The following is a 72,089-nucleotide window of genomic DNA, read 5'->3' as shown; positions in this document are numbered from 1 at the left end:
AGAATAAATAGCTGTTGGTTACAGAAGTAGGATGTCTGAGTTCAAGACACTTGCCATTATGTGAAGCTGACTCTATTTTATTAACTGAACTGTACTGCACTCAAATCATGACTATTTACATTCTTTTTTAAAAATTTCATGGTTCCTAAGAAGTTCATAGAACTTAAAATTTGAAGTGTATGGTCTAATTAAAGTTTTAATATTAGCTCTGATATTATCTGAAATATCCTAAGATATTTACTATATTTTGAAAATATATTTACATTCATATTAAGGCAGTAATATTATTTATCCCCATTTACTGTGCACAGAAAGCAACAGCGAACTTCTGAACATGAACACGGAAGAACCCAAACATTGGAAAGTAGCCTTTTTGGTAAGAATTTTGATACTGAATTACTCTTGGTGCTTCTACCATAGATGAAGTAAGATATGCAAGTTTTAATAATGAAAGAGTAGTGCAAAAATGCCCAACAATGTGTAAGTTGTATGTGTAGTTTTCCTTAATCTCTGTCTTAATAGAATAGTAGTCAGTATGATTAAAAGGTTAATTTTAAGTAACTTAAAATTTGGTTCAAAGTTATTTGAAAAGAAGTTCTTTTATTTAGTCCTAACCCCTAAAATCCCATATGATATCGTTATGTAAACAAGAAAAAAGATATTAAGTTAGGATGTTATATATTTCTATTATATTCACATTTTAACAAATTGGACTTTTTCTAAAAATGGATCTTTTGCTTAGTTTTTACAGCAAACGGATTACATTTATTAAATGAATACTTGTAACACATAGTGTTTTGTCTTACTAAAAAGTAATTAAAATTGGCAACTCTACAATACTTTCCTGGTACCACAATCAAATAAATAGTAAGAGCTATATCACTTAGCCAGTGTGCAACAGTCGCAATGAGATTGTGTTTTAAGGATAGCTACTCATAGTACAGATGTCAGAAAGGCAATGCCTGTTGAGAAGCATAGGGAATTGTACGTATTATATAAACTAGTCTCACTGCTATTAACCTCCTTCCTCAGAAGTCAAAAGAGAATAGGATACGTTGACTTTAGTAGAACAAGATGTTCCCTTCTGTTTGTTGGATAATTGTAAGAACACTAATTCCTTTAGAACAAGACGCTCTGTTGCCATTGGTCAAAAGATAATCATAATAAATATTCAAATGGCCCAACTCAGAAGTCAACAAATTATAATAAAGTATAAAATATTTCATAATAACAACAATCTCTTTGTGCTACCCAGATGTGGCACCTAGTTCATTGCGCAGTCTGACTTGTATGAGGATACCTTAAACTTATTAGACATTTTTCAAAGGACTTGTGTAAGTTGGTTTTATAAGTTATAGAAAATACAAAGATTAAATATCATTTGACCTGGTAGGTGCTCATAATGTGTGAGAGTTGTCCCTGGTTTATTTGTGTCCTTTTAACAGAATTTTCAAAGAAATGTCAAAATTCAGTTATTCATTTGTCCGCTTAATGGTCTGTTATTTAATTCTCAGGTGTCTTTTAGTTACTGAATGCTATTCTGCTGTTGCAGAATTTTAAAAACACAGTATCTTCCCTCCAAGAGCCTGTTAGTATCATTGTCATTTCTATTATTTACTAACTTTATTCCATACTAGGTTCCAGAGCATACTAGGAGCTTATAATTATCCTTGTTTATTCTTTTGTGTTGGTGTGTAGGATGTGCCAGCCTCTTTAAGTCCATGATGAGAATTAGAGTTTAAAAAATGTGGGTGAGGCCTTAGCCAGGTAGTTCAGTTGCTCAACTTGTACCTGATATTCCAAGGATGTGGTTTTGATCCTGGTCAGGGCACATAACAAAATCACCCAATGAATGCATAAATAAGTGGAACCAAAAACTAGTGTTTCTCTCCCTGTGTCTCTGTCTCTATCTCTGTCTAATCAAATTTTAAAAACCTTTTTTAAAAAAAAATAAGTAAATATTAATATGTGGGTAAGTGTAACCATTCAGACCACAAAGAAGTTTCCCAAGTAACAGAGCATAAGTGTGATGTTTGGCAGGAGGAACACGTATTATTGAGATGACACATTTGGCAGCAGGAACAGCAGTGGAAGGGCGGAGATGTACACATGAACATTGCGGGGTTTATGGGCAGTACCATTTTGATGGCGCAAAATGTGTGCAATAGGAATGGTTGGGAATGAGGTGAGTGACTCACTAAGCAGGCTTATGAAAGTCTTTTGTACCACAGTCTCTCGGTAGGGCTAGATCATATCCTCTAGGCCTTGGGAAATTTGTCAGGTAGAATGCTTTAGCTTCAGATAATAGGTGGCCTAATTAACAGAGGCCGAAACAATAGGAATCAGGTTTGTTTTTGTGGTTCAGTGATGTCATGAGGATCCCAGTTGTGGACCTTCATTCAGCTGTGAGGTTGTCAGTGTTTGTGTCTGCTTTCCTGGTCTGTACGTAGCAATGGCTCCAGAGCATCCCATTCTCACATGTCCGTGTGTGAAGGCCAGAAGGACTGCTTTTCCTTAGGCGTTTCTTCTTCTCTCTTAAACTTTTTGTTAAAGTTGGCACATCTTGCTGGTTTGGCTCAGTGGATAGGGCATGGCCCTGTGGACCAAAGGGTCCTGCGTTCGATTGTGGTCAAGGGCATTTACCTCAGTTGCAGACTCCTCTGGGGCTCTGCCCCTGGTCAGGGTTTGTGCTGGAGGCAACAAATTGATATGTTTCTTTCACATCAATATTCCTCTCTGTCTTTCCCTCTCTCTTCCACTCTCTCTAAAAATCAATAGAAAAATATTCTCAGGTGAGGATTAAAAGAAAAAGTAGAGTTGGCACACATTATATTACTTTCAGGTGTACAGCCATAGTGGTGTGACATTTATATACCTTAGATGTGTTCACATGTGCTAACAATAATATGTCTAGTAAAGTTATTACAATACTAGAGGCCCGGGTCACAAAATTTGTGCGCTTGAGTGGGAGGGTGGTGTTCCTCAGCCCAGCCTGAGCCCTCTTGCAGTCTGGGAGCCCTCGGGGGATGTCCGACAGATGGATATCCTTAGTGCTGCCACAGAGGCAGGAGAGGTTCCTGCCAACCTGCTAGGCTTGCCAGCCATGAGGCAGGGTCAGGGCATCTGGCTGAGCGGCACTCCCCCTGTGGGAGCGCAGTGACCACCAGAGGGCAGCTCCTGCATTGAGCATATGCCCCCTGGTGGTCACTGTGTGTCATAGCAACCAGTCATTCTGTTGTTCAGTCAATTTACATATTAGCCTTTTATTATATAGGATTTGACACATTCCCTATGCTGTACACTAGATCCCTGTGGCTTATGTATTTTATAACTGGAAGTTTGCGCTTCTCATTCATATTCTTCTATTTATTCCATCGCCTCAACTTACTACCCTCTTCTAACCATCAGTTTGTTCTCAGTATCTGTGTCTGTTTTGTTGTTTTAGATTGCACATGTGAGATCGTATGATATTTGTCTTTCTCTGTCTTATTTCATTTACCATAACACCTTCTCAGCCCATCATTGTTGTCTTAAACAGCAAGAATTCATTGTTCTTTATGTCTGAGTAATATTTTTTTATACATATATACACATTCTACATCTTCTTTATTCATTTATCTATTGAAAGACACCTACATTGCTTCCATATCCTGGCTACTGTAAATAACACTGCAGTGAACATAAGGGTGCAGATATCTTTTCGAATTCATTTTTATGTTTGTGTTGGATAAATACACAGAAGTGGAATGGCAATCTTATTTCAAATTTTTTGAGGCATCTCCATGCTGCTTTCCACAATGACTGCACAAATTTACAATGACATGAACCATCCACGAGGCCTTCTCTTTTCTCTATATCCTTGACAACACTTGTTAAATTTGTACATTTAATCTTTATTGTTGAGAGTATTATAGATGTACCTCTCCCCCCCCGCCATTACTCCCCTCTACCCAATTCCTACCCTTCCCCGGGCCTTCACCTCCCTATTGTCTGTGTCCAGGAGTAATGCATATCCTACCTAATAAAGAGGGGATATGCTAATAGACCCTCACACTGTCCACAGGAATCGGGCCTAAAACCGGCAGTTGGACTTCCTGTCTCAGATTAGAGAGGCTGGGCAGAGGGACACCACGCCAGTGCACAAATTTCATGCACCAGGCCTCTAATCTATGTATATGAAACCTTAATATGCAAATACCATACAATGGAACAACCAAACACCCGAACAACCAGTCACTATGACATTTGCTGACAACCAGGGTGGGTGCGTGGAACATTGCAGGTGTCAGCAGTAGGAACCAGAGTGCGGAACATGGTGCGGGACACAGTCCTGGTGGCTTGCCTCAGCCCTCACAGCCCCAGCTTTGTCCAGAAGGTCTTCCTGGAAGGATATCAGGTGTAATTAGCATATTATGCTTTTATTATTATAGAGTTAGCTCCTACTAACAATACCATTTTCTGTCAGTCTGATGGGGTTTGGGTAGAATTATATTCCTTATAAATAACAAGTTCACAGATAAGTATCAAATTTTAATAGATGCTATTCTTTTTTTCTCTTGCATTTGGTATATTTAAAAAGAGAAAGTAATTGTTCTTAATGTATTAATGGCCTACCAGTAATATGACTAATATTCACTCTAGTATAATATTAGATGTGGTCCCAAAGGATACTTTCTAAGAAAGCACTAGTCCAGTACATTTAAAGTTCTATATATTATCATTGTTTTAAAATGTATTTCACTTTTTTCTTTAATAGTGGAAGATATCTCTGAAGAAGTTTCATTATGCAGGTTGGATTTTATGGATTTTAAAAAATTTGTGTGTTAACTATGAGAATGTAGAGAAAACAAACTACCATTTCTAGAGTGTCCTATTGTGTATAGGCCCTATATTATGTAATTAACCTGTGTTAATTATTGTTATTTATTGTTATTCATAACAATAACTCTGGAAAGTAGGTGTGTTATCATAGACTACTTTTTATTAATGAGTCAACTGTGGTTCAGGGAGGTGAATGAATTGACCCATGATTCCATAGTTAGCATGGGCTGACATATGGTTTAACTGTCAAACAGGTTTGATCTCAAATTATTCTGTGGTTTCTCAACATACATTGATTAAGTTCCCTGTAGCTCTGCCATGGAGATACAGATGCAAATCAGAGCAACCCAGAAAGCCAAGTCTGATTGTGTGTTTACTCTGATGTAGAGTTTTTCTAAGAGGACCAGTTAGTCCAAGCATTTATCTTACTCTCCTTGACCATTGTAGTGGTAAATAGGACCTTGTTTTTCCCACCAAAGCTTTTAGGGCCCATTTCGGTTAGCTATGGCCACAGAACCAAAGGTTTACCCAAGTAAGGCCTAATCAGGCAAATTTCTTTAGGTAAAATGATATTCATTCTTCTTGAGACCAAGTATTTATCGGTAAGTTAATTATATATATATGTATATATAACATATACATATATTATAATAATATATATATTATAATAATATATATATAATAATTATATATATATTATATAAATATTATATATATATTATATATATATATATATATATCATGTTTTGATTATTAAATTCATCAAATATCTAGTGGATATTTCTAATTGACTTCTCTGTTTACTGAATTCACAGTCTGGTTTTCCATTCAGGCTGATACCTTTGCCTAGTTGTATGACCTTAAATATTTGAAATGTATTGTATAATTGAAGTTTTAATATTAACTCCAATATTATCTAAAATATTCTAAGAATTTACTACATTTGGAAAATATATTTATACTAGTGACCCGGTGCACAGATTTGTGCACATTGAAAGGAAATTGATTAGAAGGTGGATGGTGGGATGGGAATGGGCAAAATGGGTCAAACACATGCTAGAGTCAACCTCCATGGACCCTCCATGGGGGGCCACACTGGGGGTAGGGTCCTTCTAGCAGGTGGGTTCCCTCCCTGGCCTGCGGGGATCGGGTTGAAACCAGCTTTCCAATATTTCCCGAGAGGGTAGTTCTCGAGTGATGTCCCCAAGAATTGGGTTCCCTCCTCCCTTGTTCCGGGTGCATCACCCTAGAACCACATCTGCCAAGTCACCAGAGCTCAGCAGCTTCTGCATTGAGCATCTGCTCCCTGGTGGTCAGTGCACATCATAGCTACCGGTCAGAAAGTTGAAAGGTCGAATGGTTGCTTAGGCTTTTATATATAGAGGAGAAGCCTGGTGCACAAAATTTGTGCACTGGGAGAGGGGTGTCCCTCAGCCCAGCCTGCACCTTCTCAAATCTGGGACTCCTCAGGGGATGTCTGACTGCTGGTTTCGGCCCAATCTAAACTGGCAGTCAGAAACCCATCTCACAATTTCGGACTGCTAACTCCCAACCACTTGCCTGCTTGCCTGCCTGATTGCACCTAACTGCTTTTGCCTGCCAGTGTAATCATCCCCTAACCACTCCCCTGCCAGCTTGATCAATGCCTAACTGCTCCCTTCCTGGTCTGATTTCCCCCAACTGCCCTCTTCTGCAGGCCTGGTCTCTCCTAACTAACAGGCCTCCAATGCCTTCCTGGCCCCCACCCCCCCAACTGCACTCCGCTGCTGGCCTGGTCACCGCCAAAAGCCCTCCCCTGCTGGCCTCATCACCCCCAAAGCCTCTCTTCTGTTGGCCATCTTGTGGTGCCCATCGTGTGACCACATGGGGGTGGCCATCTTGAGTGAGGGTGTGATGGTTAATTTGCATATTACCTCTTTATTATATAGGATTTGTATTAAGGCACTAATATTATTTTTTTGTGCACAGCAAGCGACAACTAACTTCTGGATATCAAGAAAGAAGGAGACCACACACATCTGAAAGTACCCACCGTGGTAAGACTTCTGATAGTGAATTACTACTCTTGGTGCTCCTAACATACATGTAGTAAGAATAAGTAAGTTTGGATAATGAAAGAGCAGTGACAAAATACCAAACAATGTGTAACTTGCATGCATAGTTTTTCTTAATCTCTTTCTTGATAGAATAGTATTCAGTAGGATTAAAAATGTTAATTGTGGGCAATTTAAAATCTCAGGCTATTTTGTTTGAAAAGAACTTTATTTATTTATTCTGACCCCTAAAAGCCCATATTCTATCTTTATTTAAAAAAGAAAAAAAAGATGTTAAGTTAGAATGTTGTATGTTTCTACTATATTCACATTATAACAAATTGGACTTGTTCTTTTGTTTAGTTTTCATATTTGAATGGATTGCATTTAGTAAATGAATACTTATTATACATAGTGATTTGTCTTATTAATATAGTAACTAAAAGTAGGAACTCATCAATACTTCTTAGTAGCACAAACAAATGGCAAACGATAAGAGTTACTCACTTAGCCAGTGTCCAACAATTCCAATGAAGTTGTTTTTTAAAAATATATAGTCATAGTGCAGAAGTCAGAAAGGCAATACCTGTTGAGAATCATAGGATATTTTACACATTATACCAACTAGGTCTCACTGTTATTAACCTCATTCCTCAGAAGTCAAAACAGAATGAGATATGTTGATTTATTAAAACAACATGTTATCTTTGTTTTTTAAATACATGTCAGGACACTGATTTCTTTAGAACAAGATGATCTGTTGAAATTGATCAAAAACTAATCATATATATTCAGATAGTCCCACTTGGGACTCAGCAAATTGTAATAAAAATACAAAAGTGTTTCACAATAACAAAAATGTCAGTTGGCCACCCAGATGTGGCACATAGTTCATTGTGTAATCTGAACTGTATGAGGACACCTTGGACTTAGTACTCCTTTATCAAAGGACTTCTGTTGGTTTGTTTTACGAATTATAGGAAATGCAAAGATGAAGTAGTGTTTTGACCTTCGAGGTGCTCATAATATGAGATAAATGTTCCTAGTTTATTTCTGTAGTTTTTAAACAGAATTTTCAAAGAAAATATCAAAATTCAGTTAATTCATTTTACTGCTTGATGGTCACGCTTATTTACATGTCAGGTGTCTTTTTGGTACTATGTATTATTTTGATGATGCAGAATTGAAATATTTTAAAAACATAGTTCTTAACCTCTAAGAGTTTATTATTATCATTTGTCATTTCTCTTATTTACTATGGTTTATTCAATTCTTACTAGGTACCAGAGTGCACTAGGAGCTTATAATTATCATTGTTTATTCTTGTGTATTGTATGTAGTGTGTGCCAGCCACTTTAAGTCCATGATAAGAACTAGAGTTTGAAAAAATGTGGATGAGGACTTGGCCAGGTATCTCAGTTACTTAAAGCCTTGTCCCTGATATGCCAAGGTTGTGGTCTTGATGCCTGGTCAGGGCACAATCCAGAATCACCCAATGAATGCATAAATAAGTGGAACTATAAACTAGTGTTTCTCTATCTTTGTTTCTGCCTTTGTCTATCTCTAGTCAATGTTTTATTTATTTATTTTTTGTTGTTGTTGTTTTATTGCTTAAAGTATTACAAAGAGTATTACCTATGTCTCCTTTTTTCCTGCCCTTAACAATCCCCCGGCCTCCCCTATCCACCAGTGTCTTAAGTCCACTGGTTATGCTTATATGCATGCATACAAGTCCTTCGGTTGATCCCTTACCCCCCAGCTCCCCTCCCGCCCCTCAACCCTCCCCGGTTTTCCCGCTGTAGTTTGACAGTCTGTTCGAGGCAGCTCTGCCTCTGTATCTATTTTTGTTCATAAGTTTATAATGGTCTTTATTATCCATGAGTGAGTGAGATCATGTGGTGTTAGTCTCTCTTTCTGTAAGTTCACTATTGGTGTATAGAAATGCCATAGATTTCTTGGCGTTAATTTTGTATCCTGCTACATTGACAAATTCATTTGTTAAGTCTAATAGTTTTTCAATGGAGTCTTTAGGGTTTTTTATGTATAATATCATGTCATCCACAAAAAAGGACAGTTTTACTTCATCTTTTCCAATTTGGATGCCTTTTATTTCTTCTTCTTGTCTAATTGCAATGGCTAATACTTCCAGTGCTATATCGAACAGGAGTGGTGAGAGTGGGCATCCCTGTCTTGTTCCTGTTCATAGGGGAAATGGTGTTAGTTTTTGTATGATTTTAGCTGTGGGTTTGTCATATATGGCTTTTATTATGTTGAGGTATGATCCTTCTATTCCCACCTCGCTGAGAGTTTTTATCAAAAATGGGTGTTGGATTTTGTCAAATGCTTTTTCTGCATCAATTGATATGACCGTGTGGTTTTTTTCTTTCAATTTGTTTATGTGATGTATCACGTTTATTGATTTGCGGATATTGTACCATCCTTGCATCCCTGGGATAAATCCTACTTGGTCATGGTGTTTGATCGTTTTGGTATACTACTGGATCTTATTTGCTAAGATTTTGTTGAGGATTTGGGCATCTATGTTCATGAGGGATATGGGTCTGTAATTCTCTTTCATTGTGTTGTCTTTACCTGGTTTTGGTATTAGGGTGATGCTGGCTTCATAGAATGAGCTTGGAAGTGTTCCTTCCTCTTGAATTTTTTGTGGTAGTCTGAGGAGGATAGGTTTTAGTTCTTCCTTGAATGTTTGGTAAAACTCCCCTGTGAAGCCATCTGGTCCTGGGCTTTTGTTTGCTGGAAGCTTTTTGATGACTGCTTCAATTTCTTCCATAGTTATTGGCCTGTCTCAACAATTTTAGATTCTTCCTGATTGAGTTTTGGAATGTTGTATTTTTCTAGGAATTTGTCCATTTCCTCCAGGTTGTCTAGTTTGTTGGAGTAGAGCTGTCCATAGTATTTTTTAACAATCATTTGTATTTCTGTGGGGTCTGTTGTTATTTCGCCTCTATCGTTTCTGATTTTGTTTATTTGGGTCCTCTCTCATTGCTTCTTGGTGAGCCTGGCTAGAGGTTCATCAATCTTTTTTATCCTTCCAAAGAACCAGCTCTTGGTTTCATTGATTTTCTGTATTGTTTTTTTGGTCTCTATGTTATTTATTTCTGCTCTAATCTTTATTATCTCCTTCCTTCTGCTCACTCTGGGGTTTTCTTGTTGCTCTCTTTCTAATTCTTTGAGATGTAGATTTAGATGATTTACTACCACTTTTTCTTGTTTGTTGAGATAGGCCTGTAGAGCTATAAACTTCCCTCTCAGGACTGCTTTCATTGTGTCCCATAGGTTTTGGATTGTTGTGTTTTCATTGTCATTAGTTTCCAGGATGTTTTTAATTTCTTCTTTGATCTCATTGGTAACCCAATCAATATTTAATAACATTCTATTCAGCTTCCAGGTGTTTGAGTATTTTGGGTTGTTTTTATTGTAGTTTATTTCTAATATTATGCCATCGCGGTCTGAGAAGATGCTTGGTTCCAGTCAATGTTTTAAAAATATTTTTAAAAATAAATAGAAGTAAAAATGTGGGTGAGAGTTTAAGTAAGCATGCAGACCACAAAGAAGTTTTCCAGGTAAAGTGGCAGAAGGATGATGTTTAACAGGTGGAACTGCTATTGAGATAACAGGTTTGGCAGCAAGAACAGCAGTGCAAGGGCTGAGATGCACAAGTGAACTTTGCAAGGTTTATGAGCAGAACCATTTCAATGTGCAAAATGTGTGTAATGGGAACGTTGGGAATGAGGCGAGTGCCTAGCTAAGGCAGGCTGGTGAAAGTCTTTAGTGCTACAGAAAGGACCTGGTCTTATCCTCTAGGACAGTGATGGCAAACCTTTTGAGCTCGGTGTGTCAGTATTTTGAAAAACCCTAACTTTACTCTGGTGCCGTGTCACATATAGAAATTTTTTGATCTTGGCAACCATGGTAAAACAAAGATTTATATTTTTGATATTTATTTTATATATTTAAATGCCATTTAACAAAGAAAAATCAACCAAAAAATGAGTTCGTGAGTCACCTCTAACACGTGTGTCATAGGTTCACCATCACTGCTCTAGGACTTGGGAAATTTATCAGATAGAATGCTTTTAGTTTCAGATAATAGGTGGTCTAATTAACAGAGGCTGAAACATTAGGAACCAGGATTGTTTTTGTGGTTCAGTAATGTCATCAGGATCCTAGTTGTCCTTTTTCTCAGCTGTGAGGTTGTCAGTGTTTATGTCTGCTTACCTGGTCCGTATTTAGCAATGGTGCCAAAGCATCCTATTCTCATATGGCAATATGTGAAGCTGAAAGGCCTGCTTTTCCTGAGGCATTCTTTTTCCTTAAACTTCTTGTTACAGTAGAGTTGGCACACATTATATTGCTTTCAGGTGTGTATCCATAGTGATTTGACATTATGTACTTCATGATGTTTTCACAATGATATGTCTAGTATTCATCTGTTATTGTGCAGGCCCGGTGCACGAATTCATCCCTCAGCCTTGCCGGTGATCAGGGCTGATCAGGGCCTCTCTCACCCAGTCCTGATTGGGCCAATTGGGGCTGGGAGTTTGGCTGCCTGGGGGAGGTTGACTGTGGAAGCACACTGACCACCAGGGGGCAGCTCCTCCGTAGAGCATTTGCCCCCCAGTGGTCAATGCGCATTATAGCTACGAAATGGTTGTCCAGTCATTCAGTCATAATGGTCTTTTAGGCTTATATATATACTAGAGGCCTGGTGCACAAAAATTTGTGCACTCGGGGTCCCTCAGCCCAGCCTGTGCCCTCTTGCAGTCTGGGGCCCCTCGGGAGATAACGACCTGCTGGCTTAGGCCTGCTCCCGGATGGCAGAGGGCAGGCCCAATCCCTAGGTGCAGACCCTGGTCCGGCTCAAGGCAGGGTTGATTGGGGAGTTGGGGCGCTGCCCCTGTCATGCACAGAGCAGGGCGGATCAGGAGGTTGCGATGCCACCCTCAGTCACGCTCAGGGTAGGGCTGATTGGGGGGTTGGGGCACTGCCCCCTGTCACACTCAAGGCAGGGTTGATGGGGAGGTTGCGGCGCCACCCCCTGTCACACACAGAGCAGGGCCAATCGGGGTTGGGGCATTTCCGCCTGTCACTCACAGAGCAGGGCCCATCAGGGAGTTTGGGGCTCCGTACCCTGTCACGCACAGAGCAGGGTCAATTAGGGGGTTGGGGAGCTCCCCGCTGTCATGCAAAGAGCAGGGCCGATAGGGGAGTTGGGACACCGCACCCTATCACACACAGAGCAGGGAAGATCAGGGGGTTGGGGTGCTGCACCTTGTCACACTCAGGGCAGGGCTGATGGGGAGGTTATGGCTCTACCCCGTCACACACAGAGCAGGGCCCATGGGGGGTCGGGGGTTGGGGCACCACACCCTGTCATACACAGAGCAGGGCCGATCAGGGGGTTGGGGCACAGCTGCCTGTCACACACAAAGCCGCAGGGCAATCAGGGGGTTGGGGAGCTCCCCCCTATCAGGCATAGAGCAGGGCCAGCTTTAGCTCTGAGGCTCCAGCTCTTAGGCCTCCGCTGCTGAAAGCAGGTTTCTGGCCTTTGTTTACCTTCTGTATTTGAAAAAATGTTGTGATCCTGCTGGCTGAAGCCTGGCGACTAAAGCAGGTTTCTGGGGTTTTGTTTAGCTTCTATATTTGTAACATAGTTGCTTAGAGTTTCAGCTCAGAGGCCGTCAGCGGCAGGCGGGGAACGTTGGAGTCCTCCGTCACTGAAGCAAGCAAGCCTAATGTTCACTTCCAGCTGCCTGGCTGCCGGCCTCCATCACGGCTGACAGTTAATTTGCATATCACCCTGATTAGCCAATGGGAAGGGTAGCAGTCATACGCTAATTACCATGTTTCTCTTTTATTAGATAGGATAGATTTGACACATTCCCTGTGCTGTACACTAGATTTCCGTGGCTTATACATTGTATAATTGGAAGTTTGCAGTTGTTGTACACATTCTTTATTTCATCCCTCTCCTCAACTTACTATCCTCTGGCAAGTAAGGGATCAGTTTGTTTTCTGAAGCTATGGGTCTGTTTCTATTATATTCTTTTAGATTGCACATGTAAGTGAGAACCTATGGTCTTTGTCTTTCTCTGTCTTATATCACTTAGCATAACACCCTCTCAGTCCACCCATGTTGCCATAAGTAGCAGGAATTCATTATTTATTATGTCTGAGTAATATTTTATTATATATATATATATATATATATATATATATATATATATATATACATATATGTGTATATGTATATACTACCCACATATTCATCATTCATTTATCTAAGGAAGGACACCTACATTGCTTCTATATCTTGGCTATCGTAAATAATGCTGTAGCAAACATACAGCTGCAGATATCTTTTCAAATTAGTGTTCATGTTTCTGGTGGATAAATACCCAGAAGTGGAATAGGAGTTCTATTTCCATTTTTTTGAAGCATGTCTATGCTGCTTTCCACAGTGACTATACCAATTTTAAACACCTGTACAGTGCATGAGGCTTTTGCTTTTTTCCATATTCTCACCAACACTTGTTATTTATTTATATTTTGATGACAGCCATTCTTAGATAATGAGCTGGTACTTCTTATGGTTTTCATTTGCATTTCCCTGATTATTGATGTTGATCTGTGTGTTCCCTTTAACCTTTTTTAAAATAAGTTTTTATTGTCTTTAGAGAGAGGGCCATAGAAACATGGAGACAGAGCGCCATCACATCCACCGGCTGCCTCCTACACGCCCCCTAATGGGGGATCAAGCCTAACTGTGCCCTGACCTAGAATATAACCAGTGACCTCATGGTGCATGGGAAAACGCTCAATCCTCAGAACCACACAGGCTGGGCCTATGTGTTTCTTTTCAAATAGGAAGAAAACGGAGTGGCCTGCAGCTCACTTCCTCTAACATTTTATAGGCTTGGGTTACATCCCCTGCTCATTCCTAAACCAGACAGTGGTCAACTTGTTACTGTGATGAGCTTAGTATAATCATTTCTCTCTTTGGAGCTGGAGAGATACCACCTTCTTTGTGTATCAGGACAGTGAATGGCCAAATTCAGTTGTGGTTCTCCAGCAAAAATGAAGACCTAGGTAGGGAGCCACCAATATTTGCTGCAGGGATTCATTGTAGTTCTTGGCAGAAGAGTAAGAAGATTATATTTGATTAGGGCCCGGTGGTTGTGGTATGAAGCAGGGATCAGCAAGCTTTTTCTGGAAAGGGCCTGATTTTAGTCCATGTGGTCTGCATATCTACTCAAGTCTGCCACTGCAGTGTGAGGGCAGTCCTAGAGAATCTGCAAGTGAATAGGAATGGCTGTGTTCCAGTGAGACTTTATTTACAAAACCAGATGGCAGCTTGTATTTGGCCTGTGAGCCCTCCTTTGCTGACTGACCCCTCATGTAGAGCATAGATGGAAGGAAAGCACATAAAGAGACTGGGAGACAAATGAAGATTTCTCCTCCTTGGACTACCATCAGTCCATTATGAAGTTTTTACCCATTTACTAGTATGTGAAATGAGTCAGGAAGCTCAATTATTTCCATTTAAAATGTTAACTTTTTTCTAATTCTATGCCTTTTTCATTTGTTTTGCTTAAAATATCTTATTAATTTTATTAATTTAAGAAAGAACAGTAACAATTAGTGGTATTATCCCCCTGTGAGGGCCATCTGTAAAGAGCTCATGTTTGACTAGGGAAGTTGACAGTAGCAAAATAAGTGGAGACCGTAGGAGGCCGAGTTCATATGATTTCCTGGTGATTGCATGTAAAAAGTGGCGAGGAGAAAGAAATCTAAGGTGACTGACAGGTTTCCAGGTAGTGCACTGGCATTTAGATCAGACATGAAGAATAGGACTTTATCAGATGAACAGGAAAGAGCCACTGTTCCAGAGGTAAGACCAGTATTTGTCCACACATGTTGAGTTTAGTAGAATATCCATGGATATCTCTAAAGTTTGTATACAATATCTTTGACTTTTTGACTTGTCCTGTGAAGAACTGCTTTTGATAGGTGAGCCATGATTTTAGTTTAATAAGAAATTTGTGAAACATTAGGAACAAATAAAAAGAACTTTGAAATAACTAGAACCCTATTTTGGTATATATGATCATTTTTGTTTGTCTACAGTTCTCCCAATATCGATTGATTCATGACTATTGTAGAAAGGAATTAAACCCTGTTTAGTTGTATAAAATTGTCAGTGTGATGTCTTCCTTTCCTTTATAGGAACTTTGATACTATAGAACATGTTGTCAATCATTAGGATTCTCTATTTCTTATTCTGAGTAAATAGTAATGTTGCTAGTTTCACATTATTTTCTGACATCATTGCTTTCTTTATCCCTTTCATGTCTTTATTCCAATAGTTATAAATCTGCAGCACACTCAAAAACAAGCATGGACCGAAACAACATCAAACACAGGTACTCTGAAATCAATTTCTGCCTATCATCATGTATAACACACCAAATAATACCAATTTCACATAATGCAATTTTGTTAGAGGTTCCTAAACCTACACCTAGGTTTGCTAATTCCCAAGAAAAATTTATAGGAGTCAGCATATAGTTTTACTCTTAAAAAAAAAATAAAAAAATAAAAAGGTTTATTTTTGGGAAAGGCCAAAACAAAATCAGAAAGAGAAAAGGTGTGTGTGAGAAAGTGTGGAGGACACCAGGCACAAGCTTCCAAGAGTCCTCTCCCTGTGGAGTTACCAGCATGTGCTGAGTTACTCCAGTGTCTAATTCTGACAACACACATGAAGTATGTCATCTACCAGTTTTGTTAGACTCAGTGCCAAGGTTTTTATGGCACTATAGTCACCTGGACATCTTCTGATAGCATGTACCAAACTACTAGATTCACAGAAGGAAAGGAAGTGTTCAGCATGATCCCCATTGGTTGTACAAAGTGTTTAGATGCAGGGAGCCACTCTTCTCAGTTAGGGAAAGGTGGAAACCCTCCGAGATTCAGGTTCAGACACCAACTGAAGGGCATCTAGTTAAGCAGGACTTCCTAAGGATAGCAGTCTTGAGCCTGCTGTAGGAAATGTTTCTGCACAGCAGGTATAGCCCTGACTGAATTTTTGGTGTTGACTTAAATATTTATTTTTAAAACAAGCAATATGATAATATAATATGGTACTGGTTTGTCACAGCATCCATAATTGCTTGCAATGCTGGTTACTTCTGTGATGCTTGGTGGCTATTTAACAAGTTTTTGGCCATAAATTACTAGTGAAATTTTAGGTAATTTTAAGGTTTCCTGTTTGTACAATCAACTTTTCAAGACAATTTTTCTGTAAAATCATAATAATGATTTTTTACTTAAAATTAGAAAATATCTTTTAATTATATGGATGATTTAATTTTAATTTATGTCATGCTAAATCCCCATCTACATATATAAACAGGGAATATGATAGCCGACCATCACCACCACTGAGGAGGAGGCTGCATCATGACAGCTCATGTGGAGCTGAGCAAGCAGATGGCGGGAGGGGACTGCTTACCGCCCCACCCCGGTGGCCAGGGGGAGGCTGGGGCTGGGGGCAGGCCAGAGTGGAGACACAACACATGGAGAAGCTGAGGTGGGGGCTGGCCACAGCTGAGACACAACACACAGGAGCACCTGCCCCACCCCAGCGGGCACAATGCTGGCAGCCAGCGGGGTGGGGTGGGGGAGGGGCATTTTCCTAGTGGCTGCTGCTTGGCTCAGAGCATAGAGCAGGCCCCCACCCCAGCCACACAATGCGGTGGCTGCTGCTATGCTGGTCAGGTGCAGGTCCTGGCCAGCAGGGCGCCTCCTCCCGTGATTACAATCGCGCGCTGGGCCTCTAGTTTATAATAATAAAGCAAGATATTCAATCATATCAGTTATATCCCTGCTCTGTACACAGTTAAAATTAGTGGCTTTATTTATGTTTTTCCGTATGTTTCACTCAATTGTGGGAATAATGCCAATTTTCTGGTACTTGGGTTTTTCTTAATTTCCAAGGTGACTGTGTCTTGAAAATAGTACTAATGTGGTCATGTATGCTAATAACACATTTTTCACAGAAATTCATAAGCCTTACTTTTTAAAGCAGTATTAGGTGCACAGCAAAATTGAGCAGCAAGTACAGAAAGTTCCCTTAAACCCTACATCCCCTACACACAGCCTTGCTCATTTTTGACATCCTGCACCTGAGAGGTACATTTATTACAATGGGTAGATGTGCATTGATGCATCATTATAAACCAAAGTCCATAGTTTATATCAAGGTTCACACTTGGTGTACATTCTATGGGTTTTGACAAATGTATGATGACACGTATCCCCCGTTAACAGTACCATAGAGAATCACTTAACTGCCCTAAAAATCCTCTGTGCTCTCTTATTCATCCCTCCCTTCTCCCTAGTCCCTGGAAATCACTGATCCTTTTCACTGTCTCCACAGTTCTGCCTTTTCCTGAATGTTGTATAGTTGGAATCATACAGTGGGTATCTTTTTAAATGCTTAAAAATTACATCCAAGGTATTTGGATGTAGTTATCCAAGATGTTCTTAGTCTTTTGTGCTTTGTTGTTGTTGTTCATCAGCACAGGCTCTGCTGACATATACTGTGTACAAGCTGAAAAAATGACCTCACGCACTCTTGCAGAGCACTAACTGTTTGGACCATCCTGAGCTATGATGTGGGCCCAGGTAGACCCTAGCACTGGAAGGGGACAATCTCATATCGTTATATTTACACAACCGGAATCACAAAATCTTTCCTACTTATCTTGCAGACGGTAATGCGGCCATAAACACTGTTTCCTATGTGTTGCTGTGCTGCAGAGTGTAGTGCCAGCAGCCAGGCTTCCGTGTGATAGGGTGTTCCATCCTAAACTGGCTGGTCCTCACTGAAGAGCTGGAGAAGTTCTATTGTGTTAGAGCAGTGGTTCTCAACCTGTGGGTCACGACCCCTGTGGGGGTCAAACCAGGGGTCGCCTAAGACCATCACAAAACACATATATAATTACATATTGTTTCTGTGATTAATTACTATGCTTTAATTATGTTCAATTTGTAACAATGAAATTGGGGGTCACCACAACATGAGGAACTGTATTAACGGGTCGTGGTATTAGGAAGGTTGAGAACCACAATTTTAGAGCAAAATAAGTATACTCTCTTCTAACTGCTCTCAGTGGAAGAGGTCCAGAAAACTCATGCTATTTACAATTTTCATTGTTAGTCTATGGTTCTCCTTCAACTAGTGAAACAATTTTCTATCAGTCTGGTTGGGTTTGGTTAGGAATATGTTCATTGTAAATAATAGTTCAAAGGTAAGTATCAAATTTTGATAGATGCCATTCTTTTTTTTTTCTTGCATTTGGTATATTTTAAAAGAGAAAGTAACTGTTCTTAATGTGTTCATGGCCTACCAATAATGTGATTCATATTCACTCAGTATAGACTTCAGGTGTGGTCCCAAAGGAATACTTCCTAACAAAGCATTAGTCCAGTACTTTTAAAGTCCAGTTTTTTTTATTGTTTTAAAATGTATTTTATGTTTTTCTTTAATAGTGGATGAGAGCTCTGAAAAAGACTCCTTAAGCAGGTAGGATTTTATGGATTTTTAAAATTATATGTTAACTAAGGGAGTGCAGAGAAAAAAACCTAACATTTCTAAAGTGTTCTGCCATGAGCCAGTCACTACTTCATGTTATTAACCCGTGTTATAGTGTTCACAATAGCTCTGCAAAGTAGCTGTGCTATTTAGCCTACTTTTTCTAGTGAGGCCACTGTGGTTCAGGGAGGTGGATGAATTGACCCATGATTCCATAGTTAGCAAGGGGCTGACCCATGGTTTGATTGTTAACCAGGCTGGCTCCCAAATTATTCTCTTGTCTCTCAACATACACTGGTAAGTTCCTGCGTAGCACTGGCATTGAGATATGGATGCAAATCAGATAACTCAGAAAGTCAAATCCGATTGTGTAGTAACTCTGACTTAGAGTTTTATTAAGCGGCTCAGTTAGTCCAAGTATTTATCTTACTGTACTTGAACATTGTAGTGGTAAATAGGACCTTGTTCTTCCCACCAAAGCTTTTAGGGCACATCTCAGTTAGCTATGGCCACAGAACCAAAGGTTTTACCTAAGCAAGGCCTAATCAGGCAACAGTTTTTACATAAAATGATATCTACTCTTCTTGACATGAATTATTTATCTGTAAGTGAATAGTCTCTATGTATAGACCATGTTATGTTAATTAAATTCAGCATGTATTTAGAGGATATTCCTAATTGATTTCTCTATTTACCTACTCCCACTGTGGATTTTCCTTCAGGTTGTAACTTTGTCTAGTTGTATGAAGTTTTTTTCTTTTTCCCTAGTGCCCTCTTTCCTCTTCCATGACATTTATTTATTTACTTATTTATTTATTTTACTTTCTTCTCTGCTTTTTTTGGGTGTGTCTTTTATTGTGTTATTTTTTTTCTACTCTGCCAGCTCCAGTGTTCTTCATTTTTTCATAGACAGAAAGACAGGCACGTAGAATTTCAGGAGTTTGAGGAAGGCTATCAATTAATTCATCAAAACTCCCTGTAGTACTTTAACTTGTTTAATATCCTGGCCCAGTGGTTGTTCACATGGAAAATTGGAAACTGGTTTAAATTGACTCATGGGGATATAAAAATTGGTGGAATTCATATGTAAATTCAGGTTGCTAAGTGTAGTACTCTTCTTGATCATTCTGTTGGCGAGTTTTAATAATAGACATACAGAGATTGGGTAGTGAACACAGTCAATAGAGGATAAGAATGGAATTAGCAGGACTAAGTTTCAAGAGGAACAACACTGGGTGAAGGTTGGAATAAGAGTTTTGGAAAGGAGATGAGAATATTGGGGTTTGTGACAAGTTACAGAAAAGCATTAAGAAGGAGGGCCATAGGGTGTCGGGAGTTCTCTAGAAAGGCAGATTAAAATATGGGGCTCAAAGAAGTCCTGACAAGTTTGCTGCTCTTCTGTTAGTTTGTTTAATTGGAGGAACTAGCAACATTCAAGTTTTCTTTAGAAAGATATTTAAAAACTGGGAGCTACTGGAAAGATCTTTTGATCGCATAAAGGATTGTGATGTCAGCTACCTGAACGCTGATTCACAGAGTGGGGCTTAGGTCTCCTTGAGGCCTAGGGGACGGGGATTGCTGAACTACATAGATCTATGCCCCAAGGCAGGTGTCTTCTCACTGCTACCTGTTTTCCCAATTAGCTGATGTGCTTCTCATCTACACGGAGGGTTGGGCAGAGGTAGGTCTAGATGTCAGATCAGTAATGGAGTTGGTAGCACGCCTATGTTATGCGTGAATTGCTGAGACTCCATTTAGATTGTTTTCAAGGAGCAAGGAAAATTGAGAGCTCCTGTTCTTTGTCATTTGAGCCTGTCCTTGTTTCAGGAGTCTGTGCCTCACAGGCTGAAGATGTAAATGTTGGAGACTGGCATGGAGCCTGCAAAGGGTGATCTGGGATACATTTGTTCTTTGACATTTGGACTTTTAACTTTCAACCACTTCAGGGAACTTCCTGTACAGTTTTAGGATAAAAGGAAGGAATAGGTTCTCCTTAACAAGTGGTTTCCATGTTAAAGAAGCAAAACTGCCATTTTTTCTGACATTGATTAGTCTTTGAATCAGGGACAGATGTTGAAGAAGGATCAGTGTATCTTCCTACCTGGATGTAGGTCATCAGATGTGTTCCAGTTCAGGGAGCAAAACTTATGTCGCCCTTAATTAGTGAAAACAAATTAAGCTCAAGCAGAGTGTACCTTCATTAAATAGATCATAGGTTGGGAGAGGTGGTGGCAGAAATAGGTAACTAAAATATTTTTTAAAACAGAGGTCTGGTGTTACTTGTATCAAGAAACTATTTCATTTATAGGTAGCTGATCTTTCACTTGGATTTTTTGTTGCTTCTTAATTGTTTTTCCCTTTTTTATTGTTTAAAATTTTACATATGACTCCTTTTTCCCAGCTTGATCTCCCCCGCCCCCTTTTTGTTGCTATTTTACAGTAATAAACTCACTCATTTTTGTTGTATATTTTACTGTAAAGACTTTCCAAAAAATCTGGCATTGATGATGCATGGCCTGTATCACACAATGAAGACTTCAAGGTAACGTGCTCCCTTGTGAAAGTAATTTTCCTGATCTCAATATAATTTTATGTAGCCTAACTTAAAATTTTGTAGTGGCCTACCTGTCATTGTTTTATGTTTGTAATATAAAATGAGTCTTTTGTTGTTAAATCCTCAAGTGAGGGTATATTTTCTTTAATTGATATTAGAGAGAGAGGAAGGGGGAGGAAGAGGGGACGAGAGAGAGAGAGAGAGAGAGAGAGAGAGAGAGAGAGAGATGAGAAAGAAATATTGATTGGCTGCCTTCTGCATGGGTCCCAACCAAGATTGAACTGGCAACCTGAGTATGTACCCTGAGTGGGAATTCAACCTGTGACCCTTTGGTGCATGCGATGATGCTCCAACCAACTGAGCCATGCAGGCCAGGGTGGAAAATATGTTCATTTTATTATCTGATTACTTTTATATGTAATTTTGACAATAAGTTAATTCATAGATGACTTTGATAGGAGGAATAGGGAGTTCCTATTTCATGGGAATGAGGTTTCCTTCTGGAGTGATGAAAAGTTTTGAAACTAAATAGAGGTGGTCATTGCACAGCATGGTACATGTACCAAATGCTACAGGATTTCTCGCTTTAAAGTGGTTTATTTTCTGTTTGGTGAACTTTACTATCTAAAAAAACAAGAATACTATCAGAATAATAGTCAATCAAGTGATAGAATTAAGATCATATTGTTCTTTTACAACAATGCAATAGGCTCATTTAAAACATGTCTTCTGATGAAGTTGCATTGTTAATTTGAGATTTTTCTTGTTTCTTGAGGTAGGCCTGCATTGCTTTGAATTCCTCTCTTAGGACTGCTTTCACTATGTCCTATTGGTTTTTCATGTTTTCATCTCATTTGTCTCAAGGAATCATTTGATTTATCCTTGATCTCAATGTTAATTTATTCACTGTTTAGTAACAGGTTATGTAGCCCCCATGTGTGTTTTCAGGTGTTCTTTTGTGTGTGTGCGTAATTAATTTTTAGTTTGATACCATTGTGCTTGATTTTTTTGGGAAGATCTATCTATTGATGTCAATGGGGTGTTAAACCCCCAACTATGATTATATCAATATTTTTTAGACTCTGAGTCTAATTTTTAGACTCAGTTCCTATGGTAGGTGAATAATTGCTATTTCCTGTTACCTTGTCTTCTAAATTAAAGATTCTATTCTAACCCAGTTGTCATAGCTCAGTGGTTGAGTGTCTTGTTGGATTGACCCCATTATCATTATGTAATGGCCTCCTTTGTCACTTGTTAAAGTCTTAATTTTAAATTCAAATTTTTTGAATAAATATTGCTATCTAGCTTATTTTTGTTTGCATTTGAATAATTTTTTAAAATTAATCTTCATTGTTGTGATTACTACAGATATTCCCCCTTTTCGCCCCATAGCTACCATCCACCTGGTTTTTGCCCCACCTTAGGCCGTCAACACCATATTGTCTGTGTCCTTAGGTAATGCATACATGCATATAAAATCTTTGTCTAATCTCTTCCTACACCCCCCACACATCCTTTCCTATGAGAATCATCAATCTGTTCCATTTCCATGCCCCTGATTCTATTCCATTCACCAGTTTATTCTGTTCATCAGATTTTTTATTCATTTGATTTTAGATTCAATTGTTGATAGATAGGTATTTGTTATCACTTCCTTGTTTATATTTTTTATCTTTATCTTCTTCTTTTTAAAAAATCCTCTTTAGCATTTCATATAATCCTGGTTTGGTGGTGATGAACCCTTTTAGCTTTTTCTTGTCTGTGAAGATCTTTATCTGACCTTCAATTCTAAATGATAGCTTTGCTGAGTAGAGTAATCTTGGTTGTAGGTTTTTCCTATTCATCATTTTGAATATTTCTTGGCACTCTCTTCTAGCCTGCATAGTTTCTGTTGAGAAATCAGCTGACAGTCATATGGGCACTTCCTTCTATGTAACTAACTTTTTTTCTCTTGCTGCTTTTAAGATTCTCTCTTTGTCTTTTACTTTTGGCATTTTAATTATGATGTGTCTCGGTGTGGTCCTCTTTGGATTCCTCTTGTTTAGGGTTCTCTGCACTTCCTGGACTTGTAAGTGTAATTGTTTCACCAGAGAGGGAAGTTTTCTGTCATTATTACTTCAAATAGGTTTTTAATATCTTGCTCTCTTTCTTCTGGCACCCCCATAATTCGGATGTTGGTACACTTGAAGTTGTCCCAGAGGCTCCTTACACTATTCTCAGATTTTTGGATTCTTTATTCTTTTTGCTCTTCTGGTTGGGTGTTTTTTGCTTCCTTATATATCAAATCATTGATGTGGTTCTCGGGATCCTCTAGTCTACTATTGAATCCCTGTATTTTATTCTTTATTTCAGTCACTATATGCTTAATTTCTGACCGAACCTTTTCTTTTTTTTTGGCATTCTCAGTAAGATCCTTGAAAGTCTCCCTAAGTTCCTCAGAAGTTTCTAGAAGATTCTGGAGTAACCTTATAACCATGGTTTTGAACTGTATATTCAGTAGTTTACATTCTTCTATTTTTTTTTATTTGTGACATGTTTCTTTGTCTCTGCATTTTGGCTGCTTCCCTGTGCTTGTTTCTATGTATTGGGTAGCTGCTAAGTTTCCTTGATTTGATAAAATGGCCTTGTGTAGTAGATGTCCTATAGGGCTCAGTGGCTCAGCCTCCTCAATCATTAAGGTGGACACTCTTGGTGCACCCTTTTGTGGGCTGTGTGCACAGTTTTGTTGTAGTTGAGCCTTGATTTCTACTGGTGTTTCTGGGAGGAATTGACCTCCAGGGCAATTGGCTGGGGGGATTAGTTGCAACTATAGTGGGAGAGCTGCTGTTCTGGAGATACCCTTATGAAGCAGGACTGGCTTTAGTGGGGCTTTGGTGGTCACTGAGTCTGTCCCTTGAGTGTGACATTTATGGATGTGAAGAGTTGTTATCTGGTATGGTCTCACACTGACCACTGGTACACTGGCTCTTGGGTCTCCAGAGAGGTGCAAAGTCAGCCATTGCCTGGGGCCATCCAGCAGGAGCTACAGAGAAATCTGAAGATTCCTCTTCTTTGTATCAGATTTGGAAGTGCCCAGATGAGACCCAACTGTGAAGCAAGGCAGGCTGGCACTGGTGCTGGTTCTTGAGACTTTTATTGATAGGTTTGGGGCTTCCTGGCCCAGCTGCAGCTTGTTTGACAGATTTTTAGTCTGAGAAAGGACAAATCATTCATATGCAAAAGCCATTGAGCACAGCTTGGAGGTTGTAAATTGTGTTGGAATGGGTCTCAGGGAATCACCAGGCAGAGCAAACAGAAATGGCTACCAGTCAGCCCTGCACTGGGGAAGTCTCAGCATGAGAACAATGACCTCTTTAAGCACCTCCATCTGGAAGAAAGCTGCCCCTGAGTTTCTATCCCAATACCAGACAGACCAGTTCTATCCTTATGTGTCTCGGTTTCCCAGAGCCTCACCTGGCACTGGAGCTCAGAGGAAGTGGGAGCTTGTAAATGCAGTTCCTGCTGCCAGCCTTTTAAGATTAGCAGCTGGGCTTCCAGCAGCCTGTGTGTCACTCAGCCCCAATCCACACTGGTTTTTACAGCCCATAGTTCTTACTGCCCATAGTGACATCTTTCCTGAGCTCTGGAACCCTGGGCTGGGGGTCTGGTGTTGGGCTGGGATCCCTTGCTCCTCTGGGTGGCCTCTGCAGAGGCAGTCTCCCTCCCGATTAAAAAAGAGAGACATCCGGGTGCCGGACCAGCCTGTTCTGAGCCTCTGCGTCTCCTACCAGTCTCAGTGTGCTTTCTTCTTTACTTCTCTAGTTGTAGTACTTCCACTCAGACAGATTTCCAGTGGCTTTGGATGATAGCTGTTCTGTATTTTAGTTGTAATTTTGATGTGGTTGTGGGAGGCAGCAAGTATAGGCATTTACCTATGCCACCACCTTGATTCTCCTGAATAATGTTTTGGTTTTTTTTACTTATTGAGACAAAAGAAAGAAGAGAGAGTGAGAGGCAGGCAGATAGACAGAAAGAGACACACACAGAGAGAAAAACATTGATTTGTTGTTTCACTTATTTATGCATTCATTGGTTGCTTCTTGTATGTGCCCTGATGAGAGACTGAACCTACAAACTTGGGACAATGTTCTAACTAACTGAACTACCAGGACAGGGCCTTTTTACTTTGCATTTTCAAGAAATTTCTTTTTCCATCACTTTACTTTCGGTCTGTGTGTATCTTTTGCTGATGTGGTTCTATTGCAGGCAGCACATATAGGGGTCTTGTTTTCTTGTCCATTCATCTACTCTGTGTTTTTTTTATTGGAGCGTTAAAGCCATTTATATTTAAAGTGATTATTAATAGGTACACACTTATAGTCACTGGACATGATGTGTGAAATGATTTCAATCTTTTTAAATTTACTAGGGCCTGTTTTATGGTCTAACATGTGGTCTATCTTGGAAAATGTTCCATGTGCACTTGAGTAAAATGTATACCTTGCAGTTTTAGGGTGTAATGCTCTGAAAAAATCAATGAAATTCTTCTGGTAAAATGGGTCCTTTAAGGGTGCTGTTACCTTCCTGATTTTTTTTTTCTTTAGAAGGTCTATCCTTTGATGTCAATGGGGTATTTAACACCCTAACTATGATTGTATCAATATTTGCATTATATATTCAAATGCTCCTCTTGTGGGTACATATATGTTTATAAGGGTTATTTCTTCTTGTTGGATTGATCCCATATCATTATGTAATGGCCTTCTTTGTCTCTTTTTATAACCTTAGATTTAACTTCTATTTTGTTTGACATAAGTATTGCTACCCAGGCTTTTCTTTGTGCTTGAAAAAAATTTTTTTTAAATATGTTTTATTTTATTTTTGAAAAAATACATTTTTCATGTGCCTTGAAGAGAATGGAACACGGGACTCTTCAGTCTGCAAGCTGACACTGCCCACTGAACCAAACCTGCTAAGGATGTGTTATTGATTTGAGAGAGACATTAGGGAAGAGGATAGAGAGATATAAACATCAATGAGAGAGAAACATCAATCCTCTGTCTCCTGCATGCTCCCTATTGGGGATTGGGCCCATAACCCGGGCATGTGCCCTGACCAGGAATCAAAACAGTGAACTCTTGTTTCCTGGATGGACACTTGATCGTTGAGCACACTGACAAGGCAAAAATTTTTTTATTTTTTTATTTTTCATTTTGAGAGAGAGGAAGAGGGAGACAGACAGAGAGATAGAAAGAAACATCAATTTGTTCCATTTATTTATGCACTCATTGGTTGCTTCTTGTATATGCCATGATGAGAGATTGAACACACCAACTTGGCATATTGGGACAATACTCTAACCAACTGAGCCAGCAGACCAGGGCCTTTTTTGCGTGCATTTTCAGGAAATATCTTTTTCCATTTCTTTATACTTTCAGTGTGTGTATATCTTTTGCTGAGGTGGATCTTTTGTAGACAGCACATGTAGGGATCTTGTTTCCCTATCCATCCATCTACTCTCTGTCTTCTGATTGAAGCATTTAAGGGATTATTGAAAGTACTCACATATTGCCATTTTATTCTTCATAATTATTGTTACCCTTAATAATTATGTCTCTGCCTTTTTTCTTTTTCTTTATATAGAAGTCCCTTTAATATTTCCTCTAATGCTGCCTTTTTTTGAGATGAACTCCTTTAAGTTATGTGAAAAGCTCAATTTTACATGATAGCTTTGCTGGGTAGAATAGTTTTGGTTGTAGGTACTTTTTTTCATCACTTTGAATATTTTGTACCAATCACTACCAGCCTGAAAAGTTTCTGTTGAGAAAGTATCTGATAGATTTATGGTGCCTCCCTTGTAGGTAACTATCTGTTTTTCTCTTTTAGCTTTTAAGATCCTCTCTTTGTCACTGTCTATAATTATACAGTGTCTTGCTGTGGGCCTCTTGTATGGGACTCTCTTTGTGTCGTGCACTTGTGTCTCCTTTTTCTTCACCCAGTCAGGAAAGTTTTTAGTCATTATTTCTTCAAATCATTGCTCTCTCTCTCTCTCTCTCTCTCTCTCTCTCTCTCTCTCTCTCTCTCTCTCTCTCTTTCTCTCCCCTTTCTGGTACCCTATAATGTGGATGTTACTATGATTTTTGTTGTCCCAGAAGTCCCTTAAACTAGCCGTATTTAAAAAAAAAAAACCATTTATGCTCTAATTGGGTGTTTCCTGATACCTTGTCTTCTAAATCAAAGATTCTATTTTCACCCAGCTGGCATAGCTCAGTGGTTCAGTGTTGACCTATAAACCAGAGGTCACGCTTCGATCCCATGTTAGGACATATGCTCAGGTTGTGGGCTTGATCCCCAGTGTGGGGCATGCAATGATTCTTTCTCATGATGGATGTTTTTATCTCTCTTTCTCCCTATACCTACCTCTCTGAAATCAATAAAATGTGTTTTTCTAAAAAAGATTCTATTCTCTGCATCATCTAATCTGCTATTGATTCCTTTTCGTGTATTTTTCATTTCAGATATCATATTCTTTATTTCTGAGTGGTTATCTTACGTGGTTTCTTTGTCCTTTTTTATACTTGCTATCTCTTTGTTGATGTTCTCACTATGTTCCTTGAGGATCTTTGTAACCATATTCTTGAGCTCTGTATCTTGCCTTCATTTCATTTAGATTTTTTTTTCTGGGGATTTCTCCCGTTCTTTCATTTGGGGCATCTTTGTCTCTCCATTTTGGCTGCCACGTGGTACTTGTTTCTGTGTATTGGGTAGATCTGCTTTGCCTCCCAGTCTTAGTATAATGGCCTTATGAACTAGGTGTCTAGTGAGGCACATTGGTACAATCTTTCTGATCACATGATGTAGGTGCTCCAAGAATGTCACTTGTGTGTTATTGTTTTATGTGAGCCCTCCTTTGGTAGAATTTTCATTGCTGTTGGCCTGTTCATGGGTGGGGTTGATCCTCATGCCGGCTGACTACACAGCATACAAGCTTTTGTTCAAAGATTGACCCCATGTGAAGTAATTCATGCCAGCTCGGTGTGGTGCCTTCCCAGATTTCTGTTTGGGTTTTCTGCTTGTTCTAATTGGGTCATGCTCTGAAGCCCCCCACTGAGTGTGTTGGTTCTGGGGCCTCTTGAGAGGGACTCTGTTGCAACTCAATGTCAGTCTCTGCCTGTGATTTCCCCTGGGCTACCTGTGTGGAGCTACAAAGCGATCCAGCTTGTGACTGCCTCTGCTGGGCCTGGGTGCGCCTGGGAGGGGCCAAGCTGCACAGCAATGCCTCCTTCTACCAGCACCACGCCCATGGGGCAGCTGAGCAAAAAGCCAAAGTCACTCCAAGATCCACCTCCACCTACCAGCTTTCTGTTGGGGTTAGTCTCTGAAAGAGCTCCTGTTGGTATGTGAGTTGCATGAGGTAAGTGAGTCATCAGGTAGGTGCCAGTGGTGTTTACCTGATTGATACAGATTCAAACTCGGCTTCATTTCGGGGTGTGAGGCCACTCAGCACAAGTCCCAGGGTACACAAATGCCAGTTATCACCCACCGGGGACCTGTGGACCTTTCTGGTAGGGTGGGGCCAGCAGAATTCATCAGGCCCCAAGTATCAAGATTTGGCTGTGTGAAGAGAGGGCTTGGCACTAGAAAGGTGACCTTAATTAGACCAGCAAGGGAATAAAATTTCCTAACCCAAAGTCACACAACTCAGTCTCTGACACCTCCTCAGTCTATCTCAACCTTCTTTTTTTTTTTAAATATATTTTATTGATTTTTTACAGAGAGGAAGGGAGAGAGATAGAGAGTTAGAAACATCGGTGAAAGAGAAACATCGATCAGCTGCCTGCTCCACATCTCCTACTGGGGATATGCCCGCAACCCAGGTACATGCCCTTGACCGGAATCGAACCTGGGACCTTTCAGTCCGCAGGCCGACGCTCTATCCACTGAGCCAAACCGGTTTCGGCTATCTCAACCTTCTTAAGAGATCTTCATGAAAGTGTACACCATGGGCCCAGGCAGCTGGCTCCTTTGTACTGTGTAGCTCCACAGGGTTTGGGACAAGGATTCAGGATGATGGGCTAGTACATCCCCCAGGCTGATGCCATAAGGAAGGGAGGACTTGACCCAAGGGTGATGGCATCTGTGGGCATTGTGGGAGAGCGACACAGCACAGGGAGGGCACCCAGAGGCCATAAAGCTCTCTCCCAGAGCCACATAAAGCAGTCTCTCCTCACGTGACTCCCAGTCTGCTCTGAACCACCCTTTCTTCATAGGCCCAGGGTGAGTGGTGGGAATGATACTCATGTGCTGACCCTTTAAAAGGACTCCTGGGATTCTAGGAGACTCCCACCTCTTCCTGAAGGACAATCGGATGTCATGTATGCTACTCTTCTCAGCTCTGGTTCTCAGGGCTTGGACCCCAGAGTGGGGTTGAGACCACATGCTCCTCAGGGGACCATTGCACTGAGACATGCCTCTGCATTCTCAACCACCACAAGTGGATGTGGGGGCCTACCTTTAGAATCTCTGTCCTTCCTGCCAGTGTAGCTCAGGCTTCTTCTGTAGATCCTTGGTTATAAGACGAATGTTCACCTAGTGTTCATGTTGGTAGTTATGTAATTTACTTGTCATTCCAATTTGGCCCAGGGAGGAGGTGACTTAACTTTTGCCACTTTTGCCTCCATCTTGGAGCACCCCTAAAAAATTCTGAAATGCACTGCAAGGACTCAATATTCAGGATATGGTGAGGTGAAATATTTTAAGTGAGGAAGGAAGCTTTGTAATGTTAAAACTCAGCTGGTAATTTATTTTTGATAGATTTAACATCTAATGAATTATTTAACTCCAACAGCGTCAAAATTAGGTTCATATTTTTATTTGTATTTAGGCCAAGGCAAGTTATTTTTTTACTTCTTAGCTTCAATCCTGTGATTTGGGAGTAGCTAATCATAGATTAAGAATCCTAACAGTTAAATTTTAATTATATTCTAACTTATCTTTGTCCATACTTGATTACTCAAGGATAAAGTTATTTCAAAAACATGTATCCTGACAGCAAAGACATCTGAAAATCAAAGCAAGCAAATTCACCTTCCACCTTTGCATCTAGAAAAAATGTCTCAGGAATCAGAATTGAATAGGGCATGTGACAAAGAAGATACATCGGTATATTCAGGACACCCTTCTGTGCAAAAGGAGGAGGAAATAGGCATCAAACAAGGCACATTAGAGCAGAGGAAGAACTTACAACTTTCCAAAGATGAGTCAAAGCAGAAGTCACCTGAATTTTCTGTAAAATTCAAAATGACGGAGTGCCCTGAGGAAGAGCCACTACGTGATAACTCTAAAGAAGGAGCAAGCTTAAGACAAAGGCCTTCTAATTTGACAGGTAAAATGCTTGATTGTGAGGGGAAAGATGCATTTGGAAAGTTTGTCTCTGCAGCATTACAAACATTTCCTGAAGGAGAAGAAACCTCTCTCAAAATTGTTCCTCCATCTCAAGCAGACCCTGGGTCCCCAGCAGACTCTCCCTCATCATCATCATCTGAGCTTCATTTAAGAGAAAAGGAATTACACTCTGAAAATGATCACAAATCTGACGTTGAACACGTTTTAAACAAAAATGAGATTTTTTATAATGATACAGAAAATAAAAAAGAAAGACACCCAGTAGTTACGTCTGAAGTGAGAGAAGACCAAGAGTTTGCTATGCAGATGACAAAAAATATGAACCCAAATACCACGGATTGGAAATTAGGCATCGGATCTACACCTCAGTCCCGTGATCCTAAAGGCCATTTTGATTTGTGGCTTGTCCGCTGTAATGAAACAAAACCTATGATTCAATTAAAAAGCCACGATATGTCTGCTGATACAAATACTTATAAGGAAATAAAGCCAGATCAAGACTTGTTCCAGAAGCCATTATGTGCAGATCATTGCCGTGCTAATTATTGTAAAAGCATGGACTCTAAATTAAAAGATGAGAGTTCCTCTGCACTGCACAATGACAGAACACCTGGAGTATATGTAAATGAAGAATTACAAAAGGTTAAAAATAAAGTAGACATCTTAAAAGCAGAACACCTGGCGTGGAAAAGAGAGAAAATTCAACTTCAAAAAGAGGTAGAACTTCATTTTCTGCTACTCTGTTTTTGCTCTTTATCAATTCTCTTATCCATTCTGAAAAAAGTTTGTGTGTAAAATTAGGTTGTCTAAATATATAATTGTAAATATAAATAGATTCAGTCAACTAAGTAATAGGATTTTAAGAAAACGTTCTCAGGTTTGTTCTTAGATCTTTCTGTCAGTCTTCCCTATGAATTGGGAAACTAATTTAGCTATGTATTATGTCATCTTCTGAACCAGTGAAAGTATAAAGGAAATTGTTTAAAAAATGTAATAAGCACTAGGGTTGTTTTATTTCTTAAGTTCATTGGCTTAAATATAATTTACATCCCGTATCCTGGCCAGTGTGGCTCAGTATTTGAGCATTGATCCATGAACCAAGAGGCTCCTGATTGAATTCAGGGTGAGGGCACATGCCTGTGTTGTGGCTGGATCTGCAGTAGAGGGTGTGCAGGAGACAGCCGATCTATGTTTCTATGTCATCGATGTTTCTCTCTCTCTCTCTCTCCCTCTCTCTCTAAAATTAATTTTTAAAATACCCATAAATAGCGTCCCAGAAACAATAAAAGTGAAGGAAACTATGACTGAGAGAAGGGATATAAACAAATATCCCCAACCAAACTCATCTATTTTTGTGCTATAGTGTGTGCAATCTTCTATGGCTTACTGAAAGAAAACCTTAGAATTTAGAATTCTAATATGATCACATCAAGATATTTTTATTTTATTTTACTTTTCAGTTACAGTTTACATTCAATATTATTTTGTATTAGTTTCATATGTATAGGATTGTGGTTAGATAATCATATACTGTATAACATAGTCACCCCAATATTTCAAGTACCCACCTGCATTGTATATCATCATTGGAATATTATTTAGATATTTTAATAACAAACATATGTACTTTCATATATATATTTTTATCATCACTCTCAAATGTGTTTGTTGAGTCAAACCTTCACATTATATTGTTTAATAAAGTATGATGGTGCCATAAAAAAAACAAAAACTTACCATTTGTGACAGCATGGATGGACCTAGAGGGCATTATGCTAAGTGAAATAAATCAAACAGAGAAAGATAAGTCCCAACTGATTGCACTTATATGTGGAATATAAAGAGCAAAAAGCAAAATAAATGAACTAAGAAATTTAAAAGATATTCGTAGATAACAGACAGATTTGACTGACGGATGCCAGAGGGAATGGGTTGGTAGGTTGAGTCAAAAGTAGGGTCAACAAGTACAAACTGGTAGTTATAGAAAAGTCACAGGGATGTCAAGTACAGCATAGAGAGTATAGTCAACCATCTATATATATAAAAGGCTAAGTGACTGACCATACATCCATCTGAAAGTTCCACTGACCCACCTGCTGGTACATATGACACACACTGGCAACTTAAAAATAAACATTGACTCGTGCATGGGTGATACATATAAAGCTCTCTCTGGCACCAATGAAACTTCAATTTCTAGACTCGATATAAAGAGTGAAGTTGCTAAAACCATTAAAAAGGCTCATTATTGATGAATGCACCATGGCATCCAGTCATGCTATAAACACCATAGATAGATTACTAAGAGAAATTATTAATTTGAATGTTGCATTTGGTGGAAAAGTTCTCCTTGGAGGGGATTTTCGACAATATCTCAGTGTTTTGCTGCATGCTATGCCATCGGCTATAGTACAAATGAGCTTAAAGTACTGTACTGTTTGGAGATGTTTCAGACAGTTGTCCCTTAAAACAAATATGAGATCAGAGGATTCTGCTTATAGTAAATTGTTAGTAAAACTTGGAGATGGCAAACTAGATAGCAGTTTTCATTTAGGAAAGGATATTATTGAAATACCCCGTGAAATGATCTATTATTGAAGCTAGCTTTGAAAATAGTATATCTATAGGTAATACTAAAAATATATCTAAATGTGTGATTCTTTGTCCTAAAAGTAAGCATGTTCATAAATTAAATGAAGAAATTTTGGATAGACTCAATGGAGATTTTCACACTTACTTGAGTGATGAATCTACTGATTCAATGGATGATGCCAGGAAGGCATATTTTCCCATTGCATTTCTTAATAGTACTACTCCTTTGGGAATGTCATGTCAAAAATTAAAATTGAAATTAGGTGCAATTATCATGCTATTGAGAAATCTTAATAGTAAATGGGGTCTTTATAATGGTACTAGATTTATTATCACAAGATTGCGACCTAACATAATTGAAGCTGAAGTATTAACAGATGCTGTGAAAGGAGAGGTTGCTCTGATTCTAAGAATTGATTGTCCCTGTCTGACACTGGCCTCCTATTTAAATTAATTTGAAGAGAGTTTCCCGTGATGCCAGCATTTGTGATGACTATTGATAAATCACAAGGACAAACTCTAGACAGAGTAGGAATATTCCTACCTGAACCCGTTTTCGGACATGGTCAGTTACATGTTGCTTTCTCTCGAGGTAAAAGAGCATGTGACATTAAAGTTGTAAATATTTTATCACAAGGGAAATTAGTCAAGAACTCTGAAAATGTTTTTACCTTTAATGTAGTATTCAGGGAGATATAGAATAAGTTTAATCAATTTATCAGTCATTGTTTTTATCAATGTTTTTATATCATGTCTTTGTTGTTATACCATGTTGTTATTGTTTATTTAGTAATCAATTCAAATGTTATTTTCATATGCATCTAATTTCCTTTCATCTCTGACACTTCTATTAGAGAGAAAGGGTGACCAGCAATATTAAAATATTTCTTTTAGTTAATTTCCTTTCCATGTGCACAAATCCATGCATCAGCCCACTAGTATTGTAAAAAGTGTGAATGGTGTCAGATGGATATTGAAATACCAGGGGGATCACTTTGTAAAGTATCTGATTGTCTAACCACTATGCGGCACAACGGAGAGTAATACAAATAATGTTGAATGTGAACTGCAATGTAAAGATTAAAAAATATATAAAAAGAGATAGAACACCTTCCAAAACTAAAATCATGGCAATTATCATTTTGATATATATATATATATATATATATATATATATATATATATGTCACATCAATTATTTGCAATAAAATCAATATTTTTCTCTATAGAAGATTAAGTTTTGAGGTTCATTGACTTTTAAAATGGAAAAAGCTTGAGATATGATGCTCTTTTATAAGAAAATGTGGATGAGCCCTGTCATTACACTAAGGCATTAAATTACTTTTCAAAAGTCATACTTAATTTACCTGATTAATTTGACAAAATTTTCTGTTTACTTATCTGATTGAGCACTATACAATTATATCTTTTCTTTTGGTGCCATAAAATGCTAGGAATTGCATCCTTACCAAGTTTGGACAGTTCATTTAATCTTGGTTTTATTTCCATTATTAATAACTATGGGGCTAAAGTAAGTAGATGACTACTTGTATATCCTCTAGCTATAAGATTTTATAGTGATCGTATTGCTCATTTTCCAGAATTGAACTTTAACCACCAATCCATTGGTTTCACTCTGCTCCAGTGCTGTGGTAAACTGTGGTTCATATATTTTATGAATACCACCACTTTTTTGATGCCCTCAAAGATCTTAAAGGAAAAAGAATTGTAAAAGACAGTGGGGAAAGGAATAGCTTAGTGCAGATCCAGGAAAGCTTCCTATTTGTTACTGACACATGATTTCACATCCTCTAAATCCAGTGGGTAATGCAAGATCCAGGTTTGAAAGACAGAAGAGGACACATTTTGCATCTTTGTCCTTTTATTTCTCTGTCTTTGCTAGATAAATGGGGTGGAGGTGGGTAAGGAGAATGTTAGGTATCAAAGTATGGGTGTGATATGAATAGGAGCACAAAATTAAGAAAGGCCTGTTAGAAATCTTGTAAAAGTCATCTTCTTTACTGAAACAAATGAAGTAGAATTAACAACAATTTCAATGACCTTTAATAATAAACCTCAACACACAAAATATTTTTATTGGTTCAAGTCATAGCAATTTCATAAAATTAATGAAAACACAGCCTTTTTAATGAATAACATAATCACAATATCCTTAATATTAAACTTTCATCAAAGGTTGAGGGAAAAAAGAAGCAGAAAAGCAGCAAAAGGGAAGTGTCAGGAAACATGGATGATGGTGCTGATAAGGACAGTGGCAGTATTGGACTGAGTCAGCAAAGCAACAATGAACACACTGATAACCAGCAGCCAAGTGATAAAATTAATGAAAACACAGTCATTTTCATGAATAAGGTAATAACAAAGCCAAATGATAAAAGCCAAATGATAAAATTAATGAAAACACAGTCTTTTTAATGAGTGAGATGATAACAATATCCCTAATATCAATCTTTCATCAAAGGTTGAAGAGAAAAAGGAACAGAAAAGCAGTAAAAAGGACGTGTCAGGAAACATGGATGAAGGTGCTGATGACAGTGGCAGTGGTGGATTGAGTCAGCAGAACAACAGTGAACAAACTGATAAGCAGCAGGTTTCTACTATGGAGAATGAAGAGTCTCACAGGTAAGCCTACAGCAGTACTTAACAGTAAGTGATTATTCTTTTCCAATAAAAACTTCCAACTTGAGCTAATATTACTGATTAACTAATTTTATAATTTCACTAGAGGGAGTGAACCTTGCTTGATAATTAGAAAAATGCAAATCAACAAACAATGAGATACCATTTTTAGAACTGATAATGATAACTATTTTATTAAAGAAAATAAAAACCAGAATTGGCACGTGGGAGGAAAAGGCATTCTTGTGCACTATTGGGAGGTGAAATCGGCGCATCTTCTTTTGAAGGGTAATTGAGTTTGTTTCAAAATTTCAAGTATGTCATTCTTTTATCCCAATAGCTTCACTTCCAGAACTAAATCCTACAGGAAAACATGACTTGTATGAACACACATGTATACATTCTAAGGACATTAATTATATAGTATTATGTATATCAAGCATACAGTTGGTCATTATATGTATTATTTATATATATAAAAGCCTAAGCAACCGAATGACTGAATGGCCAGATGACTGATCGACAGGAGCTCTTCCTGGTGGTCAGTGGGCTCCCACAGCGGGAGCACTGTTCAGCTGTCTGACCTGTCCCAGCAGCCACCAGCTGATGGACCTGCACTGTTGGCACAATCCTGACAGTGACACTGGCCTCCTGGAAGTCGGCCTCGAGCACCACGGCCACTTCCCCTCCATGCAAGCTTGGCAAGGAAAAAAGATATACTAGTGAAAGCAGCTGTCAGGTGGCTCCCAACAACTGGTGCGAATGTCAGCAGGATGGATACGAATCCCAGGCCAGCAAGGGCACCTCACTGTCCACCCAGAGGGCTGATCACTGATGGCATCCCAGCCCCCCTCCCCCCTCCCGCAATCCCCTTGGAAGGGACAGCAGGTGCAGGGCTCATGGCTGGCCACCACCGCTGCAGCTGTGCGAGCCTCTCCTGATTGGGACTGACTGGGCAGGTGCAGCTGGGCCTGGATGAGCAGGAGCAGCAGGCAGGAGGGCAGGCAGCATTGGACTGCCAGTTTCGGCCCAATCCCAAGGCCATGCCAAGGGACCCCACCGGTGCACGATTCTGTGCACTGGGCCTCTAGTATATATATAAAATGTGACATAGATATTAAAGATATATCATATACACATATGCATTAAGGATATTTATATAAATGTTACAAATATACATATGTATGTTAAAGATATTTATTACAACATTGCATACCAAAACGCTGGAGATAGTGTAAATAGCTATTTATAAGGAAATATTTTATTATACCCATAAAATAATGTAGTATGCAGCCACTGGAAAAAAATGAGGGTAGTTCTGGTCTCCAGTATACTGATTGTTAGACAATTGAAGTGCATTTAAAGCATTGGGTTTAATGTCACGTCTTAAATTTTGTGAGGATACTTTTAATGCCTGCTCAGTTATAATAGGAAATTATATGCTACACTGTCACTCTACTTTCTTTCCATATAAATTACTAGCTACTTATTTTTTTGTGCTTGTTCCTAATTCCTGAGTGTTCAAATATTGGACCCTCAAAGTAAACTGAAAGCCCAGGGATTTCACAAGGCAATTTGTCCCATATCTTATATACAAATTTCAGAATATTGAGTAAAAGCTATTAAGCACATCAAGGGATTAATCTGCTAGATCAGGAGTTGACAAACTTTTTTGGTAAAGGGCCAGACACTCAGTATTGTGGGCTTCATGAACCATCGAGTCTCTGAAATCTGTCATAGACACTAGATAAACCAAGGTGCTCCTAATGTCGTGAATCTTTTTGAAAGGTACCATGAGTGCATGCCTTTATCCTTCTTTTTTAAAGAGAATACCTTTCAGTATGTACCTCACCCAATTTTTCAACAGGGACTGCATATTACAAAATTTACAAAAATTCAGTTTATAAAGTAAGAATATTACATGCATGTTTCCCCCTTTATTTCTATTACACAATTTTAATATGATTGATTACAGTGTACTTTGTACATTTGAGTAGTATATTCTAGAGTTGGATGATTTTCATCTAGAAAGAAATCCTTCTGTCATCTTTGTAAGCATGAGAAACATGATAATAAGGTTAGTGAATATTATATATCTAGAAAAAAATCATGGCATCTTTTAGGTGTATAATTTTGTGAACAACTAGTCTGGCATGTTTTAAACCATATAGTGCCACAGGTGTGTAATTAAAAAACTTTCAAGTATTACAAAAATACTTCATAATCACTATGGAAGGATTGAAAGCTACAGCTAAACATGAAGCAGATGAGATCATCCAGGGCTGTGCCATTTAGCTACAAAGTCCTGCAAAGAATGATCTATACTCACTGATTCTAATTTCCCTTCCATGCACTCTTGAGCCCACTCTAGTAATTTTCAGTCCCACCTCGTCTCCAAAATTGTTTTCTGCAAGGTTAGTACCTTTTTTCCTCTAATAAATCTAGACATAATGTTTTAGACCAGGTTTTACATAACCTCTCAGCAATATTTGACCCAATGGAAAACTCTCTCTTTTTTCATATGTCTCTTAGAACTTTGAGTTTTCAGTGGGGAGGGGGAACATAATCACCTGGATTCCTCCTTGCCTTTCCTAGTCTGTCCTTAGTCTGGTTTCTCCTCATTTCCCTCCTTTTACACATTCAGGCGTCCCAGGATTCAGTCCTTGAGCTTTTTCTCATGACTTTTACTACCTTGTATATACTAATGATCTTCAAATTTATATCTCCAGACCAGATCTCTCTCCTTAATGCCAGACCTATATATCAAATTGCCTACTTGATATCTTTTTTTTAATAGCCATTGCGTGTTCCAGACATAAGATCTCCAAAATTGAACTATTGGTCTTCTTTCTCACACTTGCCCTTCATGTGGTCTTTCTTGTTTGAGTTAATGACAGCTCTTCCAATTGCTCTGCCAAAAACTTGGTGTCATCCTCAACTCCTATCTTTCTCTTTGTCTTAAACTTCACATCTAATCTGTCAACAGTTGTATGTTCATCATTACCTTCACATCTAATCTTTTCAGGTTATCATCAAAATACAGAGAGACCCCAATGTAAGGGACTAATTCAGGCAAAGGGGTATCCCAAAGCCAAAAGTCTGTTATATATAATAAAGTAGGTTTTCTGAATGTGTATGTGAAAAACTGACAAATTAATTTACCTGCTTTTACTTACATAGACACATTCATTTAAAATTAAGTGTTTATGAAAAGTTTAGTTTCACAGAAAATTTTTCTATAGATATTATTGCTTATGTCCTTACCATAGTTTTGAGACTGTGATAAGTATGCAATCTAAATTAAAATAAACATTTTTCCAAAAATACACTTTAGTTATATTTAACTAAACAATAAACAATATTCTTAAAAACAAAACAAAATTTAAATTTTATAAGAACAGAAGAAAGTTTTCCTATATAATCATCTTTGGATGATGATATATCCAGCCACTCCCATTGTGGTGTGACATAAATGTTCGATGTTGAGGCTCTTGCTTTAGGGAATCCTGCCTTGAAAAACCTGTCAAGTTTAGTTTGAACATTTGAAGTCTGCTGTTTTTTATAATTAACTCCCTAATATTTCAAAAATGGGTGTAATAGAGCTGCATTTCATTATCTGATGAATTGCCAATAAGTGTTATTAGATCGTGGAGATGAGATCCAAGCACTGATAACTTTATGTTTGGGGCATGTTGTTTCTTCTTCCTCCTCATCTTCACTCCCACCCTCATCTTCCCAGGTCATCACCTCATCTGCTATTTCACTTTCAGCCAGTGTGGTACCCAGGGTCACCTTCATCTTCTTCTAACCACTGTAATCATCTTCCTCAGCTACTTGTCCACCAATATTCTGTGTTGTCCTACAGTGATCGGTAACCTCTACACCTTCTAAATGCAAGTCTCTCTTCATTGTCAAGCCAATTCTTCCAACCAGTTTCCAATGTTTGCACTTTCACTTCTTTTCATGCTGCATCAACTTTTAAAAATTGCTGATTTTAAATGGTAACTCTTTAAAACGGTAAGTTTTGTAAGATACGCTGTCCTGTTGTATGTTCATCATTACCTTCTGCCTGCAATACAACCACTACTTCCTCTAAAAATTTTTTGCGGTATATTCATTTAGTCCCCAGAATTATCCCCCAGGTCCATGGGCTGGATACGTGATGTATTTTTTTGGCAAAAACATACATCTAAATTTGCCATCCTCTGAGCATAAAGTGTTTTTGGCTGGATGAGCAAGAGCATTGTCTAAATGCAATAAACATTTTGCATCCTCTGGTGGTATTCCAAGCTCTTCGCCTTGAAACTTCCTGACTGCAGGTAAAAATGCTTTCAAAATCCACTCTTGCAAAATGTCTGAGTTGAGCCATGCCTTTTCAGAGTTGCCATACAAAGCAGGCAGATGACTCATTCTGTTTTTTAAAACTCCAGGTTTATGAGTTCTGCCAGTGATTGCAGGTGTCAGTTTACTAGGATGTGACCCATCTGTGTGGGCACACAGCAGTGCCAAGATCCTGTCCTTGCTGGCTTTTCTTCCCGTGTCGGTTTCCGCTATTTGCAGACTGGTGTGCTTTCAGGCACAGAAGCCGGAACAAACCACTTTTGTCAACATTGTAAACCCGAGGCTGTAATGGCATTGCGTTATTTATACGTTCTATTAATTTTTGCCTAAATGGTTCAGACTCTTCTGTTGGAGCACTTAAATTTTCACCGTAAATTCATTTTCTCATAATTTCGTGCCTTTTGTGAGAGCACCCAAGCCACCCATCACTTGCTTTGAATGGTGTGTTCATATGATTTGCAAACTAAACTGCTGCAGATTTCAGTTCAGCTGCCTGCACCGGGCCCACAGGAACGCTGTTGTGTGCACACTTCAACAATGCTTCCTCAACTGAAGTGTCACCAGCCCATTCATTTGCTTTCTGGTGCCAATTTCATCAGTTTCCCATGTTTTCTGTGATTGGTGTTTACCCTGTACCACATATTAACATATTTTTTTTATTGTGTCTTTGTTTTGTTGTTAACCCTCACTCAAGGATATTTTTTCCACTGATTTTTTAGAGAGAGTGGAAGTGAGGGAGGGAGAGACAGAAACCTCCATGTGAGAGAAGCACCTCTAGTGGACCAGGGCTGGGGATGGAACCTGCAACCCAGGTGTGTGCCCTTGATCAGGAATTGAATCTGTGGTCCTTTTGGTGCGCAGGCCGGCGCGCTCACCACTTAGCCACAATGGCCAGGGCCGTCTTTGTTTCTTTTTAATGGCCGATACAGTTTGCTTTTTCTAATGCCATGTTGCTCACATATATGAAACACACATACTCTCGACTCTGTTTTGTATGATTTCTAATTTGTAATTTAGCATTATATTAACTCTTTTCCTTTTGTTTATATTTTAAGGTTAGGGTTACAATGATGTGTTTTACCTTACATATATAATTTTAATTTATAGTGAATAGGTCTAGTAAATGCGTGCATTCACCAGTCACTGAGAATAAGCCAATGGGCAGGGCTGGGCAGGGCTGGGCACGGCTCAGTGCACATGGGAACATCGCCGGCTCATGTTAAAACTGCTGCAGAAAGTCACTCCAATCACCAACAGAACCAATTACCCACACGCCATGTGGTGTGATCACATCCTGATCATTTGTCCAACATTGTTTAGGAGTAGCGACTCTTGGATTTAAATCTGTAGACTATAGTTGTAGATAAGTAATATGTATTTATGTTGGTGAAATTACTACAGTGGTTTTACAACATGTGGCAAACTTGCTAACGTTTGTTAAAAATAACTGAATTAATTACAAAAATAACCTGTTAATTCAATTATAAGCAGATGTTGGTTAAAAGCATTTTAAATTAATGGGGTGTTAATTTTCACTCATGACATACAGACCAGAAGTTTTATCTGTTAAATCCGAAGTCTTTTAATTCAATGCCTGCAAGATTGAGGGTTTACTGTATGCCCAGAAACCAATCACATCTTCCCAGGCCATGTCACTACCATCTGCTATCAACATTAGCTTAATAGTTAATTAATTGACTTCTTTCTTTTTTCCTTCCTTCCTCCCTTTTCTTCTTATTTACCTTCTTTTTATCAATTCCAGTCTTTTATTCAATTGTAAACACAGCGGGCCTATTAAAAGCTAAGTCAGATTGTGTTGTTGTTCTGCTCAGTACCTTCTAATTGTCTGATGCACTCAGAGTACATGCCTCCCGCAGGCACCCCTATAGCCCTGGCCATTGTGGCTAAGTGGTGAGACCATGAACCTGCACACCCAAAGGATCACAGATTCAATTCCTGATCAAGGGCACATACCTGGGTTGCAGGTTCCATCCACAACCCTGGTCCACTTGATGTGTTTTTCTCACATGGAGGTTTCTGTCTGTCTCTCCCTCACTTCCACTCTCTCTAAAAAATCAATGGAAAGGGGGAGAGATCAACCAAAAGACTTATATGCAAGCGTATAGGCCTAACCAATGGACATGGACAACAGGGGTGTGTGAGGGCATGAGTGGGGGAGTAGGGGGTAACATGGAAATAAGGACACATATGTAATAACTTAATCAATAAAAAAATTAAAAAATCAATGGAAAAAATATCCTTGAGTGAGGGTTAACAACAACAAAACCTAGGTAGGTGTCCTGACTTGGAATCAAACTTGCATTTTGGCGTAAGGAGCAATGCTCCAATCAACTGAGCCACCTGGCCAGGGCTAACCAAATGTGTTCTGTTTAAAAGTTGCCTTCCATCAGCTATGTTCAAAATAAAAACTATTTCATATTCAATAATTATAGACTTATTTTTGAAGTTTGGGTCAAGAAGAATTGTTTAATAATTGCTCTCGGCAAGATCCTCCCCTCCTTTCTAATATCTTTTTATTAGTTTTAGAAAGAGAAGAAGGGAGAGGGAGAGAGAGATAGAAACATCAGTGATGAGAGAGAATCATCAATCAGCCACCTCATACACGCCCCCTACTAAGGATCCAGCCAACAGCCCGGGCATGTGCCCTGACTGGGAATTGATCTGGTGACCTCTTGGTTCATGGGTTGATGCTCAACCACTGACATACACAGGCCAGGAACTCTTCCTGTTTTTATTTTTTTTTTAGATGTTTAGTGATAACCAGGAGAGTTATTTGTGTAACTATATATGTTATAATTTTATTTTAATCCTCCCCTGGGGATATGTCTTACTGATTTTAGAGAAAGGGTGAGAGAGACACACACACACAGTGATGTGAGAGAGAAACTTCCATCAGTTGCCTCCTGGTATGCTTCCTGTCCCAGAATTGAACCTGAAATCCAGGTATGCCTTGATGGGGAATCAAACTGGCAACTTTTTTGTGTACAGAAAGATGCTCCAATCAACTGAGCAACCTGATCAGGGCATTTTTGTACATTTGTTAAGATATATGATAATGATATTCTTATGCATGCATTTATTCCATAAAAAAGTAATTATACTTTTCTGTTGGTAAGTTTTGCTTTTTATATTGAGACTAGAAGCCTGGTGCACAACATCTGTGCATGAGTAGGATCCCTAGGCCTGGCCAGCAATCAGGGCCGATCAGGGCCTTCCTTCCCCTGGCTGCTGGCTGCCAACCCAGGCCTTGCTCTGTTCCACTTCTCCCCCTGTTCCTACGTTCTGCACCGACCTCTGGTGGTCAGCACATGTCATAACAAACGGTCTAACTCCTGGTTGGTTGAACTCCCGAGGAGACAATTTGCATATTAGCCTTTTATTATATAGGATTAGATATTAGCCTAAAAGTCTACAAAAGTTACCAAATAAGTTCATTTTCAAAGAAAATCACAACTAATTGGATTATTGCCATTTTCTAACTATATATATAATGACATGCAGGTATTTTATTCAACTTCTAATTTTTTCCCCAGTTTTATTGAGCTATAATTGACATGTAACATTGTATATTTTGAAGGGATATAGTGTGTTCATTTGATACACTTTTATGTTGTTAAATGATTAGCACAGCATTCTTTATTCACATTTCCATTACATCACATGATTACCAATTCTTTCTTTGTGGTGAGAATATTTAGATCTACTCCAGTAGCAACTTTCAAGTACATAATAAAAGTATTGTTAACTACAATCACCATGCTGTACATCAGACAGGGTTGAATCATATATGACATTTATTCCAATGATGCTGGCAATATGAGAGAGCAGCAGGTCATCCAAGAAAATCTGCTCTGCACCCCCTACACCATAATACAGCTGCTTATATGGGGTAGAAAGACAAAGATTACATGTCGTAAGCAAAAGAAATAAGAATGGGTATGCAAATGTAATAAAAATGGGTATTATGGGCATGGGGAAGTAGGCAAAAGGAATAAAAATGGGTATAATGGTTATAGATTACAGGCAATGCAAGCTGGGACTCCATTGTTTCACCAAAAAGGTTGTTAATCTTTCCATGATAATAGGCAGTTAAAGAGGATGGACCACATTTCCAGGTTAACTCCCAAGTCCAAGGGGGTTGGTTGGGGGGAACTCCAAGCCAGATGAGAATATGTTTTCTTTAATCAGAACAAAACAATCATGGCTAACACAGCATGACTAATATTTCTTATAACTATAGGTCGTCTCTACTATTCTATTTCTGCCCCTAGAAGTAGGATTTCCTTCTTTCTCATACCTGAGAAAATGCCACTGTGTGTGTGTGTATGTGTGTGTGTGTGAACATATATATCTGTGTGTACACACATATACTATATATATACATATACATACACACATATATACATGCACATTCACATACATAATACATATATACAAAATACATACAAACATATATACATACATACCACATCCTCTTTATTTGCTTGTTTATTGGTGAGCACTTACTTTATATATTTTGCTATTGTGAATAAGTTTGCAGTGAACATGGGAGTGTAGCTATCTCTTTGAGGTGGTAATAAAAAATGTATGACTGTTCCATAAATGTTTGTATGTTCATTCGGTCCAATGTTTGGTTCAAGTTTAGCATTTCCTTACTGATTTTGTGTCTAGATGATCTATTCATTGCTGAAAGGGAAGTATTGATGGCCCCTGCTATTATTGTATTGTTGTCTATTTCACCTGTAGTTCTGTTAGTATTTGTTTACTATTTTTAGGGGAACCAATGTTGGGTGCATACATATTTACAATTGTTATATCTTCTTTATGAGGTGATCCCCTTATAAAAACCTTCCTTGTCCCTTGTTACAGTTTTTGGCTTAAATTCTGTTTTGTCTGATATAGTATAGTTACAGCTGTTCTCTTTTGGCTTCCACTTGCAAGGAATACCTTTTCCAACTCTTCACATTGAGCCTTTAAGTATCTTTAAGAATGAATTGTGCCCTGACCTGTATGGCTCAGTTAGTTGGAGCACATCGAACAGACCTTCAAACCTCAGAGCGAAGGTGGGGGGTGGGGGAGGGGGGCACGGGTAAGAGATCAACCAAAGGACTTATATCCATGCGTATGAGCATGACCAATGGACACAGAAAATAGGGGGTGGGGGCATGTGCTGGGGTGGGGGGAGAAGAGCTGGCAGCTGGGCAGAGGCCAATGGGGAAAAAGGAGACATAAATAATCTTTCAACAATAAAAAATTTTAAAACAAGAATGAATTGAGTCCTGGCCTGTGTGGTTCAGTTGGTTGGAGTACCATCCTTTATATCAGAAGTTTATAGGTTTGATTCCCAGTCAAGGCATATATCTATGTTGTGGGTTTAATCTCCTGTCAGGGTATGTATGGGAGGCAACCAATCTGTGTTCTCTCTCACATTGATGTCTGCCTGTCTGTCTGTCTTTCTCTCTTTCTATTCCCCTCTTTCTAAAGCCAAGGAGCACATACTCGGGTAAGCATGAAAAATTTTTAAGAAAATGAATGAATTGAGTCTCTTGTAGGCAGTATGTAGTTGTTTCTTATTATAATCCATAAAGACATTCTATGACTTTTTTCTTTTTTATTTGATTTATTGAGGTGACTCTGGTTAACAAAATTTTACAGGTTTCAGGTGCACAATTCTACAACACAGCCTCTGTACACTGCATTGTGTGTTAACTACCCCAAGTCATTCTATGCCTTTTGATTGGAAAATTCAATCAATTTATAAAGTAACTAGAGTCCCAGTACACAAAATCTGTGCATGGATCGGGGGTGGTCCCTCAGCCCGGCCTGCACCCTCTCGCAACCTGGGACCATTGGCTCATAACCACTCACCAGCCTTTCTTTCTGATCACCCCTAACCACTCTACCTTCCTGCCTGATGCCCCTAACTGCTCTCCTGCCTGCCTGATCACCACTAACCACCTCTGTCTGCCTGCCTGATCTTCCCTAACCACCTCTGCCTGCCTGCCTGCCTGATAGACCCTTACTGCTCCCCTGTCAGCCAGATCACACCTAACTGCTCCCCTGCCTGCTTGATAGCCCTTAACTTCCCTCCCCTGCCAGCTTGGATTCCCCTAACTGCCTCTGCCTCAGCCCCTGCATCACCATGGCTTTGTCTGGAAGGATGTCTGAAAGATGTTTTCCATCTAAGTATCATATTACCCTTTTATCAGTATAGATTCTTGACAGTAACAACTCAATAATGATATCTTGTTTTCAGGCTGTTTTGTGGTTCCATTATTCCATTCTTCCTCTCTTGCTGCCTTCCTTTGTGAATTGAAGATATTCCATAGTGTTTTTTTTATTCCTGCTCTTTATCTTTTGTGAATCTGCTGGAGGTTTGGCTTTGTAGTTACCATATCCTATCTAATAAAAGAGAAACATGGTAATTAGCTATACCTCCACTACCCTTCCCATTGGCTAATCAGGGCTATATGCAATTTAAATGCCAGCCAAGATGGCAGCCGGCAACCAGTCAGCTTGAAGCAAACATGAGGCTTGCTTACTTCAGTGACGGAGGACTCCAACGTCCCCACCTGCCTCTGCCAGTCTCTGAGCTTGCAGTTTGAAACATTGTTACAAATATAGAAGCTAAACAAAACCCCAGAAACCTGCTTTCAGCCAGCTGGGATCTCACAGCTGGAGTTGAAACAGTGTTTCAATTATAGAACCCAAACAAACCAGGTACCTGCTTTCAGCAGCCGAGGCCTCAGTGCTGGAGCCAAGCCTCAGAGCTAAAGCTGGCCCAGAATAAAAAAAAAAAAAAAAAAAGAAGGAGCAGTTGGGAGCTTCAGTCACCTGCCAGCCTGAAAACAGCCCTCAGCCCCTCACCCAGACTGTCCAGGCACCCCAGTGGGGACCCCCACCCTGATCCAGGAGACCCTTCAGGGCAAACCAGCCGGCACCCAGCTGTGCACCAGGCCTCTATCCTATATACTAAAAGGGTAATATGCCTCCCAGCACCGGAATCAGTGGAGCTGCGAGGCCTCCCGGCACCAGGATCAGCATGATGGGGCAGCGACCAAATGGCCTGATCGCCTTGTGGCTCTGTGCGTGACAGGGGGGAGCTCCCCAACCCCCTGATAGACCCTGCTCTGTGCGTGACAGGGGGTGGCACTAAAACCTCCCCATCCACCCTGCCTTGAGTGTGACAGATGGCGGTGCCCCAACCTCCCAATCTGCCCTACCCTGAGCATGACTGGGGGTGGCATCGCAACCTCCTGATCCGCCCTGCTCTGTGCATGACATGGGGCGGCGCCCCAACTCCCCAATCGGCCCTGCTCTGAGCCCGACCAGGGGCTGCACCTAGGGATTGGGTCTGCCCTCTGCCACCTGGGAGCAGGCCTAAGCCAGCAGGTCATTATCTCCCAAGGGGTCCCAGACTGCGAGAGTGCACAGGCCTGGCTGAGCGACTCCCCTCCCCCCCCCGAGTGCACAAATTTTTGTATACCGGGCCTCTAGTAGTTTACATAAGACATCATCCTATCTAATAAAAGAGAAACATGGTAATTAGCAGTACCTCTGCTACCCTTCCCATTGGCTAATCAGGGCTATACGCAAATTAACTGCCAGCCAAGATGGCGGCTGGCACCCAGGCAGCTTGAAGCGAACATGAGGCTTGCTTGCTTCAGTGACGGAGGAAAGCAACGTTCCCTGACTGCCTCTGAGCTTGCAGTTTGAAACATTGTTACAAATATAGAAGCTAAACAAAACCCCAGAAACCTGCTTTCAGCCATCTGGGATCTCAGAGCTGGAGTTGAAACAGTGTTTCGATTATAGAACCCAAACAAACCAGATACCTGCTTTAAGCAGTTGAGGCCTCAGAGCTGGAGCCAAGCCTCAGAGCTAAAGCTGGCCCAGAATAAAAAAAGAAAAAAGAAAAAAAAGAGCAGTTAGGAGCTTCAGTCACCCTCCAGCCTGAAAACAGCCCTCAGTCCCTCACCCAGACTGTCCAGGCACCCCAGTGGGGACCCCCACCCTGATCCAAGACACCCTTCAGGGCAAACCAGCCGGCCCCCACCTGTGCACCAGGCCTCTATTATATATAGTAAAAGGGTAATATGCTTCCCAGCACCGGATCAGCGGAGCCGAGAGGCCTCCCGGCACCAGGATCAGCATGACAGGGGCAGCGCCCCAACCCCCTGATCGCCCTGCAGCTCTGTGTGTGACAGGGCACGGGGCCACAACCTCCCTATCCGCCCTTCTCTGTTCGTGACAGGGGAAGGCGCCCCAACCCCCTGAGCAGCCCTGCTCTGTGCCTGATAGGGGTGAGTTCCCCAACCCCCTGATCGCCCTGCGGCTCTGTGTGTGACAGGCTTTGGTGCCCCAGCCCCCTGATCAGCCCTGCTCTGTGTGTGACAGGGTGCGGAGCCCCAACCTCCCCCTCCCCCGCCCCCACGTGCCCTGCTCTGTGTGTGATGGTGTAGAGCCATAACCTCCCCATCGGCCCTGCCCTGAGTGTGACAGTGGCAGCACCCCAACTGCCTGATCGGCCCTGCTCTGTGGGTGATAGAAGGCGATGCCCCAGACCCCCCCCCCCACGGGCCCTGCTCTGTGTGTGACAGGGTAGAGCCATAACCTCCCCATCGGCCCTGCCCTGAGTGTGACAGGGTGGGGTGCCTCAACCCCCTGATCCCTATTGCCCCTACTCTGTGAGTGACAGGGGGGAGCTCCTCAACCCCCTGATGGGCCCTGCTCTATGCGTGACAGAGCGGAGCTCCCCAACCCCCTGATTGGCCCTGCTCTGTCCGTGACAGGGGGTGGCGCTGCAACCTCCCCATCGACCCTGCCTTGAGTGTGACAGGGGGCGGTGCCCCAACCTCCCAATTGGCCCTACCCTGAGCGTGACTGATGGTGGCATCACAGCCTCCAGATCCACCCTGCTCTGTGCATGACAGGGGGCGGCGCCCCAACTCCCCAATCGGTCCTGCTCTGAGCCCGACCAGGGGCTGCACCTAGGGATTGGGCCTGCCCTCTGCCACCCGGGAGCAAGCCTAAGCCAGCAGGTCGTTATCTCCTGAGGGGTCCCAGACTGCGAGAGGGCACAGGCCGGGCTGAGGGACCCACCTCCCCCCCCCCCCCCCGAGTGAACAAATTTTTGTGCACCGGGCCTCTAGTATAAATATAAGAGGCTATCTAATGTCCATCACAGCTTTGGTTATATTTAACTGCAGATATACCTTAGAAGAAGAAAACGAGAAGAGACAAAAAGTGGATCTGTTATATGAAAAAAATAGGGTGCAGTTAAGAAAAAAAGAGGAGCACTCTATTAAAGAAGTTGAAATGAACTCATGTCTTCAAACCACCATTAGAACACGAGACATTGTATCAAAGATTGTAAGAGAGAATAAGGTAAATTTATCTTTGGTAAAAATTTCTTATTTCTTACAGAATGTTATCAATATATCTCTTTGATTTTAATGTATATTATTATGTTTAAAAACAAAAAAAATTTTATGTCATTTAAAATGTGAATTATGACATTTATGACTAAAATTATTAATTTATTACTATCCTTGGCATCTAACAGATACTGTGCATATGTTTTCTAAATGAAGAAATGGAAAGTAAATTGAGCTTAACCATTAATATAAATGTTAATTTTGGCTTTTAAAAAAATTTTGACATAGAGTTTAAGTTGCCTTGAGATTGTGATGGAACTAGTCAAATGTTCATAAAGAAATTTTATTTCAGAATATTGTATTTTTGCTCTATAGCAAATATAGCTATCACTTAAAATTTGACTTTTTCATGGGGAGGAAAGATCCTTGTGCTTAAACAGGCTACTTCCTTTTCACAGTTTTTTAAGGTACTGCTCTTAAGCTTTGAACTTTTTTATGGTATGAGACCAAAAACTCAATGAAATGTGTCCCTAGGTCAGTGTAGGCAAGCCTATGACACGCGTGTCAGAGGTGACATGCGAACTCATTTTTTTGGTTGATTTTTTTTGTTGTTAAATGGCATTTAAATATATAAAATTAATATCAAAAATATAAAAGTGCAAAAATGTAGAAGAGCAAAATTACACTCAGAGCCAACTTTCTCAAGAACAGAACGCCAGAATATTACAAGATGGAAATCTAAACAAACACCTTTGCAAACCAAAGGAGATAGAAATAACTTATGAGAAAATGAATTCTGAGGTAGTTTATTTAGACATTTTCAAGTGTGTGTGAGTATGTGTGGGTGTGTACATATTTAAGAAACCAATACTTTACATATGGAAACTATAGAGGATTTAAAAAGTGTGGTGTGGTGTGTGTATGCGTGTGTGTGATAGGGGTGACATTTTGGGTCCAGTGGATAAAATAAGTGACCCTGTGCACAAAATTCAGACACATTAAAAGGGAATTAATTAAAGGAACTATTTTAATATTGCTATTTTCCCTTTCTCTATAAGAGAAGTATCTTGCTGGCCCCATCCCCATTGGGCAACACCAAGACCCAGCTGGCCCCACCCCTGTCAAGCCCCGCCAGGTGGGTGATGCAGCCTCACATCCCAGCACCAGGATGGGGAGCACGGCCTCAGGTCCCCCAGCCCCGGCGCCGGAGTGGGGGATGCAGGCTCAGGTCCCCTGGCCCTGACCTGGGCCACGCAGCCTCACCAAGACTCACCGTGCCATGGGACCCATCAATGCACCTCCTGGTGACCGGTTGTTTGGTTGTTGCGGATGAAAATAAAGTCATGCATTTAAGCATGCACATTCATTTTCAATGCCTGATTTGTCCACATTCTCTAAACTGAAAAATAAATAAGATCTTCAGCCAGACAACATCATAATGCCAAGTTCTTTATATAATGAGACATACCATTCTCTCCACTCAGAAGGCTCCATTTGAGTGGATTAAATGTATGTGCCTCATATGAAAGGCACTGCTGCTTGCTCTTAATAGAGGAAGCATTAGCTCATGATCCACCACTATAAAGTGCTATAAAGTGGTTTCTGATTTGAAGAACAGAAAGAAAAATAACAAAAAATAAATAAAACGTTCAGTGCTGTGGAAGGCAGAATCCTCTCCCTTTCCTTTTGTGTTTTTCTGCTTTTCCCATGAACCTATTTGTGCTCTGCCTCAAAAAAACAACAACACAGAAGACAAAATCAGATGCTGTAATCTGCATTTTATAGTGTCATTTGAGTACAAAGAGGTGTTTTTCAATCTTTACTTTTTGTTTTTAGTCAATGCAGCTCAAACTTGCTCCCAACATTCCAGGAGCCAGGCCAACATGGCTGTGCAGACACACCTTTGCGAGGTGCTGTCAGGCTTCAGGGCTGGGGCAGAGAACACGCCAGGTGTTGCTGGAAATGAATCAGCTCTCCTCTCTACATAGAAGGAGTCTTTTCATTATAAAATACAAAGCAGCAGCCATTTTCTATTACCCCCCTCCCCAGCCCTCCTCACCTGGGGCCATAGGAAGGGGCTGGGAGGATATTTATTCTCAGCTCTTTGATTTCTCTTATTTAACTGAGCCCATTGACAGCTGCTTCTCTGAGGACAATGCCAGCCACTCAGGGCTAGCCACTCCTGGAAGGCAAGCGGCAGAGCTGACCAGGGGCTTTGACCAAGCCTGAGCGCGTAGGTCACAGCCACCTCAGTAGGCGGGCTACTCCCGAAGACTAGAGGCCCCTCCCAGCTCTGCACCCCAAGGTGTGCCCCAAGGCTTTGTGTGCAGATGTCAGGGTTGCAGGTTCAAGACACTCTGCCTCCTCCGGGCAGTTTGAGCCATAAGTGCCAGCAGGGACCTTTCCACTGGGTCTGGGTCTTTGGTCACTGCTGAGGTTTTCTGGACTCTCTAGGCCAGGAACAGCCAGGACCTTTGCCTCTGACCAACACCCTGCCTGCAGCCTGCCTGGGGTAACCCCAGCCCCAGGAAAGCATGGGGGCATGGCTGGCCTGTGTGAGGGGTAGGGGGGTTTGGCTAGCTGTCCCATCCTCAATTGCGGTGGGAGAGGCTGATCTGGTGTGGGGCCAGGGCAGGGGCTGGGCAGGGAAACCATCTTGTGACGGTGTTATGACAGGAGGGTCACTTTGCATATTATTTCTTTATTATATAGGATGATATTGTCAATTCAAATCCATTTGTCTCTCACAGCCAAGTAGTGACATTCACAGTGGCCTCATTCAAAGGGGAGGCTTTTAATATTTTCCATTGTCCATGATCTCCAAGGTATTGTTACTAACAACAGGTGTTCCAAATTTGGGCAGTGATTTTATTTCCTTGATATATCAATTGAGAGGTTAGTTTTCATTTCCACTGATGGAATGGAAGAGGGTATAACCAATTCAGAGATGATATTTTAGATGTCATTCATTTACTTGTGAGAAAAGAAACAATTTGTTCCTAGTAGTATCCCATTTTAATACAAGGGGCTTCTGAAGAGAATGACAGGCCGTAATATATACTCCTTGATAATTTATTGGTAGGTATTTTATTCCTAGTAAAGTAGTTCAGTGTATTTCCCCTCATTTTACAATTATTACTACTTTAAACATCATGAACAAGAAATAAAAGTTATTGTATTACTGAAGCAACAAAAAATCTCATGATTTTCTAAGAAGAGCTCTGTAACTTTTATTTTATTCACCATTAATTTTTTGAAACATAGACTTCTTTTGTGTTTCTATATCCACACTGGAGAAGAACTATGGATTGGTGCAAGAGCACGAATTGTGGAGTAGGAAAACCTGGGGAAAATCCTGAACTTGCTTATGTTTTTAACCCCTCCACTCCAGATTGTGATAACAGCATGAGGTCATTGACGGATGTAGAAGTGCTTAGGGAAATGTTCGGTTATCAGTTAATAGTAGAGGTAGTTTTTGTAACTAACTCTGAAAGTATTAGAAAAGTAGAATATCTATGGGTTAATATTGGGGGAAAATAATTTTAGGAAATTTAGTTTATCCTATTATAAGCATGGTTAATACTCTTACTGTGGGGTAGCTATATGTTCAGACTATAATCTCAATTTGTAAGTGTAGTTAGAGTTAGTAACCTTTTACTTAAATGTATTCTGGGCTTGTGATTATTTAGAAAAAACCTTCCTAATTCTGAGACTCTTAAAATTCTCTTGTGGTCTTTTTCACTTAAAAAAATTTTATATTATATTACATTTTTGAACTTTGGAGAATTTATGCTTGTATAAAGTTAGAGGTTTGGATCCAACTGTATTTTTTCCCAATGGGATATCCACTTATTGCAATTTTTTATTATAATAATAGGTTATTCTATAGTTTCGGAAGCTACCGTGACATGTCATTTCAATGTTTTAGCTAAAAGTCTTCTTTGTGTTACTTAGGTTTCTGAGAGTTCTGACGAAGAAAAAAGTCGATTGCATGAAAATCGCATGTTGTGGGATGCAATTGCCAAGCTAAGACGGGAAATGAACACAGTAAAAAATCAGGTCCAGGAAATGGGAAAAAACTGTTTTGAGGAAATTGCAATTGTCCAAGAAAAGACTGACCGTCTTGAAAAGGCATTAAGAAAAACAGTATTTCAACACAATGTGGAGCTTGAAGTTCTGAGAGTTGAGAATACTGTGCTAAACAGTAAACTGGAGGATGAACAACAAAACAGAGGAAGACTGGAAGCAGAAGTTGAATCAAACCGGTCTAGACTGGCTACCGCTGTACAGGATCATGAGCATTGTCAGACAGCAAAAGGAGACCTACAACTTACTTTCCAGAAAGCAAGATATGAATGGTTTTGTTTATGTGACAAAATGAATTCTGATATGTCTAACCTAAAACATAACAATGAGATTCTTTCTCAACAACTTTCAAAACTGGAAAGTAAAAGCAATAGCTTAGAAATTGAGCTTCATCACACAAGAGATGCTCTCAGAGAAAGGACACTGGCTTTAGAAAGAGGCCTCATTCAACAGCAGTGTCAAAAGGAGGAAACTGAACACACGTGTCAAAAGGAACAAGGCAAAGTGGACATCGGAAAGCAGGAATCCTTACGGGAGAAGTTATCTCACCTACAGAGTGAAAATATGTTGCTTCGACAGCAACTGGATCAGGCTCACAACAAAGCTGACAGGGAAGAAAAGACAGCAATTAACATCCAACTTCAGATTCAGGATAAAATAAGCATATTTAATGCTGAATGTGTAAAGCAAATTCATATGCTGAATGAAAGAATTAATGAGTTAATCAACGAATGGCAGCATTTTAAAGAAAGAATACATCAGTATGAAAATGATCATGTAGAAAGACATGTAAGTATCCATACAGATAAGTATTTTTCAAGTTTCCTAAGAGAAAATTCAAAGTTACATTTGATGATGGCTAAATGTTGAATCTAGTTGAATATTAAAAAATGTATAGATTATATATGTGTTTGCTCTATCAGCTTAAAAGCAGACATTGTATCCAGCAAATGAGCATTGGACCTAAGAGGTGTTTTTCTTTTCTTTTTTCTGAGTATTTATTTCTAATATAATTTTTTAAATTATAAGTTTATAGAATTCATTTTTAATAATTGCTGCAAAATTCCCGAAAATGTAACCACAAGGTCTGACTGAGCAGGCTCTGGCCCTCATGGTTCACTGCTACCATATTCCCAGTGTTTACTACTCAAAAGGTGCTCAGTACATATGTGTGGGAACAAAGCATAACCCTGTAGTGACTTCACTCCTAAGAATCTGCTATTCCAGAGACAATCTAGACTGTCCTGTAAAAAGATTTTCCTACAGAAGGAAATTTTGAAAGCTACAGACAATACCACCATCTTCCATATAACACGTTATCTTTGAAAAGGGGGTGGGTGTCTAATTCTTAGTATAAGCTCCAATGTAAGAAACTGTCTCTGATAAATTCTCCTTGAGGTATTTCTTCCACAAGAACTCTTAGCCCCTGGGAAGTTAATTTGTAACCGTCAACAGTCTGATTTGCTTAGCACTCTGTGTGGCATTATTCCCAGGATGTTCCTTAGTTCTGGCTATGGCTCTGGAAAAACAGAGCCCAATCTGTACCTCCAGGCCCCAGAGGGCACTGAGCTGGTACTGAAAACTGCTGGGAGCTCTCACTCCCTGGATTTATTCTGGTTCAGTTTGGGTCCTCTTTCTTTCTTTTTCTTTTTTGTTTGTTAATCCTCATGAAAGAATATTTTATCACTTTAATTTTAATGTATATTATTATGTTTAAAAGCAAATCAAAAAATGTCATCTCATTCAAAATCTGAACTTTGGCCAAAACCGGTTTGGCTCAGTGGATAGAGCATCGGCCTGTGGACTGAAAGGTCCCAGGTTCAATTCCGGTCAAGGGCATATACCTGGCTTGCGGGCACATCCCCAGTAGGAGATGTGCAGGAGGCAACTGATGGATGTTTCTCTCTCACCGATGTTTCTAGCTCTCTATCTCTTTCCGTTCCTCCCTGTAAAAAAAAAAAAAAAAATCAATAAAATATATATTTTTTAAAAAAATCTGAACTTTGACATTTATTACTAAAATTATTAATTTGTTACTAGTCATGGCATGTAACAGATGCTCTGTGTATGTTTTCTGAATGAAGAAAATGGAAAATAAATTGAGCTTATTCATTAACATAAATGTTAATTTTGGCTTTTTTTTATTTTTTTAATTTATTGCTTAAAGTATTTCAAAGGGTATTACATATGTGTCCATTTTATCCCCCGGCCCTAGACAGTCCACTAGCCTCCCCTATCCCCCAGTGTCTTATGTTCATTGGTTATGCTTATATGCATGCATACAAGTCCTTTAGTTTATCTCTTACCCCCCTACCTCCTGCCCCCCAACCCTCCCCGGCCTTCCCGCTGCAGTTTGACAATCTGTTTGAGGCAGCTCTGCCTCTGTATCTATTATTGTTCATAAGTTTATAATGGTCTGTATTATCCATGAATGAGTGAGTTATGTGGTGTTTTTCCTTCATTGACGGGCTTATTTCACTTAGCATAATGCTCTCCAGTTCCATCCATGACGTTGCAAATGGTAAGAGTTCCTTCCTTTTTAGAGCAGCATAGTATTCCATCGTGTAGATGTACCACAGTTTTCTAATCCAGTCATCTACTGATGGGCACTTAGGCTGTTTCCAGATCTTAGCTATGGTGAATTGTGCTGCTATGAACATAGGGGTGCATATATCCTTTCTGATTGGTGTTTCTGGTTTCTTGGGATATATTCCTAGAAGTGGGATCACAGGGTCAAATGGGAGTTCCATTTTCAGTTTTTTGAGGAAACTCCATACTGTCTTCCATAGTGGCTGCACCAGTCTGCATTCCCACCAGCAGTGCACAAGTGTTCCTTTTTCTCCACATCCTCTCCAGCACTTGTCGTTTGTTGATTTGTTGATGATAGCCAGTCTGACAGGTGTGAGATGGTACCTCATTGTTGTTTTGATTTGCATCTCTCGGATGATTAGTGACTTTGAGCATGTTTTCGTATGTCTCTTGACTTTCTGAATGTCCTCTGTTGAAAGGTGTCTATTTAGGTCCTTTGCCCATTTTTTGATTGGATTGTTTATCTTCCTTTTGTTGAGTTGTATGAGTTCCCCATAAATTTTGGAGATTAGGCCCTTGTCAGATATGACATTGGCAAATATGTTTTCCCACACAGTGGGTTTTCTTGTTGTTTTGTTGATGGTTTCTTTTGCTGTGCAGAAGCTTTTTATTTTGATGTAGTCCCATTTGTTCATTTTCTCTTTAGTTTCAAGTGCCCTAGGAGCTGTATCAGTGAAGAAATTGCTTCGGCATATGTCTGAGATTTTGTTGCCTTTGGATTCTTTTAGAATTTTTATGGTTTCCTGTCGGACGTTTAAGTCTTTATCTATTTTGAGTTTATTTTTGAGTATGGTGTAAGTTGCTGGTCTAGTTTCATTTTCTTGCATATATCTGTCCAATTTTCCCAACACCATTTATTGAAGAGACTATCTTGGCTCCATTGTATGTTCTTGCCTCCTTTATCAAATATTAATTGAGCATATTGGTTTGGGCCGATTTCTGGGCTCTCTATTCTATTCCATTGATCTATATGCCTATTCTTGTGCCAGTACCAGGCAGTTTTGAGAACAGTGGCTTTGTAATACAACTTGATATCTGGTATTGAGATCCCACCTACTTTGGTCTTTTTCAGGATTGCTGCAGCTATTTGGGGTCTTTTTATATTCCAGATGAATTTTTGGAGAGTTCGTTCTAGATCTCTGAAGTGTGCCATTGGTATTTTAATGGGAAGTGCGTTGAATTTATAGATTGCTTTGGGTAGTATGGACATTTTAATGATGTTGATTCTACCAATCCAGAACACGGTATGTTCTTCCATCTGTTTATGTCTTCCTCTATATCTTTTTTCAACATCCTGTAGTTTTCTGAGTAGAGGTCTTTTACCTCTTTAGTTAAGGTTATTCCTAGGTAGCTTAATTTTTTTGGTGCGATGGTAAACAGGGTTGTTTTTATAATCTCTCTTTCTGAAAGTTCACTATTGGTGTATAGAAATGCCTCAGATTTCTTGGGGTTAATTTTGTATCCTGCTACATTGCCAAATTCATGTATTAAGTCTAGTAGCTTTTTGATGCAGTCTCTAGGGTTTTGTATGTATAATATCATGTCGTCTGCAAATAAGGACAGTTTTTCTTCCTCTTTTCCTATTTGGATGCCTTTTATTTCTTCTTCTTGCCTAATTGCAATGGCTAACACTTCCAGTACTATGTTGAACAGGAGTGGTGAGAGGGGGCATCCCTGTCTTGTTCCTGTTCTTAGGGGAAATGGTGTTAGTTTTTATCCATTGAGTATGATGTTGGCTGTGGGCCTGTCATATATGGCTTTTATTATGTTGAGTTATGATACTTCTACTCCCACCTTGCTGAGAGTTTTTATCAAAAATGGGTGTTGAATTTTGTCAAATGCTTTTTCTGCATCAATTGATATGACCATGTGGTTTTTTTCTTTGAATTTGTTTATGTGATGTATCACGTTTATTGATTTGCGGATATTGTACCATCCTTGCATCCCTGGGATAAATCCTACTTGGTCACGGTGTATGATCTTTCTGATGTACTGCTGGATCTGATTTGCTAAGATTTTGTTGAGGATTTTGGCATCTATGTTCATGAGGGATATTGGCCTGTAATTCTCTTTCATTGTGTTGTCTTTACCTGGTTTTGGTATTAGGTGATGCTGGCTTCATAGAATGAGCTTGGAAGTGTTCCTTCCTCTTGAATTTTTTGTAGTAGTATGAGGAGGATAGGTTTTAGTTCTTCCTTGAATGTTTGGTAAAACTACCCTGTGAAGCCGTCTGATCCTGGGCTTTTGTTTGATGGAAGCTTTTTGATGACTGCTTCAATTTCTTCCATAGTTATTGGCCTGTTGAGATTTTTAGATTCTTCCTGATTGAGTTTTGGAATGTTGTATTTTTCTAGGAATTTGTCCATTTCCTCCAGGTTGTCTAGTTTGTTGGAGTAGAGCTGTCCATAGTATTTTTTAACAATCATTTGTATTTCTGTGGGGTCTGTTGTTATTTCGCCTCTATCGTTTCTGATTTTGTTTATTTGGGTCCTCTCTCTTTGCTTCTTGGTGAATCTGGCTAGAGGTTTGTCAATCTTGTTTATCCTTTCAAAGAACCAGCTCTTGGTTTCATTGATTTTCTGTATTGTTTTTTTGGTCTCTATGTTATTTATTTCTGCTCTAATCTTTATTATCTCCTTCCTTCTGCTCACTCTGGGGTTTTCTTGTTGCTCTCTTTCTAATTCTTTGAGTTGTAGAGTTAGATGATTTACTACCATTTTTTCTTGTTTTTTGAGATAGGCCTGTAGAGCTATAAACATCCCTCTCAGGACTGCTTTCATTGTGTCCCATAGGTTTTGGATTGTTGTGTTTTCATTGTCATCAGTTTCCAGGATGTTTTGAATTTCTTCTTTGATTTCATTGGTAACCCAATCAATATTTAATAGCATGCTATTCAGCTTTCAGGTGTTTGAGTATTTTGGGTTGTTTTTATTGTAGTTTATTTCTAATGTTATGCCATCGTGGTCTGCGAAGGTGCTTTTTATGATTTCAATCTTCTTGAATTTGGGGATACTTTGCTTGTGACCCAATATATGGCCTATTTTTGAATATGTGTTCTGAGCACTTGAGTAGAATGTATATTCCGTGGCATTGGGGGGAAGTGTTCTGAAGATGTCTATTAAGTCCATCTGATCTAGTGAGTCATTTAGGATTGCTGTATCTTTGCTGATTGTTTGTCTAGAGGGCTTATCCAGTGCTGTCAGTGGTGTATTAAAGTCCCCTACTATGATTGTATTGCTGTCGATCTCTTCTTTGATATCTTCCAGGAGTTTTTTTATGAATTTGGGTGCTCCTGCATTGGGTGCATATATGTTTGCCAGGGTTATATCTTCTTGTTGTATTGATCCCTTTAGTATTATGAAGTGACCTTCCTTATCTCTTGTTATGGCCTTCACTTTGAGGTCTATTTTGTCCGATATAAGTATTGCTACCCCAGCTTTCTTTTCCTTTCCATTTGCCTGAAAGATATTTTTCCATCCTTTCACTTTCAGTCTGTGTGAGTCCCTTCTAATGAGGTGGGTTTCTTGTAGACTGCAGATGTATGGGTCATGTTTTTTTATCCATTCAGCCACTCGATGTCTTTTGTTTGGAGCATTTAGTCCGTTTACGTTTGCAGTTATTATTGAAAGGTACTTGTTTGTAGCCATTTCTGTTTTTGTGTGGCTGTTTTCTTTCTGAGGTTTTTATTTCTTCTTTTTATACCAGTCCCTTTAGCATTCCTTGCATTGCTGGCTTGGTGGTGATAAACTCCCTTAGCCTTGTTTTGTCTGTGAAGCTTCTTATTTCCCCTTCAAGTTTGAATGATAGCCTTGCTGGATAGAGTATTCTTGGATTCAGTCCTTTGCTTTGCATCACTTTGTAAATTTCTGTCCATTCTTTTCTGGCCTGATGTGTTTCTGTTAAGAAATCATTTGACAATCTAATGGGAGATCCCTTGTATGTAACTTTCCGTCTCTCTCTTGCAGCCTGTAAGATTCTCTCTTTGTCCTGAACATTTGCCATGGTAATTATGATGTGTCTTGGTGTGGGTCTTTTCGGGTTCACCTTGTTTTGGACTCTCTGGGCTTGTGTGACTTTTTTCTTCCCCACCTCAGAGAAGTTTTCTGATATTATTTCTTCTAATAGGTTTTCTAATCCTTGTTCATCCTTCTGTTGTTCTGGTACCCCTATTATTCGTATGTTGTTTCGTTTCATGTTGTCCCAAAGCTCCCTTAGGCTCTCCTCCTGTCTTTTAATTTTTTTCTCCAATTGCAGTTCAGTTTGGGTGTGTTTTGCTTCCTTGTCTTCTAATTCACTAATTCGGTCCTCCGCTTCTCCTAGTCTACTGTTGATACTTTCAATGGAGTTTTTCATTGTAGCTATATCACTCTTCATTTCTTCTTGGGTCTTACTTAAGTTGTTGATTTTTTCATCTGTTTCTTCTAGCTTCTTCCATATGTTATCGATTTTTTCATCTGTTTTTTCTTGCTTCTTGCAGAGGTTGTCGATTTTTTCCTCCATCTGGTTTATGCACTCAAGGACCCTTATTCTGAATTCTTTTTCTGTCATGTTGCATGCCTCTGTATTAGCTGCTTTTCTGGAGAGTCCTCCTTCTTTTTCCTTTGGGGGTTTCTTTGTCTACCCATGTTTGATCTCACTGACATATATAGACGTTGAGTCGTTCAGTAGTTGCTCCCTTGGTGGCAGTGACTCCTTGGTCTGTGGTTGCTCTTCAGGCGGTTGCGGTAGCAGCTGCTCTTCAGTTGGCAGCAGCTCCTCTGGTGGGTGCTGTTCACAGCTTTGGTGGCTCTTCTGGCTGGTGGGGCGAGGTTTCACGTACAGCTGCTATTCCTCAGCAGAGGGTGTGGTGCTCAGGAGGCTGCTGTTTCTTGGATCTACTGCGTTGATTTAAAGGCACAAAATACAACACAACAAGGCACCACGTACCAGGCACTATACACAAATATATTCACGATATTAACAACCCCAAATAAAGGTGACCACCCAAATTAAGAGAATTAGGGGATAAGGAAGAAGGAAGAGAAAAAGATAAAAGAGAAAAAAGAAAAGAAAAGTAGGGACCAAAAAAAGGAGTGCAAAAGTGAAATTGGGAAAAAGCAGGGGGGGGAATAAAAGCGAGAAAAGAAAAGAAAAAAAAAAGAGCGAAAAGAGAGAATGAAGTGGAAGAGGGGAAGAGACTTTTTATATGAGGAGAATACTCCTATAGAACAGCCATTAATCCCAACAAATTCCAGCAACAGCTCCCTGGAGATGGATGCAAACTAGAAACAACCAATAATATAACGATGAAAATAGAATGGAGAACACTAATCCCAAAATAAAATAAAGAGAAAATAAAATGGCACTTTAAAAAAAACGGGAAAATGGTAGCAGTAATAATACTGGTTTAAAATAAGAAGGTAGTAATTAAAAGGGTAAAATCAGGTGATGGAAAAAGAAGAAAAAAAAAGAAAAGAAAAAAAAAGATAAAGAAAAAAATGGTTTCTTAGTTAAAAGGTGAAAAAAGAAAAAAAAATTGCAGTAGTGAAGGTCCTTCGGTTCTTCTTCAGTGTGGCTCGCCTTAGACCTGCCAGGTATTCAGGAGAGTGTTGAGTTTCCCTGCGATACACTGTTCCTCTGTGTTGTAAACCACAGTCCTTATTTTAAAGCAGGCCGCATTTGTTTCCCAGACTGCCTTATTTTGTGTTTAGCAAAGAGTCAGTTTGTGGGTCAGCCTCTGGGTGGCAGTGTTCTGGGGTTGGCCTCTGAGGCTATAGGGCCTCTCTGTCCAGTGGAAGTTCACTTCCCAGAGCTGGCTGCGTAATAGTTAGTTACTGGCGCTGTGTTGTTGCTGGGATTGAAAATCCCTCTATAGGCCAGACCCTGTTAACTCCCAGGGACTGATCAGGTTATTTTAATCCTTGATCTCGTTCAGGGTGGAATCTGGGTATGGCTGTGCTCCTTTCCTGGGGGCTGGGGGGAGGAGTCTCACTCTCCAGAGAGAATGGCTGCCCCAGTATTGGGCTCAGGGGTGTCTCAGCACTCAATTCGCTGCCACCTCTCCTGGCCCCCTTTCTCTCCTCAGTCTCTCCCCAGATTCCACTCCCCCTACAGTCTCCCTCTCTTCAGCACAGGTGAGTGTCTGTATCCGAAATATCCCATGAACAGGATTCAGTGAAAACAAACAAACAAACGCCGGCCATGGAAACAGGGAAGGCTTGGTTTCTGTAAGCTTCTTCTCTTACCAGGACTGCATGGTCTGGTCAGCTCTTCAGGCTGCCCCCTTTAGGCTCAGTCCTCTGTGATCACAGAACCCAGCTCTCAATTCCCCTGGTGGCGCCAGGAATCCCGAGGTTCTCCTTTTCCCCCCCGTCAGGGGCTGTGCCTGTCCCAAGGGATGTGGCTGTCTGCCACGCATTCTCCCTCCGACTCTCTGGGCTCAGAGGTCTGGCAAACTTTCCTGTCCAAATCCCTGGTTTTTTTACCTTTCCAGGGGAGTTCTGCTCTTCCCGGCTGCAAACTGTCTCACCAGCTGAGCAATTTCGCCAATTCGGGGTGGATGTTATTAGTTTCAGCTGCTCACTCCATTTGCTCCGGGACACGACCTGGGACGCATCTGCCTATATCGCCGCCATCTTCCGTCTCCCTAATTTTGGCTTTTAAAAAAAATGTTAGCATACAGGCTAAATTGCCTTGAGACTGTGATGGAACTATTCAAATGTTCATAAAGAAATTTTATTTCAGAATAGTGTACTTTTGCTTTAAGACAAATGTGGCAATCACTTAAAATTTGATTTTTTCATGGAGAGGAAAAATCACTGTGCTAAAATAGGCTACGTCCTTTCACAGTTTGTTTAAGGTACTGCTCTTAAGCTTCGGTTATATTTTTTAACGGTATGAGACCAAAAACTCAATGAAATGTGTCCCTGGGTTGTAGAAGAGTGAGATTACACTCAGAGCCAACTTTCTCAAGAACAGAATGCCAGAATATTACAAGATGGAATTCTGACCAAACACCTTTGCAAACCAAAGGAGATAGAAATAGCTCATAAGAAAATGAATTCTGAGATAGTTTATTTAGTCATTTTCAAATGTGTGTGAGTATGCATGGGTGTGTATATATTTAAAAAAAACAATACTGTACATATGGAAACTATAGAGGATTTAGAAAGTGTGTGTGTGTGTGTGTGTGTGTGTGTGTGTTTGTGTGTGTGTGTGTGACAGGGGTGACATTTTGGGTCCATTAGATAAAATGATATTGTTAATTCAAATCTATTTGTCTCCAACAGTCAAGCAGTGACTTCACAATGGCCTCATCCTAAGGGGAGGCTTTTAATATTTTCCGTAGGAATCAATGTGTTGTCCATGATCTCAAAGATATTGTTACTAACAACAGATGTTCCAAGTTTGGGCAGTGATTTTATTTCCTTGATCTATCAATTGAGGGGTTAGTTTTCACTTCCACTGATGGAATGGAGGAGGGTATAACCAGTTCAAAGATGATATTTTAGATGTCATTCTTCTACTTTTGAGAAAAGTAACAATTTGTTCTAAGTAGTATCCCATTTTAATACAAGGGACTTCTGAAGAGAATGGCATGCTGTATATACTTAATGACAACTTGTTGATAAGTATCTTATTCCTAGTAAAGTAATTCAGTGTATTCCTTCCCCCCCCACACACACACACACACTTCATATTTAATATTACTTTAAACATCATGAACAAGAAATGAAAGTTATTGCAGCAACAAAAAACTCATGATTTTCTAAGAAGACTGTAAATTTTACCTTATTCAGCATTTGTTTTTTGAAACATAGGCTTCTTTTGTGTTTTTATATCCACACTGGAGAGGAACTATGGACTGGTGCAAGAGCACGAATTGTGGAGTCTGAAAACCTGGGGGAAATCTTGAACTTGTTTATCTTTTTAACCCCTCCATTCCAGATTGTGATAACAGCATGAGGTCATTGATGGATGTAGAAGTGCTTAGGAAAATGCTTGGTTATCAGTTGTTCATGGAGGTAGTCTTTATAACTGTCTAGGAATGTATTAGAAAAATAGAATATCTATGGGATAATATTGGGGAAAAATTTTAGGAAATTTAGTTTATCCTAATATATGTAGGGTTAATACTCTTACTGTGGAGCAGCTTTGTGTTCAGACTGTCATCTCAATTTTTAAGTGTAGAAAGAGTTAGTAATCAATTAATGCATTCTGGATTTATGATGATTCAGAAAAACCCTTTACAATTTTGAGACTCTTATAATTCTCCTGTGATATTTTTCATTTTAAAAATTCATAATTGTATATTAAATTTTTGAAATTTAGAGATGTTGTGCTTGGAAAAAGTTAAAGAATTGGATTCAACTCTATTTTTTCCAGAGGGATACCTACTTATTGCAATTTTTAAAATTATAAACATAGTTATTCTTTAATTTCAGAAGCTATCATGGCATGTTTTTCAATGTTGTAGCTAAAAGTCTCCTTTGTGTTATTTAGGTTTCTGAGAGTTCTAACAAAGAAGAAAGTCTATTGCATGAAAATTGCATGTTGTGGGATGAATATGCCAAGCTAAAACTGGAAATAGACAAAGCAAAAAATCAGAAGCAAGAAATGGAAAAAAAAATACTTTGACAGCATTGCAATTATCAAAGAAAATACTGACCATCTTGAAAAGACAATAATAGAAACAGTATTTCAACACAATGAGCAGCTTGAAGTTCGGAGAGCTGAGAATACTGTGCTAAACAGTAAACTGGAGGATGAACAACAAAACAGAAGAAGACTGGAAGCAGAAGTTGAATCATCCCGGTCTAGACTGGCTACCGCTGAACAGGACCATGAGCATTGTCAGACATCAAAAGGAGACCTACAACTTACTTTCCAGAGACCAAGAGATGAATGGTTTTGTACGGGAAGGTCATTCTACATACCAGTTGAAGTAGGCATATCTTTCATTTTCTCTCACTTGGAAATATTATGAAAGCATGAAAATGTTCAGATCATTGTACTATGTCCATCCACAAATGACAACTAAAAATATTAAATCTAGATCCACTAATGGATATTTTAAAAATATTGATATAATTCACACATTGTATAATTTGCCTATTTAAATTATATGATTCAATATTTTAAACATATTCAGAGAGTTGTGCATCTATCACCTCAGTCAATTATGTAATATTTTTATCACTCCAGAAACAAACTCCACACCACTTAGCAGTAACTACCAGTTCCTCACAAAAACCAGTCTCATTTCTGTCTCTATTGATTAGTTTATTCTGGATATTTCATATATATGCAATCACAGAAATTATAGTCCTTTGTGACTGGCTTCTTTCCCTGAATGTCATATTTTAAAAGTGTGTCCACATTATGGCACATAACAATATTTTATTTATTTCTTTTTATTGCCAAACAATACTTCATCATGTGGCTCTTCCACTTATCCATTTATCAATTGATGGAAATTTGTATTGTTTTCACTTTTGGGCTGTTAGTAATTCAACTATGAGCACTATTGTACAAGTCATTGTGTGAACATAGATTTTTCTCTTCTTGTCATGGGATTTATTTTTTAAATATATTTTATTGATTTTTTACAGAGAGGAAGGGAGAGGGAGAGGGATACAGAGTTAAAACATCGATGAGAGAGAAACATCGATTCAGCTGCCTCTTGCACGCCCCCTATTGGGGATGTGCCCGCAACCCAGGTACATGCCTTTGACCGGAATCGAACCTGGGCCCTTCAGTCCGCAGGCCGATGCTCTATCCGCTGAGCCAAACCAGTCAGGGCGTTGTCATGGGATTTTTATCCTCTGAGATAACTGGGCTGATTTCAGCATCTCTCGGCCTTTACTCATGCTGTCCATTCTGTCTTTTCAGTTTCTTTCCCTCCTGCCTCATCCTATATCTATTCGGACCTGGCCCCCAATCTCCCCTCCATGAAGCATTCTCTCTTTCAACTCTCACTGACCTCATTCATTTCTGCACTTGTCATCTCATGTGTGCGGAATGCTTTAGCCCTGAATTTCCCATTGTCTTAATTTTCTTCCCAAGAGATAATCTTGTCTTTCTATGTGTTAATTTGTCTGTGGGGGATATTATTTGATATAAGTGTACCTATCTGTGTATAAATTGAACACATTTGAGCTTAACTATTGTTAAGATACAACTAAATACTTTATATCACTGGCAGTCTTGGAATTCAAACCCAGATATTTGATCAACACAATGTTGAGGTAAAGAGTCTGCATTGGCAAGAAGAAGATAGCTCTAGCTTTCCCAAGCCTTCAAACACTATTGTTGAGATAACATGTGAAAAGAACTTCAGAAGACTTTTATTCGTCAGGTCTCTATGAAATAAGAATTTATTATTATTTTTAAAGGCAAATAATTGATCATCTGCCACTTGCAAAAATAACATTTGCATTATAAGAGAAAAACAAGACAGAGAATGCTGGTCTACATCCTAAGGGTGAAGGTGCCCCCAAACTCAGAACACAACAGTAGTACACTCAAAGTAACGCCAGTAAGACTCAACATAAAACGTACAAGCTTAGCAATCTACAAGGGCGATCCAGGTCACTCATGGTTTATGAGTGTATGGTTGAGGATATTGTTTATGAGGAGCAAGAGGGGAAAGGAAAAATACAGATGACCTCAATAAAGGGGTCAAGGCTAGAAATGTTAATTAGGGAATCTGGTTTGAAGTGTTGAGATTGAAGGATCTCTGAGAGAATTTTAAGAAAGGAATAGATTGATTTCTAGAAGTCTATTTCTATTTTGCTTGGTAGTGCAGTTTGTTCATTAAATTCCACATATGAGTGAAGTCATATAGTACTTGTCTGCTGCTCATGGTGGTGGTGTTGGGAGGTAGTATAGGGATGGAGCAAAAAGAGAACAATTAGAGAGGACTCATGGACACGAACAACAGTGTGGTGATTTCTAGGTGTGTTGGGGGGTTGGGTGGAGATGGAAGAGGTCATAGAGGGGATACATCATGATGGAAAGAAAATAAAAAAATAAGTGAGGTAGAAAAGAAATTAAAAATAAAAAAAAAAATTGTGAACTTGGGCGATGAACCTATGGAGGGCCAATGTAATATTCTATCTTTTGTTTGTTAGAAATTTTCTATACTAAAAGGTGAAGAAAACACCCTACTGTCTTAGGTGAACACTGTCTCTATCTGCTGCTGGACTGGGGCTCCCCTAATTTATTCTTCAGAGTGTTCCTCTTCTGTGTATGTCCGGGATTTGATCCTATCAGCTTTCTGTATTTTAGGGATTGTTAGTTTGAGGCTGTTAACTTTCTGTCTTTTTGAAATTCCTCATAATTTCTGTTGTATTGATTATATACTTATTTTCTTATGCTAAGTACAGAATCTCTAGTCCTTATCTTTAGCTTAAGTATTCAAAACAAAGGTCATCAAGTTATAAAACCAGGTATTGAGTTTCTTAAACTTGTTACATTTCCCTTCAACCTCAATGTAGTTCTAGTCCATGGAATTCAATGGGGTGAAGAAAAATAAACATGCTACCACTTCCTTCCCCAAGCAAAAATAAATAAGTAAAAAACTTATAGACAGAGTGGAAGACTGTACATCATGGTTACTGTTTAGAAATGAACTGCTGTTGGAGGACCGGAGGGAGAGTGTGTATGTGGTCATTGTTATCAGTTGCTGCTGAGAAGGAAAGCATTAAGGGACTAAAAGAAGATGACCCTCAAAAGAAGTTAGTGCAATTATAGAATTGAAAGTCAGATTCTTATGTAAAAGAAAAGAATGAGTGTTGAAAATATGAATGTGTGGATGAGACCTTGCATTTAAAAAATGTTAGATTTTAATGGATGGGGACAACGGGATGACACAAAAAGCTACAAAAGTTAAGTGAACGTTATGTTTTCATATAATATAGAGAAGACACTTTAAAGATAAAAGTGTATAATAGAAAAGGAGAAAATGAAACCTATGGAAGAAAGCTTACAAAGAATGAGAGTCTTTATCTCATCCTAAAGTCAGGTTACCATCATAAGGTAATGGGGACTGCATGGGAAGTTTTCAAAGATTACCTTAGTAAGATGTGGTTTAATAGAACTGGAATATCTGGAACTATTGGTGAAAATGTTTCCAAGGCATCTTAGAAACTAAAAGGTCAATATAGCCACTCTCTTAAATATTTTTTAGCACTTAGTATTTAGTATTTTATGTATAAATACCTCTGTTTTAACAAACTTTGGCAATTTAAGTTTCAGAAAGAAAGTGGCAAAAGGTAAAATAAACTTAAGCTGCTGTAAGAAGTAATTATTTTTTAAATCTGTCCATATTGGCACCAAGTTTATAAACTAGATTTTATAAACTGTCTACACATGTTATTCATGAACTCATAAGAAATCGTATTTTTAAGAAAGAAAAGTGAGTCTCAATTTTTAAGACTTTCTTTAATTTTTTTTCAAAGTCTCAGCACGAAAAGGAAGACTTAAAAAAATATATTGAGTCAAACATCTTTCTGCAACAGAGGTGGCAGCAAGCAGCGAATACCAAGAATGACTTAGGAAAAGAGAAGACCAGGCAAGATTTTAATATTTCAGATCATTTCTGCCATGAATTAAGATTTAGCTGTCATTTTACTTTATTAAAACTGAAATATAATTTTATTTCACCTCTGTAATGTTCATAATTAAATTATCCTCTTTTAAAAATTACCGCAGAAACACACAGCACAATCTGAAACTGTTTTGAGGGCCACGGTATTGTCCTTACTCTTTTATGATTCCTAACACCATCATGAGGCTGCCTTTTGCATATCCTGTCACCTGCACTCTTCATGTCTACCTTGAATTTTTATTTCTGCCACATATCTGCTCTCTCTGGTGACCTTCCCTTCTTTTGATAGTGTGTGTCCCTTCCGCCTTCCGATAGTTTAATAACTAAAGCTTATCTGTGTCATTGTTTAACAACACCAAAAATTATCTTGATTTGGCTTATGTTTCTTTTTCTTTTTTTTAGTTATAAAAGATATCACACATACAAAATGTCCGTATGAGTTAAGGAAGAAATTGGATAATCCTGTTTTTGCCACTCATAGAAACACAATGGCATCTTTCCCATGTCTGGGGAGCCCCCACCTGGCTTCCTTTCTGTTTACTGCCTGAGTTCTTCAGTTTGCTCTCTGATTCTCATCAGTGTTTTCCCTCTCATTTAACTGTCTTTCTCTACGTTGTATCGTATCCCTTTCATTGTGTTAACACTGTGCTAGCAAAGATCTCTTGGTAAAACCGTCTTGAAGAGACTGTGACACCTTATCTCCCTGATTTCCCTTCCTCCAAACCCCTGCCTCTTTCTGGTTTCCCCTTCCACTCAGACTGCAAAGATTCTTCTTTCCTGCTTCTCCTTCTGTTCTGAATGATCTCCTTGATGTTGGTACTTTTCTTTCCTTCTTGTAGACTATTGTCAGTAGGTACCAAAAGGTATTTTTGTGTCTTTTCAAAACATTCACATATAACTATGCTTTTCTTCTTCACCTTGGATACCGATCTTTGGTTTCTAGTTGATATTTAATAATAGATTAATGATTTATAGTAACATAGTCAAATGAATATTAATAATAACTTATTTATAAGAACTCTATATAGTTACAATATTAACTATATAGCCATATCACATATGTCATGACTTGTTTCATTTTATTTACATAAGATTATAATTTAGTTAGTATGATTTCAAGCAGTATTAGATTAGAACAAATGAGAGCATCATAATTTGTAGATTTGTTTTATATTATTTTATAAACATAATATCTGTTTAAAAAATAACTAAAGGGCCTAGCCGGTCTTGCTCAGTGGTTAGAGCATCGGCCTGTGGACTGAAGGGTCCCAGGTTCGATTCCGGCCAAGGGCACATGTCTGGGTTGTGGGCTTGATCCCCAATAGGGGGTGTGCAGGAAGCAGCTGATCAATGATTCTCTCTCATCATTGATGTTTCTGTCTCTCTCTCCCTCTCCATTCCTCTCTGAAATTAATAAGGAAATATATTTTAAAAAATAACTAAATATTTAATTTTAAAGAATTTGACATTTGTTTTGTACATTTCTTCAGACTTAAAGAACTCCTAAAAGTTGCAAAAAAGAAATTACATGAATGTGATAATGAAGAGCTTAGTTTCCCTGGAGATTCAAAACCAAGTCCAGCTGACATGGAAATTCAGTCTAAAAAGCCAAAACAGAAGGTAATTTTAAGTCAGTTTTGGGACCCAAAATTGACCTAATTTGGGGAAATAGATAACATTCAATGCTTTGGTGATAAAATATAGATTTTTCTGTTAATTTTATAGACTTGGTATCAGTGAAAAAGATAGCTTTTTTCTTTATCACTTTTCTATAAAAAGGGCCTACTGTTAACTCTCTATGTCTTGAACCTTGGCACCAGCACCAAGTCCAAAAAATTTTGGTGGCAACTTTATTGAGACATAATGAATATACCATGCAGTTCACTCATTTAAAGTGTACAGTTCAGTGCCTTTTTCTGTATTCAAACAGTTACACAGTCATCATCACAGTCAGTTTGGGGACATTTTCATCCCCCTAAGAAGTAGCCCTGTGCCCTTTACCAACCACCCTGTGCCAGCTTCCACTTCCCCACTCTTCCTGGCCCTCAGGAACACTACTGTCCTCTCGTCTCTCTAGATTTGTCTGTTCTGCACTTTACATATCAGTGGAATCACACAGTAGGTGCTCCTTTGTGACTGCCTTTTTTACTTAGCATAATGTTTTCAAGGCACATCTCTTTTGTCGCACATATCACCAGTACTTCATTCCTGTTTACTGCTGAATAACGTTTCATTGCATGAAGTGACTACATTTTTAAAAATCTATTCATCATTTGATGAACCTTTGGGTTACTTTCACTTTGGGGTATTGTTACTAATACTGCTATGAATCATGTCCAACTTTTTATGTGAACATATGTTTTCATTCTCTTGGGAATCTTATCTAATAAAGAAGGAATGTGCAAATTGACTGTCATGCTGTAACAGTCAAGATGGCTGCACCCACAGGGGTGGCCAAGTTCCTGAGTTCCCTTAACGAGACTTACAGAGAAATCAGCAGGGACCTGAGGCTTCGTGGTGCTAGGCCAGAGCAGGGGACCTCAGGCCACACCCCCTGGCCCAGGCCAGAAGACCTCAAGATGCACCCCCTGACCCAGGCCAGGGAGTCTCGGGCCCTGCCCCTGACCCCAGCACTGGGCCAGGCGACCTGAGGCCGTGCCCTCCACCCATCAGGGCTTGATGGGGGTAGGTCTGGCTGGGTCTGGATCTAGCCCAATAGGGGTAGGTCTGGCAGGGTCTGGATCTAGCCCAATGTGGGTAGGGCTGGCTGGGTCTGAGTCTTATGTGATTTTGAGGTGCATGTGTGTGGGCAGAGACTTGAGTCTGGTTCCTATGGCACACCCCAGACTCTGACAGGAGGAAGACTTGCATATACATTTTACTGATTTTCTTTCACCTCCGACACTTCCATTATAGAGAAAGGGCAAATAGCAATATTAAATATTTCCTCTAATTAATTGCCTTTTAATGTGCACATATTTCGTGCACTGGGCCTCTAGTCTACACTAATAAAAGAGAAACATGGTAATTGGCGTACAACCACTACCCTTCCCATTGGCTAATCAGCGAGATATGCAAATTAACTGACAGCCAAGATGGCGACCGGCAGCCAGGCAGCTTAAACTGAACATGAGGCTTGCTTGCTTCAGTGACAGCGGACTCCAACGCTCCCCGCCTGCCGCTGCAGGCCTCTCAGCAAGCAGTTTGAAACATAGTAACATATAGAAGCTAAAAAAAACTCCAGAAACCTGCTTTCAGTGAGCCGAGATCTCAGAGCTGGAGTCAGAGCTGGAGTTATACATTGTTTCGATTACCTGCTTTCAGCAGCAGAGGCCTAAGAGCTGGAGCCTCAGAGCTAAAGCTGGCCCAGAATTAAAAAAGAAAAAAGAAAAAAGGAGCGGTTGGGAGCTTCCATCACCCGCCAGCCTGAAAACAGCCCTCAGCC

The 72,089-nt window shown here is 39.5% G+C and overlaps 1 protein-coding gene across 1 annotated transcript; it reads left to right on the top strand.

Moving 5' to 3' along the window:
* Window positions 1–35,248: 35,248 nt before the first annotated feature.
* LOC308529227 (ankyrin repeat domain-containing protein 26-like) lies at window positions 35,249–64,978 on the top strand (the record flags this gene model as incomplete). The annotated part of the gene is made up of 5 exons (XM_081105226.1): window positions 35,249–35,374; window positions 35,484–35,644; window positions 49,213–49,390; window positions 53,335–54,255; window positions 64,537–64,978. The coding sequence occupies 5 exons, from the start codon at window positions 35,249–35,251 to the stop codon at window positions 64,669–64,671; spliced, it is 1,521 nt and encodes a 506-aa protein (XP_080961352.1). The 3' UTR covers window positions 64,672–64,978.
* Between the last annotated feature and the right edge of the window lie 7,111 nt (window positions 64,979–72,089).

The sequence above is a fragment of the Myotis nattereri genome, assembly GCF_964212035.1.
Source record: "Myotis nattereri genome assembly, chromosome: 1".
Taxonomy (NCBI): Eukaryota; Metazoa; Chordata; class Mammalia; order Chiroptera; family Vespertilionidae; genus Myotis; species Myotis nattereri.
This window is presented reverse-complemented; position numbering and strand designations above follow the sequence as displayed.